Source organism: Panicum virgatum, chromosome 3N, assembly GCF_016808335.1.
Source record: "Panicum virgatum strain AP13 chromosome 3N, P.virgatum_v5, whole genome shotgun sequence".
Taxonomy (NCBI): Eukaryota; Viridiplantae; Streptophyta; class Magnoliopsida; order Poales; family Poaceae; genus Panicum; species Panicum virgatum.
This window is the reverse complement of record NC_053147.1, coordinates 11,777,864-11,838,811: the sequence shown is the minus strand read 5'-3', so window position 1 is coordinate 11,838,811 and position 60,948 is coordinate 11,777,864. Positions and strand designations below refer to the sequence as shown.

At 49.3% G+C, this 60,948-nt stretch overlaps 6 protein-coding genes across 6 annotated transcripts; 3 read left to right on the top strand and 3 right to left on the bottom strand.

Moving 5' to 3' along the window:
- The first annotated feature begins 11,570 nt into the window (after positions 1-11,570).
- LOC120664294 (leucine-rich repeat extensin-like protein 4) lies at positions 11,571-13,624 on the top strand. Its single transcript, XM_039943447.1, has one exon. The coding sequence runs from the start codon at positions 11,835-11,837 to the stop codon at positions 13,083-13,085; it is 1,251 nt and encodes a 416-aa protein (XP_039799381.1). The 5' UTR covers positions 11,571-11,834; the 3' UTR covers positions 13,086-13,624.
- Positions 13,625-21,030: 7,406 nt separating this feature from the next.
- LOC120664293 (UDP-glycosyltransferase 75C1-like) lies at positions 21,031-22,743 on the top strand. The gene has a single exon (XM_039943446.1). It carries the CDS (start codon positions 21,138-21,140, stop codon positions 22,629-22,631), a length of 1,494 nt encoding a protein of 497 aa, XP_039799380.1. The 5' UTR covers positions 21,031-21,137; the 3' UTR covers positions 22,632-22,743.
- Positions 22,744-23,029: 286 nt separating this feature from the next.
- LOC120667546 lies at positions 23,030-24,250 on the bottom strand. The gene has a single exon (XM_039947602.1). The coding sequence runs from the start codon at positions 24,248-24,250 to the stop codon at positions 23,144-23,146; it is 1,107 nt and encodes a 368-aa protein (XP_039803536.1). The 3' UTR covers positions 23,030-23,143.
- Positions 24,251-34,993: 10,743 nt separating this feature from the next.
- Positions 34,994-36,530, top strand: LOC120667315 (probable esterase D14L). The gene is made up of 2 exons (XM_039947422.1): positions 34,994-35,404; positions 36,080-36,530. The coding sequence occupies exons 1-2, from the start codon at positions 35,061-35,063 to the stop codon at positions 36,528-36,530; spliced, it is 795 nt and encodes a 264-aa protein (XP_039803356.1). The 5' UTR covers positions 34,994-35,060.
- Positions 36,531-37,228: 698 nt separating this feature from the next.
- LOC120664291 (nucleolin-like) lies at positions 37,229-40,334 on the bottom strand. The gene is made up of 3 exons (XM_039943444.1): positions 39,720-40,334; positions 38,043-38,301; positions 37,229-37,870 (listed from the first exon to the last, which is right to left on the bottom strand). The coding sequence occupies exons 1-3, from the start codon at positions 40,044-40,046 to the stop codon at positions 37,506-37,508; spliced, it is 951 nt and encodes a 316-aa protein (XP_039799378.1). The 5' UTR covers positions 40,047-40,334; the 3' UTR covers positions 37,229-37,505.
- Positions 40,335-44,759: 4,425 nt separating this feature from the next.
- On the bottom strand, positions 44,760-47,673 carry LOC120667545 (syntaxin-32-like). Its single transcript, XM_039947601.1, has 5 exons — positions 47,487-47,673; positions 46,197-46,447; positions 45,953-46,104; positions 45,447-45,638; positions 44,760-44,919 (listed from the first exon to the last, which is right to left on the bottom strand). Exons 1-5 carry the CDS (start codon positions 47,671-47,673, stop codon positions 44,760-44,762), a joined length of 942 nt encoding a protein of 313 aa, XP_039803535.1.
- Between the last annotated feature and the right edge of the window lie 13,275 nt (positions 47,674-60,948).

Sequence of the window (60,948 nt, the reverse complement as noted above, 5' to 3'; positions counted from 1 at the left end):
ATCTGTTCTGCTCTATCTGGAGTAACCTGGGCAGGCCCCTAAAGTGAGCGAAGTGCTCTCTGACGTCTGCTCCCCCCGCGGCTGTCCTCAGTGACACCCAGTCAAGCACTCTGTGCGGAAAGATCCTGTGGCCCCGCCTCTGGTAGGTCTCGTAGAAACTGGCCTGAAGAAGCGTCCAGAACCTACGGTCGACCCAGCTGTCACATGTCATGGGGAACCAATCCTCCTCCTCGACACTCCACCTGAGCCTCTTGACCTTCGCCGCATTGGCCTTGGTCAAGTTCTGGAGCAGCACACCTGGCTCCAGACGCACAACAGTGTCCATACGGAACACTGCGCGCTCGGCCTCTAGGGCCTCGGCTCTACGAGCTGCTGCTGCTGCTGCGGACCTGTGAGGCTCCTGTGGCTAGTGACCTCCTCGCGTCCTCGGTCCAGTGCGACGCTCGGTCGCTGGCGAAGTCTCTGCTGCTGGGGACGTCTGCCGAGTGCGGCTAGACCGTCGTAGAGTCGGTGACTCCTGTGTGCCCTGCCCCTGCGACTGCTCAGACTGCGCTGCATCTGAATCTGAAGCTGAGTGATCTGACTCTGCAGCTGTCGGCTCCCCCTCAGACGTATCACCCTCAGTCTGCTGTGTAGTGGCCCTGGTGGCCCTGGCACCTCTGACTCGGCCCATACCTCGGCCTCTGCCCCTGCCCCTGGCTGGCGGATCCCTGATCGCGAATGGGCGAGCACGGCCTGACGCCTGCTCCTCGGCGGCCTTGGCCACCATCTCGGCCCTCTCGGCCTCTCGCTCTGCGCGAGTCCGCTTGCAGACTGGCTTCTCGACCACGACTTCCTTCCCCTTCCTCTTTTCACGTCCCATCTCGAATAGGCAATACGTCGAACACTTGGCGGCCTTCTGCTTGCGTGTGCTGCGGCTTGCGGCGGTGTGGAGGCGCGGCTGCGTGGGTGGCACGACGTGTGGGAGCTGCGGCTCAGACATGGTGGTGGCGTGGAGCAACAGTGATGGCGGCGCGGAGGTGCTCAGGCGGCGCAGGCGGTAGATAGGCGCGCGCGGGCGACGCAGGTGAGCGGCGCAGGATGCGCTGCGGTGGATGCTCGGCGGCGGCGGCTCGGCTGGCGGTGCGCAGGCGAGCGGCGGCGTGAGCGTGGGCGAGCGAGGGCGCGGCGGCGCGGAACGGCGATGGCGGCGTGGTGGTTTGAGTCGGGCGGCGGCGTGAAGGGAGAACAGAGAAAGAGACAGAGTACGCGGGCGAGAGAGATATATGACAGGTGGGCCCCGCAAATTTCTTCAACACCGGTCGATCCGACGCATAGGGTTTGAACACCGGTTGATTGCGTCGGTTTAGTTGACCCGAGACTCCACCAGATCTGCATCTGAACGCCGGTTGAACCGATGATCCGACAAATGAACTCGCCGGTTGAACGATTCAAACGCCGGTTGATTACTAGGACATATCTGTGTTACGTTCACCGGTTGATCCGATGCTCCGAAAATTGTATACACCGGTTGAACGCCTGGAACTGACTGAGCTGAGACACAACTTAGTAACGCCGGTTAAACCGATGGGTATAGATCCGTTGAGCGTCGGTTTAACCGGTGAAGCCGAAAACCCCTCACTCAGCTCACTCTTCTATGCTAAGTCCAAAAAATTTATAAAATTCAAATAAACTCAAGTTAATGGACTTGCATAGGCGACTTTACCCCTCAAAATAAATAGGATAGCACACTAGCTTAAATAATTTTCTTTTCAAACACAAGTAAAAGCCGCAAGAGAGACAAAGCGCCAAATAAAATGTATGAGCCATGTCATAGGAATATTGAAGATAGAAAGCTTCAAACTCATCATGACATTGCTCACTAGGCAATAACGCACCTAACACTTTACTCTTTTCACTTTTCATGAATTAAGATCTTGTATATGAAACAAGTCTCATTTTCATCAAGTGATCTCCTTTGTGACCCTTACGCATGCAATGATAATGCAAACTACAACCACAAGCGAAAGTAAAGTAAACATGAAGTGCACATCTATATGACAAGAAATGCATAACAAGAACTTAAATTCTACTTGTCAAGTTTGAACCCACGGGAAGTTTCTTCATGATGAGCCTTTCTACAAGCCTAGAGGAAAACAAGTGGACCACCACCTCTAGCTAAACCCTTGCTCATCACTATCTTACCATGGTTAGACAAGTGTCCTATATTTATGCATTTTTCTATATGACATGGCAACTTACATGACATTTGCCGCATCTAACACATTAAGCTCATTCCTTAGCCTAACAAAAGTACTCTCGTCTAAAGGTTTTGTGAAAATATCCGCCAATTGCTCCTCGGATCTCACACCTTGAAGAGATATGTCTCCTTTGGCTTCGTGATCACGCAAGAAGTGATGGCGAATATCAATGTGCTTTGTGCGAGGGTGTTGAACCGGATTTTTGGCAATTTTTACGGCACTTTCATTGTCACAAAGGAGTGGTATCCTATCTAGTTTCACACCAAAGTCCAAAAGGGTTTGCTTCATATATAGGATTTGGGCACAACATGCACCGGCCGCGATATATTCCGCTTCTGCGGTGGACAAAGCCACGGAATTTTGCTTCTTACTCGACCAAGAAACTAGAGAGCGCCCAAGCAAGTGGCAACCCCCGGAGGTACTCTTGCGATCCACACGGCTTCTGGTAAAATCCGAATCCGAGTATCCTAAGAGATCTAAGCTAGCGCCTTTGGGGTACCACAAGCCTATGCTAGGGGTGTGCTGGAGATATCGAAGGATCCTATTCACAGCCGAGAGGTGTGATTCCTTTGGGTTAGCTTGAAAGCGGGCACACAAGCACACACTAAACATTATATCGGGCCTAGATGCGGTAAGGTAAAGCAAAGACCCTATCATAGAACGATAGAGGGATTGATCAACCGATTTACCGTCCACATCCAAGTCGAGATGCCCATTGGTTGCCATGGGTGTCTTGATTGGCTTGCACTCATCCATCTTGAACTTCTTCAAGATATCTTTAGTATACTTTTCTTGATGGATGAATGTCCATTCCTTCATTTGTTTGACTTGAAAACCAAGGAAGAAGGTTAATTCACCAATCATGGACATCTCGAATTCCCTAGACATCATGGTAGCAAACTCATGGCTTAATGAATTGTTAGTTGAGCCAAAGATAATATCGTCAACATAAATTTGACAAATGAAAAGATCCCGTTGACGTCTTTTGTGAACAATGTGGTGTCCACCCTCCCGATCTTAAAGCCTTGCATGATTAGGAAGTCACGAAGCCTCTCATACCAAGCCCTTGGAGCTTGTTTGAGCCCATAGAGTGCCTTGTGCAACCTATAAACATGGTTAGGATTTCTCGGATCTTCAAACCCGGGAGGTTGCTCAACATAAACAAGTTCGTTAATTACGACATTTAAGAAGACACTTTCCACATCCATTTGATACAACTTAATGTTATGATGTGAAGAGTAAGCAAGAAGGATGCGGATAGCTTCAAGTCTTGCGACCGGAGCAAAAGTTTCACCAAAATCCAAACCTTCGACTTGAGAAAACCCTTTTGCCACAAGTCTTGCTTTGTTGCGTATCACCACCCCATGTTCATCTTGCTTGTTTCGAAAGACCCACTTGGTGCCGATGATGTTCTTGTCTTTCGGAGGAGCTTCGAGGACCCAAACTTCATTGCGGGTGAAGTTGTTTAATTCTTCTGGCATGGCCATCACCCAATCCGAGTACTCAAGCGCTTCCTCTATGCTAGTGGGTTCAATACAAGAAACAAACGAGTAATATTCGCAAAATGAAGCATGCTTGGAGCGAGTTCTTACTCCCTTGGAAGGACTACCTATGATTTGACCAATTGGATGATCCTTGGAGATGCGACCATGCTTCACTAGCGGTGCTTGAGTGGATGCTTGTTGGGGTGGATCATGGGTGACTTGTGCTTGTGGTGGAACACTTTGCTCTTCTTGTTCTTGGACTTGGGGTGTTGATGTTGGCACATCTTCTTGATGTAGTGGATCATCTTTTTCTTGATCTTCATCCACTTGGGGCGCCGTGGAGGTGCTTGGTGTAGATGAGGAAGGTCCTCCCCCTTGATCATTGCCTTCATGCACCTCTTCCGGTTTGATATCCCCAATGGACATCTTCTTCAAAGCTTCATCAATCTCATCATCACCTACATTGTCATAGCCAACAACCTCCTCTTGGGAGTCATTAGATTCATCAAACTCCACATCACATGTTTCTTCAACTAACCCGGAGGTTTGATTGAATACTCTATATGCTTTAGAGTTTGATGCATAACCAAGAAAGAAACCTTCATCACATCTACTCTCAAACTTACCGAGCCTTTTCTTCTTATAAATGAAGCATTTGCAACCAAAGACTCGAAGATAGGATATATTTGGTTTCCTCCCGGTGATGAGCTCATATGGAGTTTTCTTGAGGAGTCGGTGGGGATACACTCGGTTGGATGCATGACACACCGTGTTGATTGCTTCTGCCCAAAACTTCTCGGACGTGCCATAGTCATCCAACATTTCTCTTGCTAGGGTGATGAGTGTCTTATTCTTTCTTTCCACCACTCCATTTTGTTGAGGCGTGTAGGTGGCGGAGAACTCATGCTTGATGCCCTCTTCATCGCACCATTCTTCAATCTTCATATTTTTGAATTCGGTGCCATTGTCACTCCGGATCTTTACAATTGGAGAGTTGTACTCCCTTTGAGCTCTTCTTGCAAATGTCTTGAAGATTTCCGGAGTTTCACCCTTATCGCCTAGAAACATCACCCAAGTATAACGTGAAAAATCATCAACGATAACTAGACAATAGAGGTTACCACCAATGCTCTTGTATGTAGTTGGACCAAAGAGATCCATGTGAAGTAGCTCGAGCGGCTTGGAGGTAGACAACATCGTCTTGATGGGATGATGTGTTGCAACTTGTTTTCCGGCTTGACATGCTTTCCATAACTTGTTCTTGTCAAAAGTAACATCCTTCAAGCCGGTGATCATCCCTCTCTTGTGGGCTTTCTTGAGGTTGCTCATGCTAATATGAGCAATTCTTCTATGCCAAAGCCACCCAAGAGACGACTTGGTGAAGAGGCATGTCATGGTGCTTATTTGCTTTGAAGAGAAATCCACCAAGTAAATGTTGCCATGGCTAAACCCCGTGAATACCAATGACTTGTATTTTTCATGAGTTACTACAACACCATTCTTGTCAAAGGCACACGTTAGTCCAAGATCACACAATTGAGCAATAGAAATGAGATTAAAACAAAGTGCTTCTACAAACAAGACATTAGAAATAGATAAATCTTTAGAAATTGCTATTCTACCCAAACCTAAAACTTTTCCCCTTGAATTATCACCATAGGTGACATGTTCATGATCTCCGGGGTCTTCAAGAGTGGTGAACATGCTATCATTGCCGGTCATGTGTTGAGAGCAACCGCTATCAAGTACCCAATGTTTTCCACCGGCTTTGTAGTTCACCTACACACATGAGAATTCACTTTTGAGTTTTAGGAATCCAAACAAGTTTTGGGCCTTGCACATGTGTGACAAGAGCTTTTGGGACCCAAAGTTGCTTGGGGAGCTTCTTCTTTGACTCCTTAGTGAGTTTGCCAATGAACTTGGCCTTCATCTTGCCCTTCACTTTACTCAAGAGAAAATGGTTATTTTGAAACATTGATGAGTAATTCTTGGGTAAATTAGGAAGAGGACGTGATGGTAAAGTGCACTCCCTAGTGTGGTGCCCGGTGACTTGGCAATGTTGGCAATATGAACCAACTTCCGTGATGAAGCTAATCTTGATCTCCGGAGAAGGAGTAGTAGCTATGTTTGGCTCCGGAAATGAACCAAGACCTCTCTTGCCATAGTCACGGGCATTGTTGAAGAGAATCTCCTTGTGGATGTATTCTCCTCTTGAGAGCTTCTCCACACTACTCTTGAGGCTTGCTACTTGATCCATCAATTCCTTTTCCCTAGAAGGAGCAAGCTCGGGCACAATATTAGTGGCATTTGCATTAATGAGTAGGTCATCACATGAAGTAGAAGCATTGACCTTTTCAATAGTTTCATGAGCAAAGTTCTCAAGACTTGGGTCAATTGCTTCATAGGCAAATTCAAGTTCTTGATATTTGTGAGCCAACTCCCTATGCTCTTGTTTAAGCTTTTTGTGGCTCTCTTCAACTTGCTTAGCAAGTACAAGTGACTCATTGTGCTCTTTGAGTAAGTCATTGTACTTGCCAAGCAAGTCGGAGTGGGCAAGCTCTAACTTGGCATGAGTGCTCTCAAGAATCTTGACTTTGCCCTTTTCCCTCTTGATGACGGATGTATACTCATTAATGAGGTTAGTGAATTCATAAGGGTCAAGCTCTTCATCACTATCATCTTCACTATCCACCTCACATACCTTGGTGTTACCTTTTGCCATGAGGCACATAGGAGGCGGAGGTAGTGGTGGTTCTTCATTTGTGAGGGCGATGGTGATGATGTCTTCTTCATCACTTGAATCTTCGCTTGATGAGACATCGGTCACCCACTCTTGTTTTTCCACCAAGAAGCTTCTCTTGGTGTGTCCTTTCTTCTTTGGGAAGAGCTTGGTCTTCTTGTCATGGCTCTTCTTCTTCCCAACCTTCTTGTTCTTGTTCTTCTTCTCATCCTCTTCATCATCACTTGAATCATAGCGATGTTTGCCTTTGTTGTCCTTCTTTCTCTTGTCCGGCTTAGGGCAATCGGGAGAGATGTGTCCTTTTTCTCCACAATTGTAGCAAGTTCTGTTCTTGACATCTCCCCATGGCCGGAACATTCTTCTTTTAGGGTCAAAATTGTAACCCTTCTTGTTTATCTTGTCGCTCAAGCGTGTGAACTTTCTCATCATGAGAGCAAGTTCTCCATCTTCTTCATCATCGTATGAGTTTTTATGATGATCTTCTTCTTCATTGCTTGAGCTAGATTCTTGCTTGACCATCTTGAGCTTGCGGTGCTTGTTGGCCTTGGTTTTGAGAGCAATTGACTTGCTTGTTGTTGACTCTTCGGACATACCAAGGATACCCATTTCATGAGCGCGAATTTCGCCCACAAGCTCTCCCACTTCCATTGTATCAAGATTCTCCTTTTGAAGCATAGCATTGATAATGTTGTACTTGGGCTTCGAAAGGAGCATGAGAATTTTGCGGTTGATGGAGCCACTGTCAATTTTAGAAACTTCAAGAGCATTAATGTCCTTGACAATGACATTCAAGCGAGAATATATATCATTGCAATTTTCATGAGCAAGCATCTTAAAAGAATCATATTTTGCTCTAAATAAGTGATATTTTTGTTCACGGACTTTTGTGGAGCCTTCATGAATTTCAATTAGCTCTTTCCATATATCACTTGCTAAGTCCATGCCATTTACTCTAGCAAAGACTTCCTCACTAATGGCTTCGAAAATTGCATTTCTAGCCTTAGCATTCCACTTTAGTTGTTCGGTGGTGGGAGTTCCGGTGAAACCGGTCTTAGTTGCCAACCACACTTCGGGAGCAATCGCATCAAGATATGCGGCCATGCGAACTTTCCAATAAGCAAAGTTCTTGCCCTCGAAGTGAGGCAGCAAACCACCCATCTTGGCCATAGCTCTAGGCGGTGAAGCCTAATGATCCAAATGAGCAACGAGGCTCTGATACCAATTGTAAGTATCGATGGACCAAGAGGGGGGTGAATTGGGCCTTTTTCAAATTTCTAAGAAAGTTAAAACAACCTTAACCTATGCAAAGCTAGTAAGGCTCAATTCACCAATCGGCTAAACAAAGCAAACTACACAAGCTAACAAAGATATGAAACTAAGTAAGGTAGAGTTAAGCTATGATCTCTAAGGTCAAGCACATGAAAGATTGCATGAAAGTAAGTGCTTGAAAAGAGTGAGAGTGCAAGAGACAACCGGATTTTTTTCACGTGGTGTCGATGTGTTGGCACACACCCCTAATCCACATTGTGACACTCACTAAGAGTCTTGTCACCTCCCATGTCACCGAGACTTGGGCGCTCACTAAGAGTCTCCGTTCACCATCCCGGCGTGGTGGAGCTCAAGCCACGTACAATCTTCTTCTCCGGGCTCCCACAATCCTTGGCAAGCTCCGCGAGAAACACCTCGATCACCAAGATCGCCTAGGTGATGCCAATCACCAAGAGTAACAAGCTAGGGCCTTCACTTGAGCAAGAACCGGTCACCAAGAACGGATGCACACAAGCTTCTCTCTACTCAAGTCCTTAGTCTTGCTTTTTGATTGATTGAAAGAGCAAATATGTGAATGATGAAGCTCAAGGTGGCTCTTGACTATAGTATGAGTGTTTGGATGTTTTCTGGTGTCAAGAGTAGCAAAATGACCCATTGGAGTGTATATATAGGCAGCTCACACGGATAGAGCCGTTGGAGAAAAAGCTGCCAGAAAACTGCGTAGCGCCGGTTAATCCGACGTACCTCCAATAGTCATCGTCGGTTTAACCGATGAATATAAACTGCCCCTTCTGAAAACTAGCCGTTACAATTTGGGCAGATTAACCGACGTATCATCGGTTTAACCGGTGAGTGTAGTTGTCCACTGATCAGCTGAAATACCAAGTCTCTGGACAACTGCACCGACATTAACACAAACATATCGTCGGTTTAACCGGTGAGTACAACTTCTGAAATCCTTTGAAAAACCATCTCACTGGTCAATTGCACCGACGTCTTGATTCAAACATCGTCGGTTTAACCGGTGTATAGAACTTGAAACACCATGGAAAAACCAACTCTGGACTAATGCACCGACGTTAAATTCAAACACGTCGGTTTAACCGGTGTATTGACTTGTCCAGACTCTCCTGACTTCGTTTAACCGACGTATAGGAAAATGAGAGCGTCGGTTAAACCGGTGTATAGACTTTTTCCTGATTTTGCCTTTTCTGATTTGAGTCTTGATTGAAATCCAAATATTCTTGAGATATAAGTTGAAAAACACTTATTTGAACTTCTTGAAACCTGAGTGACCATAGTGTGCATCCATTTTTGAAAGATCATGTCCATGCTCAAGTTACTTGGCCTTAACCCCTCTTAATAGTGCGACCTCTACAAAACTATAAAACCTATACTAATCTAAGTGTCCTTCTCAACCTTGTGACACTTAGTACTAGAAAGATCCTTAGTCTTGTAATAATCTTGAGTTGAATACGAAATCGCCTTTTTGAATAATGAAATTGAGGGGCCTCTTTTGACATATGACCAAATGAGCGATAATGATCTATTAAGCTGCACAAACTCATTAGTCACAATAATAGTTGTCATTAATCACCGAAACATACCTTGAGGGTCTAGATGCTTACAACTTGGCAGATGCTATACTTTGTTGATGCTACGCATAGGAAACCATAGCCTTATCCATTGACTATTTCCTTTATCATAATGCATCCACTTAAAGCTTGCATACGGATGGTGACGTGAACCTATCCCGTCCTTGGGGATAGTTTGGTAGATGCAGGATCCGACTCGAAGATCGACGATGACTTTGAAGGAAGGACTAAGGACGACTCGTGCTTCGCTCAAGTTTGCCTGTGGATGAAAGAAGACGTCAAGATGAAGGATGCCCCGGAAGTCTAGCTACCGCTTCCGTTTTCTGGTTGTTCCCTTTTAGCCCAATGGGCTTGTACCAGATGATTTCGTACCACAATCCATTGGATTATGTAATAATTAAACTTTTGATGTGTTTTATTGCGAAGTATGAATGTGATATGTAATTGAAATGAGTTCTGTATGTGATAGCTACTGATCCAGGGACTATCACGACGATACAGGGAGTCGGGTTGTCCGTTCGACAACCCGATTCGTTTCAAGGTCTGCCTTGCCCGACCCCACAGCAGGGGTTCCCGATGCTGCTGGAATCACGTCAAGATACGTTCGGAGTCGACAGGGATTGCCGAAACAATAAGATCTGCCACGATTGTTTCGGCTGATATCTGGAAGCTTCATGAAGATCTAGATTGACGGAAGGCAGGAGTCCAGATTTAGTTAGTTATTTAGATATTATATTTTGTTTCCTTTTGTTAGTTAGAGTTTGCCTTACGGGTCAAGTCATCTAAACTATAAATATGTACCTATTCATTTAATGAAAAAAAGGAGAACGTCATCACGTCTCGCAACAACAATTCTCGGCGCACCGCCACCCCTAATCCTAGGGTTTCATCCAAGTAAGCGCCATGCTGCCCTGATCACTTCTTGCGTTCAGGGCAGCATTGTTCTTGCTTTTACCTTGGTATTACTCATACTGAAGCATTTTTTATGGCGAGTAATGCTAGTTATCCTGATGTTCGTAGCATGACCTTTAGTAGATTTATCATGCTCTTGTTGTTTATCATCTACGAATATCATGTTATCTCTACGTGATCATGTATTAATCTTACGCTAATTCTCGTTGCATAGAGTTAGTCGCGTAGAGATAACACACTGCTTCTTTTCTATCTAGTAGATCTAATCTATTATGATTTGTTCTTATACTTAAGAATCGGCTTAATATCTGCTAGGTTAGGCCTTGCAAACGGGTTGGACGATCCGGCGACGTATTAGATGCTTTGCCTTGATCTTAATAGGGATTGATCCGGGAATCGGCTTTCGCTTATTCTTAAACCTCTATTCTGGTTAAGGTTTGGTTATCTATTACGCTCGTTAGGCCTAACTACATGTAGGATATTCCGATCTAGCAGTGAAGCTTTTACCGTCGTGGATTGGATTAGCTAGATTTAATTGAAGCAGTTTTTGCAGTTATTTGCTTTATCTATTAATATCCGGATATGCAGATCTGATCTGACACCGGGACTCGATTGGCTCTTTAAAGCCAATGCAAGAGTCGTACCAGGGAGCCGACCACGGCTCGGACTATGTTTACACGTGTTTGTGCATGCAGGCAAATCGTCGAAAGCACGTTCGCACCTTTCTGATCGGGTATAGGTCAGGTGGCACGCTCTGCATCTCCGGAAGCGTCGGCGTGTGCCAGGATCTGGGCCGTTGACCGAGGGACCGGTGCCAGCCAGCGCCATGGCAGCCTCTGGGCTCTTCGTGTTGCCTGTCGCTACTCGCCGGTGGGTTTTGACCGATAACACATACTGATTCATATGAGATGAATTTAATGATAGTAATTAATTCGTGATTGAACATTAATTATCAAATAACAACGAAATATGGTCAAACCCAAACTTTTTCAGCAACTAAAACACTCGTAGTCCCCCGCGGTTTTCGCAAATGTCCAAATGCTGTCACTCACTTGTTTCTTTCTTTTTAAAAATACAAGAAACAATATTTATTTTGATTGTTTTATAGATGCGTGTTTTTTTACACTTTATACTTGTAATAAATGAAAGATATTAAAAAGAGTGATGAAGTAGATAGACCCACACGCACACGGGTTGAAAAACAGAAGTAAACCCACGCCATCCCCGCCATAATTTACCGTACCGTCCTCCGGGCGGGCAGGCGCGGCGGGGGGCCCCGGCATTACTCCCCCGCCATAAATCCTCCTCCGCCGCAGAACCCTCCGCTCCGCGTCCCCTCGCGGGTAACCCCACCCACCCCAGCTCTGAGCTGTGAGCCTGTGACACAGCTGTCCTCCTCTCCCCACTCCCCCCAGGAGCTCACCTCCTCCATCTCCCCTCCCCTCCACAGGAATCCGCCGCCATAATCCCCCCGCATTGCTGGCGCCGGGCTACCTCCTCCACTTCCCAGCCGGAATCCGCTTCCCTCCCCCTTCGTTTTGCTTCGTTCCGGACTTTCGGTGGTATGAGCAGCGGCTGGTGAATTGGTGAGACGATGAGGAAGGCGCTGCTGCTGCTCGTCCTCTGCTGCCTCGCCGCCGCCAGCGAGGCGGTGGCGGTGGTGGGGGAGGAGGAGGCGGCGTCGGCGGAGCTGGCGGTGGTGGTGGACCCGTCGTGGCGGTTCCCGAGCCAGCGGCTGCGGGACGCCTACGTCGCGCTGCAGACGTGGAAGCAGCAGGCCATCTTCTCCGACCCCCGCAACTTCACCGCCGACTGGGTGGGCCCCGGGGTCTGCAACTACACCGGCGTCTTCTGCGCGCCCCTGCCGCGCGGGAAGCCCGGCGCCGGGGAGCTCGCCGTGGCGGGCATCGACCTCAACCACGGCGACATCGCGGGGTACCTCCCGTCGGAGCTCGGCCTCCTCGCCGACCTCGCGCTGCTGCACCTCAACTCCAACCGCTTCTGCGGCCTCGTCCCCGCCACGTTCCGCCGGCTCCGCGTCCTCGTCGAGCTCGACCTCAGCAACAACCGCCTCGTCGGCGCGTTCCCCGCCGTCGTGCTGGACCTCTCGGCGCTCAAGTTCCTCGACCTCCGGTTCAACGACTTCGAGGGCGCCATCCCGCCGGAGCTCTTCGACCGCCCGCTCGACGCCATCTTCCTCAACCACAACCGCCTGCGCTCCCCGCTCCCGGACAACTTCGGCAACTCGCCTGCCTCCGTCATCGTGCTCGCCGACAACAGCTTCGGCGGCTGCCTCCCCGCGAGCCTCGGGAACATGTCCGACACGCTCAACGAGATCCTCCTCATCAACAACGGGCTCGACTCCTGCGTCCCACCGGAGGTCGGGCTTCTCCGGGAGGTGACTGTCTTCGACGTCAGCTTCAACGCGCTCGTCGGCCCGCTGCCGCAGCAGGTGGCCGGGATGCGGAAGGTGGAGCAGCTCGACGTCGGGCACAACCGCCTCTCGGGGGCCGTCCCGGAGGCCATCTGCGCGCTCCCGCGGCTCAAGAACCTCACCATCTCCTACAACTTCTTCACCGGCGAGCCGCCGTCCTGCGCGCGCGTCGTGCCGCCCGACGGCGACAGGCGGAACTGCCTGCCCAACCGCCCCGCGCAGCGCACGCCGCAGCAGTGCGCCGCGTTCTACTCGCAGCCGCCCGTCGACTGCGCCGCGTTCCAGTGCAAGCCCTTCGTCCCTGTTCCGCCATTGCCCCCGCCGCCGCCGCCGCCAGCGTACCCAGGGCCCTTGCCACCGGTATACCCCATGCCATACGCATCGCCGCCGCCACCTTCACACTACCGATGATTCGTTGATCGGAGAGGCACTATCATCTTCACCTTCCTCCGCCGCCCTGCTGGATGGAGACAGCAAAGTTCACCGTCACAAGTGTACGTGGTCAGTCATTGTTGCGATTAGATTTCTAGCGTTCTTGATTGATAGCTACCGGCATATATAGAAAATTATGATTATGGTGCAAATATATCTGTTCTTGGCGTCGATCAGTTTGCGTCATGGTGATGGTGAAAAGGATTGGAGATGGTTGGTGATGGATGGAGGGAACAATTTGAGCTTCGATTGATTGCTAATTGGGTTGTGAATAATAAACTGCTTGAGAGAGACAGGTTACGAGGATGAGGATTGGCTGGTGTGTTGGTGCGCACCTGGGCCTGGGGTGTATAGAGGGGCTTGAGCTCGAGTTCTTCAGTTAAGCTGCTTTCAGTTGAGAGTCGAGAGATAAGCTTTAAGACCAAGAAATGTATCCTACTTAACTATTCTTTCTTTTTTTTGTCACAGTTACTTACTGTTATTCGATTGCTATGATATTAATCTTGGATTCTTAGAAACTTCGGCCTCGTGTCTCTTGATTGGCACCCTGTTCTGTTCTTACGTTGTTGATGAGATGATCGTCGTATGTATACTGTTTTCAGGTTTTGCTTGTACAGAAATCACCATGGTGTCTTAGATGCTTCACACATGGTGTGTTGAGCATAATTAGCATTCTATTGGCACAAAATTTTCAAAGCTTATTTTGTTTCTGAAAAAAGAGTGATACTGCCAGGTGTTTCTTCTCCTAGTTCTGCCATTGCTTTCTTCTGACGATACACCTGGGCCGCGCTGATGCACAATATCGGGTATAGCTTTGCCAGTTTTTTAAAGGGAAACTTGGAGTACCAATTCAAGATGAGGTCCTTAATCTCTGTTCTTTTCGGCACTGCCACCATGATTAGAAGGCGAAATGATAATCGCTGACTGCAGTGCCCCTCCTTTGATTCACTTGAGTAGGGGGGGAAGTGTGATGAAATCATGCATGAGCTGCTATGGTCTGATACTCTGATCCCATTTGCTTTGGCCCTAAGATAATATCATGACCGTTATACAGCAGCTTTTACGGCGGTTAAGATTAGAGCACGCTCCTCACCTTTTAGCGTTCTATGATCTGTGTTTGGAGAACTAGTTTTGGGCTAATTTGAGAACTAAAGTTTAGTCTTTGAATTAGCGCTCTAAGATTTAGCTACTAGAGTTGTTTGGATCCATAGATTAATTTGATGACTAAAATATACTATATCCTAATTCATTGCCTTTACCTTTCATGCATGGGAAAGGTGAAAAGTAACTTTTCGATGGAGCTCAGGTAGAAATAGCTCTAATAAGCACCTCTTGGAGAGATTAATTTTTTTGAGGAGGTTAATTCACTTTAACCCCATATAATTATCTGTTTGGATTCTTTGGGGCTAAAAGGGGAGGGGCTAATTTGTAGCCTCTGGATCCAAAGAGGCGGGTCCATGCGTAATTGTTTACTGATGATTCTGGGAGAGTGTATTTCTAGCAATGTTCATGAGTCAGAAGAAGAGGAAGGCTGTTGCCAAATGATCTGAAAATGTGAATATGTGATCACTGTCAGTGGGGGTGCGAGTTCTTCTCCAGTCACCTGGTGGATTTGCAGTACGAGGTTACTGAATCCGGCCATGAAGGGTGCGCTGAACTAGTGAGCGCAGTAAACACCGTTAGCTGTTCGTTGCGGTGGGCTGTCTGGTCATTCTCTAATGCATCCGCACGGGAAGCTAGCACGTGCACCAGGGATGATAAAAGAGATGATAAAGGATTTTCATTTTTAGTTTAGATAATTTATTAAGGATACGATCCTAAAAAGATTAAACTCTAATAAAAAGATTAGACTCTAATTTTATATAATTTTGAGTTTAAAAACTATAGATCAAATAGGATTGTGAAAAAAAGTATTAGGACCACGACTCATTATCACTCTTACGTGCACCTATAGATGTCCATGCAGCCCGCAGCCCGTTAGCCCACCCGAAGCACGGCTAATTTGGCCCTGCCCAAGCACGGCCCGGCCCGGTCCAAACCGTGCCCGGGCTGGCCCGGCCCACTCCCCGTGCCCGGGCTTGGGCCGCACCCCCGCCCGTGGGCCGGCACGGCCCGGCACGGAAGTTATAGGCCGGCCCGTAGGCGGCCCGGTAACTTCCACAATGCAGCCCAGCCCACAGCCTGGCTGAGCCAGCAGCCTAGCAGGCACCCACCCGGCCACCCCCCGGCCGGCTAGCCCCCGCACACGGCACCCCCCAACCCTAGCCGCATTTCCACTCCTCCTGTGGTCCCGCCGCCTACTCACCTTCGCGAGGCCGCCGGCCCGCCTCCGCAGCTCCGCCTGCGGCCGCCCCCTCCGACCTTCCCCGGCGGTCAACGGCGTCGCCCTCCGTCCTCCGTTCCCTCGCTGCGTCGTCGACACCGCCACCTTCGGCCTGCGCTCCCTCGCCCCATCGACCATCGTCGACACCGCCCCCGCCGGTCTCCGCTCCCTCGCGGCCTCGCCCGCGTCGACGCCGCGCCCTCCGACCTCCGCTCCCTCGCGCCGCCATCGACGCTGCCCCCTCCGACTTCCGCTCCCTCGCCGGCTCACCCCGCCGTCGACGCCGCCCCCTTGCCCTGCAACCCGAAATCTAGCGCCGTCGGAGTCTGGGAGCTCCACTCGCGCCGCCGCAACGCCTTGCCGCCGATCGACGCCGCCGCACTTCCTCTCCTCGCCGTCGCCCCCTCCCGCTCTCCTCGCCGTTCCTCTCCTCGCCGTCGCCCCCTCCTGCTCTCCTCGCCGCCGCCCCCTCCCGCTCTCCTCGCCGCCGATCTGCCGTGCGCCCGCGCCTCGCCGCCGGTCCGCCACGCCTCGTCCAGCGACCGCGGACCGCCCCCATCGTGGGCCACGGACGGCCCGAGCCCGACAAACAGGCCGGGCTCCACGGGCTGGCCCGGCACGAAAGAGGCCCGTGGGCCTGTGCCTGGGCCGTCGGTGCAGCCCGTGGGCTAGCACGGCACGGCCCGCTGGGATATCGGGCCGGGCTAGGCACGGCCCGAGAAAAGGCGGGCTAGGGTGGGCCCGGGCTCGGGCCGGGCCGGGCGGCCCAATTGGCCATCTATACGTGCACCCCCACCGAGTCGTCGTGAAATTGCATGTCTACCCAGGTTTCACAACTGCCTGTTTACCCAGGTTTCGTTCTCTTCTGTTCCTACGATGTGCTGTTGTTCCTGCTCGGCTGCTCGAGTGAGTTTACTTTTTTTTTTTTGCGAAGAGAGTGAGTTTACTAATCCTGAAATAGTTAGCGCCGTAATGCCATTTTCAATGGAGTGTTTCATTGCATTGTTCCCAATATAACTACATCATCTAGAATACAATAAAACCATAGATGAAACAACACTTACAATGCATAATTTCAGTTTTAATGTTTCCTATTACTCAGTGTATTTAATTGTAAGATACAATGTAATACAAATTGCTTACGTAGCAGCCTGTTAAATATGCATGAAAACCATATAAAACTTCCGTCGGGAATGGCCTAATCATGCATACAGACCCACAGTGTGCTTTTTTTTTTATTTGGGGTGCGTGTGTGTGGGGCGAGGGTAGTTCAGTCTTTTATGCCTTGCACTTGCACCATGTTGCGGAGCATGTGCTGTGCTTATTAGCGTGGCGTAGGTGTGAGATGAGATGAAATGACACTCGAGAAAGATAGAGTTTTGAGTTCATGGAGAAACTTTTGTTCCCATAAAGCCTCTGGGTTCTCGGCTTGGCATGTCAAGACTGCAGCTGAGCCAAAGGTGGCCGCCACTGTTGCTACTTGCGATGCAGCGCAGGCGCTTGGTACTGCGAGTATGGACGTATGGTCATGTGCTCGCGACCAGCGGCCGCAAATGCAACTTTGCAATCGTGCTGGCCTCTTCACTCTCAGCATCCTCTGCCCATCCGCCGCTTGTCCAGCTCGCCTCCTGGCAGAAACCGCTGCGAGTTCTGCTGGTAGGAAACTTGGCTCGTGGCCGCCGGAGGCCCGGAGATGCTGCCACCGACACCGGAATCCCGGGAGTAAACGCTGGGGACACGCCCAGTCGGTGCGCCACCGACGACGCCATCGAAGGACCTTCAGGGCAGCCGTGCTTTTTTTTTTTGAGTGGAGGCCTAGAGGGGTGCCGAAGTTTGACAGAGCCGAGGGCGATCCAGAAAGGCCCTGTTGCACGGCTACTTTGAGCAACGGCAGCAACCCAACAAAAGTGAAATAGTAAATCTTAGTACTGACCGGCACGGTGCCCGCGTGTCATCGGTGAAATAAATCTTCTGCGGTTGCGCACAAAGTGACGGACCTGCCTGCCGGAAAGTCGCGAACCGAACCGTAGCACGTCGCGTGTCGCAAAGACGGGCGTACAAAAGCGGTGCGCTGCGTCGTGTCTCCCTCCCTCATCATCGCTCGCAGCGCACACGGTTCGGTGCCGTTCGTTTCCCGTCGTGGTGGCCCTGCTGCTAGGTGCTAGGTGCTGCTGCTGCCAAGCTAGCTACAGATTGCTGGTCCGAGCACTGGACCGCACCACCGAGAGACGGACGGAATGGAATGGCTGGCTGTGGTGTGGACGACGGACATAGCGCTGTTTAGTTCACACCCCGTAAACGCAAAAAAACAGTAAACGCAAAAAAGTGTAAAGAAATTTTGCTAATTTGAAGTACTAAATGAAGTCTATTTATAAAATTTTTTACATGGTTGGGCTGTAAATCGCGAGACGAATCCAATGAGCCTACTTAATCCATGATTTGCAACAGTGATGCTACTGTAACCATCCGTTAATTATTGCTTAATCATGAATTAATTAGCATCATTAGATTCGTCTCGCGATTTACAACCCAACCATGCAAAAAGTTTTGTAAATAGACTTCATTTAATACTTCAAATTGGCAAGATTTTCGCGCAAATTTTTTTTGGGTTTACAGCTTAGGAACTAAACAGGGCCATACTCCCTCCGTCCACAAATAAGTGCACATCTCGCACTCCGAGAAGTCAACTACTTCTAAATTTGTAAGTGCACATCTCGCACTCCGAGAAATCAACTACTTCTAAATTTGACTATGTATATATAGAAAAGTATTACCGTTTATAATACCAAACAAACATCACTAGATAAATCACATCATATATTTTCATAGTAAATCAATTTAAAGGTACAAATGATAATACTATTTTCTGGAAATATAGTCAAATTTGATAACGTTTGACTCCTCGAAGTACGAGATGTCCACTTATTTGTGGACGGAGGGAGTATTCCAATGGGCCTTTGTGGATTTGGATACGGCCGATCGCAAAGGGAAGGGGGTCCGGATCGATGGATGCCACACGGAACATGAGCGGCGCGCACGTATACATAGACCAGGCTAGGCCTGGAAGGATCCGACCAACGCGACGGCCCCGTTTGGTGGGTTCTGGTCGTGGTCGTAGTGGCCCTTCCGCTGCTGATCCATCGAGGCCGGTCGCTCCAGCTTCGCAGTCTCAGCCTCTCAGGTGCCCGTGCAGAACAGACAGTGAAAATAGGAAGCAGATTGATGAAATAGCTAGCTAAACAACACCGCGCACAGCACACTCTGGACGATATACAATACTGCATCGTGTCGTATGGGCAAAGGCAAAATCGGTAAAAGCTATCTGAGCTCTCGACATGCTTCGCCGACAAATGGGGAGCTAATCTGGGGGCGGCCACGGGCCAGGCCAAAGGGGTCCGGACTCCGGGCGTCCGGTTCTTTGCTGTGCGGCGCCTTCAGCAGCAGGTTGCAGGCTTGCAGCAGCCAGCAGCTAGCTCTTCCATGGCTGACCGGGACCAACCGGACAGCTCAAGTCCGCCTCCGCCGAAAAGCTTGTGGCGACAAGCGTCGGTGGCTCTCGCCTCTCGGTGCGAGCAGCAAGCTCACTCGTTTGGTAGGAAATTAATAGGCAAAATAGCCAAAATAATCCCAAAAATATCGAGCTCGACCCAATTTCGTCCCTCAACTATCAAAATGATCAATTTAATTCTTAAACTATATAAATGAGTCTGTTTTTATCTTTATATTGAGTTGGCACGTCACGGTGGACTGCCTCATCAGCGACGAGTCAGCTTAGGGTTGCATCTCGTGGTGAAATATTCATTTTACCTCTGGACATCTCATGGTGAATTATAACTATGTGTCCAAGTAATTGTTCATTCAAAGTGACATACCATACCAATATTTAATGCTAATACATGTGCCATGAACTGGGCACTTCAAACTACATGATACTTATTTGTCTAGGGGTAAAATGAATATTTCACTACAAAATGCAACCCTAAGTTGAATCATCGCTGATGAGGCACTCCACTTGGTGTGCCAACTCAACATAAGGACGAAAATAGACTCATTTGTATAGTTCAGGGACCAAATTAGACCTTTTGATAGTTGAGGGGTGAAATTGAGCCGAGCTCAATAGTTTAGGGGCCATTTTGGTTATTTTGCCAAATTAACAGGCTTGTTTGATGTAAGGAGGGGCGGGCCCCAAATGCTAGCCCACGGGAGGAATCCGGTGGGCTTGTGTCTAACATGTTCCCAAGTGACAGCAGCCCATGGGTTCAACAGAAACAACCCTTGGGAGAGGCCCGTTACCATTCTACTGCATCTTCTTTCTTTACAACAGGAAATTAAAATCGTCAGTAAACCTGGTGGAACATGAATGAATACATCCGCAGCCAGTAACCGGGCAGTTATTTAGAGCATGCTTGGTTACCTTCCAGTTTTTACTCAGTTAAAATTAAAGCATATCAATAAAACTTAGTTATCATTTGATTTATATCTAAACTTTGGTATTATAATATCTGTGATCAAAATGATGGCAAATTACTACAAACGTGTTAAACCTTACAAGAGAGAAAAATATCGTTCGCCATATTTTAGCACTATAAACAAATGAGTGTCTAGATTCCTTGCCCACACTTTAGTATACCTTATTTTAGAACGACAATAGAGCTAATATAGAGTGACGTCGTTCTACACTTCTTGATACCAGTATTCCGATAAAATCTTTCGAAATGTTCTGACAATTACAAAACATGCTTTGCTGCAACAGTTAGCATGAAATTCTAGTCTTGTGTGATTTCATGTGTGAGGTGTTTTCTTGCACATTAGTTTTGTGTGATATTATGTGATGGACTAATAAAGCACTTCGGTTAATACCTAATTTTCAAGGTGTGCGAAAATAGAGCGTACAACTCATACTAGGTGAGAGTTAGCAGCTTTTTTTAGATAAAGGAAAAGATTCCTGCCTTTTTAAATTGTGAAGCATACCGCCACCGTTATATTATTGCATTATCCAAAAGCTTAAAGCGTACTAGATGGGAGTTTAGCAGCTTTGTACCCTCTTCATCAAATTTTTGAAATTTATCATCTATAAATTTAGTTTGGAAACGGGAACCATATGTGTTGGCATTTCTTTTGGAAAATACTTTATACAATTACTTGAGTTTTTGTGAAGAAATACAATTACTTGATGTTAAGGTGTTTTTGACCGGAGCTAGTACCTTGCTGTCACCTTCCATGATGACACTTTGCAGAAACGTCCAACGGGAACGGGATAAGAGGCGGAAAAGCAGTGCAAAAGCAAGAGCACAACAGAAGTAGAAAAATCTTATCGCGCAAACGTGCTCGAGTCGCCTCGCCTCGGGCTGGGTTGTGTTTAGTTCCAAAAAAAATTTGCGTAGTAACCGTCACATCGAATTTTCGGACACATATATAGAACACTAAATGCAGTTAAAAAAAATAACTAATTATATAGTTTAACTGATTCCTACGAGATGAATCTAATGATGTTAATTAATCTATAGTTGGATATTAATTATCAAATAATAATAAAATATACTACAGTAGCCAAACCCAAACTTTTTTTTCCAACTAAACACCCCTTTCACTCCTATGCGGTTCTGCCAGCCACGGGCCGGTCACTCCCGTTCCTAGCATAAGAGCGCGCGCCCCGCGAGGCCGCGAGGTCACTCGCGACGCCGGTGGAGCCGCAAGAACTAAGCGCCATGACCACGACCAAGCACCACTTCCTGATCGTCACGTACCCGGCCCAGGGGCACATCACCCCGGCGCGCCACCTCGCGCGCCGCTTCGCCAGCGCGTGCCCCGGCGCGCGCGTCACCATCTGCGCCCCGGTCTCGGCGTTCCGGCGGATGTTCCCGGGCGCCGCTGCGGTGGCGGGGGAGGAGAGGGGCGGCGACGGGGACGACGCGGTCGCGTACGTGGCCTACTCGGACGGCTACGACGGCGGGTTCGACAGCGCCGCGGACAGCTACGCGCGGTACATGGAGCGGGCCAGGGCGGCCGGGGAGCGCTCGCTGGCCGCGGTGCTCCGCCGCCTCCGCGCCGGCGGGCGCCCCGTGACGTGCGCGGTGTACACGCTGCTGCTGCCGTGGGTGGCGGGCGTCGCGCGGGAGCACAGCGTGGCGGCGACGGCCGTGTTCTGGATCCAGCCGGCCACCGCGCTCGCCGCGTACTACCACTACTTCCGCGGCCACCGGGACGCCGTCGTGGCCGCCGCGGCGTCCGGGGACCCCGGCGCGGAGGTGCGGCTCCCGGGCCTCCCGCCGCTCCGCGTCCGCGACCTGCCGTCGTTCCTCGCCATCACCGACGAGGACAACCCCTTCGCGTTCGTGCTGCCGGAGTTCCGCGAGCTCATGGACGCGCTGGAACGCGGCGAGGACGACTCATCGAGGCCGCCGACGACGTACGTTCTTGCCAACACGTTTGACGCCCTGGAGCACGACGCGCTCGCGTCGCTGAGGCCACACGTCGACGTCTTCGCCGTCGGGCCGGTGCTCTCGTTCCTGCACGAAGCGGATGACGCCAAGCGCACGCTGTCTCCCCCTCGCGATGTCTTTGACCATGACAGGAACGGCTACCTCAGCTGGCTGGACTCGAAGCCGGCCAAGTCGGTGGTGTACATCTCCTTCGGGAGCTCGTCGGTGATGAGCAGGAACCAGGTCGCGGAGATATCCGACGCCATGGCGCGGATCAAGAGACCGTTCCTCTGGGTGCTGAGGAAGGACAACTGCAAGGACAGCGAAGACGACGACGCGGCGATCAAGAGCCTGACGGCGGCGGCCGCGGGCGACGCCGTCGCCGGGACGGTGGTGGAGTGGTGCGACCAGGCGCGCGTGCTGTCGCACCCGTCGGTGGCGTGCTTCGTGACGCACGGCGGGTGGAACTCGACCCTGGAGGGCGTGGCCTGCGGCGTGCCGCTGGTCGTGGCGCCGCAGTACTCGGACCAGGGCACGAGCGCCTGGCTCGCCGCGGAGCGGGCGGGCGCCGGCGTCCGTGCCGCGGCGCGGGAGGCGGACGGCGTCGTGGAGGCCGCGGAGCTGGCGCGGTGCGTGGGCGCCGCGACGTCGGGGGCGGTGGCGTCCCGCGCCGCGGCGTGGAGGGAGGAGGCGAGGGCGGCCGTGGCCGGCGGCGGGGGCTCGGACCGGGGCCTGGCGGAGTTCCTGAGGCGGATCGTCGCCGACGGTGGTGGCAACTAGTAGACGACGCGTAGCTTCTTGCTCCATTTCCGGCGAAAGACGAACGGTACTCGAGTGCGATTTGTGCTTCATTCGAAATGAGAATAAATTCCGTTGAAGGAGATTGAGGCCTTGTTTGGTTGCTTTGTGCTAATCCCTAGCACAAATTTCTTGCATGGAGTACTAAACAAAGTTTATTTGCAAAACCTTTTTAGGGATGGGTGTAACTTTTTGCGACGAATCTAATGACGGTAATTAATCCATAATCGGCTACAGTGATGCTACAGTAACTATCGTCTAATCGTGCGGTCAAAGACCTCATTAGATTTGTCTTGCGAAGTAGCGCAGGGGTTGTGGAATTAGTTTTGAAAACTGACTTCATTTAATACTAGTAATTATTGGTCAAAGTTCCCTAACACAAATTGTGCTAGGGAACCAAACAGGGCCTGACACGGATGGCTCCAATCCAAAATGGTGCAGAAAAGTGCTCGTCTGCGCGGGACCTGGATCAGGGTCGCTATAGCGATTGCAACTTAAGCGGTCGCACCATCCTGAGCGTCAGGAACGAATCCAAGGGCCACAGCGCGTTCCGGCCGAGGTCCGTCTCCCTCATCAGCCGCGCTCGCGTCCCCGCCGCCCTTGCCGCCCCCTTCGTCCACGGCGAGGCCGCCCATGTCGTCGTCGTGCACCGAGACGAGGAACAGCTGGCCATCGCACTCCACCAGGTGCGTCTCCAAGATGCGCCTCCCGCTGCCGCCGGGGAGCTCCGGTTCGTCGTCCAAACCGTCCGCGCCGTCGCCATTGTCGACGCGCTCGAGCGGGATGACCGCGGCCGCGTCCCCGTCGGCCTCGAGGACGCAGATCCGGGAGCCGAAGGCCACGTAGAACCGCCCGATGTAGTGCTCGACGCCGGCGTAGCCGGGGGCCGCGAAGTCGAGCTGCGCCCACGCCCCGGCGGCGGAGCTATAGTACGTGAGGGATGTCATCGGGAACCCGACCGCGACCGCAGCCCACTCGGCCGCGGCGCCCGGGTCGGCGGACAACACGACGGTGGTGACGTCGAGCCACCTCCTGAAGAAGCCGATGGGCGGGAGGCGGACGCGCCAGCCGGTGACGGGGTTGACGAGGACGACCGCCTTGGGGCTGATGCTGGGGTCGGAGAGCGCGAGGTACCCGCGGGAGGAAGATAGGTACTCGAGCCCCGCGGGCACGGCGGCAACGAAGGGCCGGAGGAGGCCGGCGCCGGGGGAGAGCCGGAAGGACGAGACGGCGCCGCCGCCGCGGCCGGAGCGGTCGGTGCGCGAGCCCACGAGCCAGGGGCGCGGGCGCCAGGCGGCGGCGGCGGGCCAGGCCGCGTAGGCGGCGCGGAAGCGGACGCGGTCGACGTCGGAGGGGAGAAGCGCAAAGACGGCGCGAGGACCACCCCATGCCGCCCGCCATGGCACGCTCCCGCGGCAAAGAACTCTCCAGGGAGCGTCTTTTCCCTCCAACTTGCCTTTCTGCTGTGGCCGTCTGCTGTGGCCGTTGGATTCTTTCCTGACGCTCAGGATGGTGCGACCGCTTAAGTTACAGTCCCTATAGCGACTGCACCTGATCCAAGGTCGTTCTGCTTCCGTATGCACGCTGCTCCAGACGTGCATGCGCCTGCAGCCTCAGGAACCCAACCAAACGTGTCGACGCAGGAGGCGGAGAGCGACGGGCCCCTGCGGACGGACTGAAAGCTGAAGCGCTGCGCTGGACCCGGTGAGCACGACGTGATCCTCATCCCGTCGACGCGGACAGTGGCCGGACGCGCCGAGTCCAGGGGTTGGTTGATCCTCATCCCGTCGACGCGGACAGTGGCCGGACGCGCCGAGTCCAGGGTTTGGTGCTACTTTTAGAGTAGCGTCAATTTTGACCATTAATTATTAGTATTAAATGAAGATAGTTTGTAAAATTAATTTTATAACTTCTGCGCTATTTTGTGAGGCGAATCTAACGAAGTCTTTAACCTCACGATTAGAGATTGGTTACATTACTGTAGCAAATCATCGATTAATTACCGTCATTAGATTCGTCGCGAAAACTTACACCCATTTCTAAAAAAAATTATAAATAAATTTCATTTAGTATTTTATGCATTGAAGATTTTCTAATTGTACTACTCGTGCTAGTGGAAACCAAACAGGACCCAGATGGAGAGGGGAACGCCCGCGGGGAACAGATGCGCGCGCCACCGAGGCTGTCAGCAGACTTGGCGCACCACGGGACAAGAACGTGCAGGCATCTTCAACTGATGGGGCGAGCGGGAAGGAGTTCAGCCGATGGGCCGGCCAGGAAGAGTTCGCGTACCTGGTTGCATCGGGAGGAGGCGGCGTGGAGAAGTAGAACTCTGTTGGCGTCGTCCGGTGCGCCAGCGACGAGTTGGTGGTGAATTTTTTTTTTTGAGTGGAAGTTGGTGGTGAATTTGGCGGCGACGATTTGTACTGGACCTCGATCTATAGATACCCCAAACTACATCCATACTCTCACATAGGCACGGCTAGGGGCGGTAAAGGGCCCAACATTTTGAACTAGAAAATCTAAAGATCGGGCTCTAAAAGAGCCGGGCTCTAAACATATGTATTTTTAAACTAAAAATTTTAAAGACTTTATTGGACTGTGAAAAGGACATTAGGGCCATAGCCCATTACCACCCTAGTCACGGCGCTCCGAAGGGTGGGACGTATCCATCCGTGCGTCGTCCTCTGCTTCGCTGTTGCGGATGGGGCTGTCATTATTTCCGCTGCTCTGCTTTGCTTTCCGAGCCGTCGGGACTCGAACGGCACGACTCGTCCGCGCGCTGCCTCCGCTGGGAACCTTCCCTGCTCTTGCTATGATTCGGAGTGTGTGTGGATGAAGGTTCATGTCGGCGGCGATCGAGCCTCGTTTAGATTTTAAAATTTTACACTAAAAAATATCACATCGAATATTTGAACATATACATAGAGTACTAAATAAAATTTATTTGTGAATTTTTTTGTATGGATGGGTTGTAAATCGCGAGATGAATTTGATGAACATATTTAATCCATAATTTGTAACAGTAAACATTCACTAATTATGAATTAATTATAAATTAATTAGGCTCATTAGATTCGTCTCGCGATTTACAACTTACCTGTGCAAAAAGTTTTATAAATAAACTTTATTTAGTGCTTCGAAATAGTAAAATTCTTTTTCAAAAATTTACGCCAGAAAAATCTAAACACACCCAACAAATGGCAGTAGTCCTGACCAAGGTTCACCAAACCGGTGGGAACCGGTCCGGTTTGACCGATTACCGGTCAAACCGGTCCGGCCCGGTTCCGGTTTGGTCCGATACCTAACCGGCCAAAATTCAAAATTTAAATTTAAATTCAAAAAATGAAAAATTCCCAAAAAAATCCTAAAAATACTTCAAGGTGCAATGAATCTAATAGTGTCAAATTTTCTCAAAAATTCGTTCATTTAATATAGTTTGCGGGGATTTAAAGTTAAATCAAAAAAGAAAAAGAAAAAAAAATGGGCCGGCCCATTAAGGCCCACCAGTCAAACCGGCCGGTAAACCGGTTGCACGGGAGATTTTGAATTTGGATTTGAATTCAAACCGGTCAAACCGACCGGTAAACCGGTAAAACCGGTCAAACCGGCCGGTAAACCGGCCGGAACCGGTTGCACGGGATTTTTTGAATTTATTTGAATTTGGATTTGAATTCAACCGGTTTCCACCGATTACCGGTCAAACCGGTCCGGAAACCGCTACCGGAGGGCGGCGGTTTGACCGGACCGGTCGGTTTGGTTAACCCTGGTCCTGACAACTGTTGTGAGTTGTGACCGAATCAAAACAGTAGCTAAAATATGAAAGCACACGTCAAAAACTGTAGGGGATGTGAAGACGGGACAAATATTAGCATAAATTTATTTGCAATTATCTTTATGCTGTTTTTCCTACAAATCATCAGCATTGGTGAAAATCTTTATCGATTGATTGGGTTGGGGTTTTGCAACACCAATTGGGTTCATTACAAAAGTGCCTATTCAATGTCAACAGCAAGGTGTGGAGGAGGAGTTAATTTGAGTTGTTATTGACTTTCTCCAATAGTGACAACTAAGATCGGTGTAAATAAGCACCCACTGCGAAAGAACTCCGTGTAAGGTATCAGAGACGGAAAAGGGTGCTAGTGATACAGGTCTCAATCCCCTGCCCATGCTTATATACTGCTGCTAACCCTTTGAAGCTGTGTGCTAGTACATGAGAGCCTTACTAGTTGTCATTTCATTTACATGAGTTGTTTCATGAAATTTCCATTGTATTTCCGTAGTGGAGGCGGTCATGGGAATGGCGGCCGCGACCCAACCAGAGAAGAAAACATGATGGCAAAGACAAGTCGTGTGAGCGTAATGTACAGACTCCAGTTTGATGGCCATCCTTCTTTCTTATTGCCAACTGCGCCAGTAGCTGTTGGACAAAAAAAATTAGTGGTAGATGCAGGTATCAAGCTCGACAGAGAGTGTCACTTTCTACATTTCATGGAGAATAACTCATGTAAATGAAATGACAACGGCCCAACAGGTCACGACTTTCATGTAGGATAGCATGCCACAGCAGCGCAGCTGTAGGAGCTTATTGCCTGAGATTACCCTTCGCGCGCCTCATTGCCAGAGAGCTTGCAGAGTAGTCTCTTCGCAAGAGTCTCTCATCTTCCACTGCTTCAATTGTCACTATTGCTTCATAGTGGAGATTGGAGCTCAACAAATGTAGAAAAGTCAAGAACGATGGACTGCAATAAAAGGTCCTTCCCCCCCTCGGGCTCTGATGCAACCGTGTAAAGCAACAGATGCAATGACATAATAACAATGAATAAGTTTGCATCATATCCGAGACGTGCACTGGTGCATGTCGTCTGCAACTGCAACCTCACGAACCCAAGCAAGCGTGTCGCCGCGCGGATTAGAAAAATTGCGTAGCATAGCAAGTATTTCTGATCAAAGGCTCGGCTCAGTCCGACCACGACGTGGTTCACATCCCTTCGTGGCCGTCCTGGCCACCGGTGGAGCGCGAGAGGGACGGCCAGCGAGTGGCGGCAGGCGGGGAAGGGGAACAGATGCGCACGCCACCTGCGCCATCTACGCACGGCGCCGAGACGGATTCAATTTAGGATGTTAATTGGTGATCCTTAGGTGCCCCTTCAACCTATTTTAGTTTAAAATTTTGTACTACTTTACTAAAATGAGATCTCATTTTGATAGAGTAGTACAAAATTTTGAACTAAAAATAGTTGGAGGTGCATCTAAAAGTTATCAATGTGCACTCATAATGCAAATTTCCCTTTTCCAAAAAAAAAGTGCCGTCCTGCATCCTCTCACTGCTGTGCTATATCTCTCCTGTTGAGAGTTCACACCCAAATGGCATGTTTCCCCGGTCTTCTGCTTCACTAGAAATTCGCTGTTATAGCTGCTCAGCGGTCGACGCATGATTCCGAAGATTATTGTTTGACTGTGATCATGAAGAGGGGTTGAGTAAGAGAAGATTTGAAATTGGCCGGAACTATGAGAAATTTTGGAACTTTGGTGACCGCCAAACAAGGTAAAACAAGGTAGGATCGTTCGTTATGATAGTTTATAGCCAAAGTTCAAAGGACATTTCTTTGTCCATTTTGCTTCAAGCCCTCGGTGCTATTAGTGAGTAGTTCAGTAGTGTCGTTTCCTACATGATGCATTAGAGGCTGATGTACATCATCGATCTCTCTCTCTCTCTCTATATATATATATATCATTAGCCATTGAGGGAAACAACTTCTGAGAACTAATATCTCACAAGCAATGATGAGAAAACCACTGAGAACCCAACAGTCTAGCACATTCTCCATGGATAAAAATAGTACACATGACTTAGTTTTCAAAAAACTCCATCCACGATTCATTCCCTCTTTTGAAAGAAAGATATGCACCTACGAACATGGGCCGACAATCATCGCAGAAGTAGATGAGGGTTCGGACATCATGGTTGTAGATAAAATCGATATAGGGGGCCATAGTCTGTTACCATAGTTGTTCCCATCGTAGTCGAGGAAGATCATCGTGGGTACCACCGGCCTTCGGGTCGCCACCGGTACTCACCAGAAACAAGGCGACAGGATAGCGGCAGGCTTCAAGTCGCTCCAGCGCCACGACGGATCGGACGATTGTAGTAGGGCAATTAGGGTTTGGACTAGAGACTAGACTTTCAAAGTTCAGGCCCCGCTATTTATTATGGCATGGCTCTCAGCGATCTGGGACCACAATCACGTGTAGGGTTGCCTCTCCGATCGAGCATCTGGGGCCACAACCACGTGTAGGGTTGCCCCTCCCATCAAGATGCGGAATGAACTTTTCTTCACGTTCTCATCATCCTTATCCCATTTTTCTTATTTTCTTATTTGCCGACGTTTTGACCACCGAAAAATCCAACATCTCTACCTCTTGGCTTTTCTAGATTTGTCGAGCTCCTCCAATATCTCACAATCTATAGTGGCAAACTAGTAGCACATGAAAGACTCCATCGCGAAGGGACTAATGTGTAGACTACAGCGAGCAAACATTAAACAATACAGTAGTCCCTATCGATGCTTATATATCGCACTGTGGCATTGTGCTATGCTCACTAGCTATGGCATACCATCATCGAATCGGGCCCTGTTTAGTTCAAGCGCAAAATTTTTTTGCGTTGGAATTTTACTAATTTGAAGTACTAAATGAAGTCTATTTACAAATTTTTTTGCACAAATGGGTTGTAAAGCGCGTGACGAATCTAATGATGCTAATTAACCCATGATCAATTAATAATTACCGGATGGTTACTTTAGCATCACTGTTGCAAATCATGGATTAAGTAGCCTTATTAGATTCGTCTCGCGATTTACAACCCATCTATGCAAAAAAATTTGTAAATAGACTTCATTTAGTACTCTATGCATGTGTCAAAACATTCGATGTGACGGTTTTTTTGGGCTCACGGGTTTTATGGGGTTAAAACTAAACAGGACCTCACTTGACAGTTTGACCGGTTGTCATTTCATCTACATGAGTTTCTTCAGGGACAAAGAAAAAGTGCATGTTAGTACTTAGCACATGCGTTTCCCATGTATTTCCGTTGCGGAGGCCCACTTCCACTAATGTAGAAACGTACAATAGTCCGGTTGGGAACTATTTTTATCCCGATTTTCCATCCGGAACTGCGTAGCCGGGACAAATATACCCGACCTTTTTATCTCGGCAACTATCCAACCGGGATCAATTGATTTTTCACAAACAAAAAAAAAATCAGCCCCGTGTGCGCACGCAGGCCAGCTCGTCTGCGCACACACGTCCTCTTCTCCAGTTCCAAATATTTCTCCATAATTGCAATGACAAAATTAATTACAATCACAAAACAATCATTCACAAAATCAATCACAAGCACAGAAGAATCCCGGTCCATATACATATTTGGAAAATAAAGTAAAAGATTCACAAGCACAAGCACAGAAGAATCACGGTCCATATACATATTTGGAAAATCAATCACAAAATCAATAACAAGCACAATCATTCACAAGTACAGAATATTCCCGTGGCCTGGCCAAGGCCGCGCTACACCGGCCGCAGCCCGCTCGCCGGGACCAGGCCGCACCGCGCGCAGGGGCCACGGCAAGCTATTCGGGACCTAGACGCGCTGCTCGCCAGGGCCACGTCGAGCCGCCACTCGCGGGGTCTGGCCTCGCCGCACACGCCGGACACCGGGACCTGGCCGCGCCGCCCACGCCGGACGCCGCGACTTGGCCGCGCCGCCCACTCCGTGGCCTGGCTGCGCTTGGGGGCCTGGGGTGCCGGCCGCTTGGGGTCCGATGGAGGAGATTAGGGAGAGAGAAGAGAGGATAAGTGTGGGGGAGATGATGACTGAGTGGTGGAGAGGAGTCGTGGGGGATGAGAAGATAAGGAGGGAGACAGAATGACAGACGACTGCACAAAAATCTTTTGTCCCGGGTGTCCGCTTGGTCCGGGACTAAAATGCCGTTTTGATCTCGGTTAGGGTTCAAACCGGGACAAAAAGGCCGCGGAGCTTTTTATTTCCATCAGAGCCACCAACCCGAATAAAAAGGCTGTGGGGTTTTTTTATTTCGATTGGAGCCACCAACCCGAATAAAAGAATGGTCTTTTGTTTTAGTTGGTGATTTCAATCGGGACAAAATGTTTCTGATTTTTTGCTGACCCGGCTAGTCGTTGGACTCGAAATAAAAGATATTTTGATCACGGATCCTAAGACAGTTGGGATAAATGGCTCACATCGACGGATGCCGAGAGCTGGGAATTCCACTGAGGCAGAACTGTTCGCTACCTGCAGCCACTGGCGCAATCAAAGGGAGGGTCGTACCTCTTAGATTCTGAACTCGAGGAGGATGAACAGGCGTCTACTTCTCTCTCATATGAAGGATTGATTGACCCAAAAGCTCCTACCAACTCTCTTGAGCCGAATCATATGATTTTTCTTACTAGTTTTCTGCACGCATAAATATATATGTAGTGAGGATGTGACTGCAGAGATAATTATCCGGGAGTTCTATGACCACCCGTTATTACTGAATGACCTGCTGCTACTGTTACTGTTAGCCAGCGCAGACTAAAAGACCACAGACCAGATGGCTTGCCAAGTGGTAAGGAATCCATTAATCCATAGCACTAATGACAACTTTACCAATTTCATACCTGCCCTCTTTTTTTTACCATGAATATATGTGCGCACGCGCGTTGTGCCTGTATAAACGGGCCCTTGTACAATTTATTTTGATTGGAAAACGGCCCTTGACATGCCTATTAAACAATGAATAATGGTTGTCTGGGTTGTTTATTAGTAGGCCCTAATAGCAACTCCAGTATGGCTTGTATTTGGATGACTAAACTCACATTTTAGTTATTTTGCTCAAATTTCCATCTCCAGCAAAGTCCCCACTTGAGTGACTAAAATGAGGGGGTGACTAAATTTCCTTTGCCACCCCCTCAATTTGGTCACCCTCTATTTAGGCTACCAAAAATAGAACTCACCATTTTTATTATTTAGTCGGTGCTGCTGGAGTAGAGACTATATTTTAGATAACTAAACTTGAAAAGTGGATGACTAAAATTAATTTTAGTCACTCCACTGTAGTTGCTCAGCCAGACCGTTTGCTCGTCAAAAACGTTTAGAAATGGGTGACTTGAGGTGTCTTAGTTGAGCCTAGTTGGGTTTAAACGGGCCCTTCTCTGGCATTGATTTTTCGTTGTAGTGGTGGAGAGCCGTTCAAGCGTCGTGATCTGTGGCCGCCTAGATCCTGTTGACGACCTATAAAAAAAAAGATCCTGTCGACGAGGTGTTCGACAGAATACCCAAGATAAGATAATACATTTTTACAGGAAAAGATAATAAAATCAGCATAAAAGTAATGTCCCTCCTAATAAAAAATCATTCAAACATCACCAATTAATGTCACTCAAATTAAATCATGTCATGTTCTCTTTTCTATAGTAAGTTGAATTAGAAATAGAACATGAGGCAAAATAATATTTCATGAACTAGCTATAACTTTTAGTCAGTTTGATCGATGCATTGATAAGGAACATTCCATTTGGCCTGCTGAACTATATGGCTTCTCACATGCATGCATGGCTGGCCATTTCTGGCACTGTTCGCACACTAACACAAAATCTGGCAAACATCAAGTTCATATATGTCCGGCCTAATTGATTATTTCTCTGATTTAACTAGCCAGCATACACTTGTTCAAACGGTCTTTTGATCAGGTGACGATTCAATCACTACCGGAAACCCGAACATTGCCGAGTGCCAAGGGGTTTGCCGAGTGCAATTTTTCGGGCACTCGGCAAACAATCTATTTGCCAAGTGCCATCGAGAAAACACTCGGCAAAAAAAGGCACTCGGCAAACAAGGTTGTTTGCCGAGTGCCTAGAGGTTGGCACTCGGCAAAGAGGTGTTTGCCGAGTGCCAAGGGGTGGGCACTCGGCAAACATCCCATTTCTGAATTTTCTAAAAATTTTAAAAATAGCAAACAAAGTCTAAAAATTATGAGATTTTGCAAGATGTCATAATATCATATGTGTAGGTTGTGAGAAAAAGTTGAGGAGGTTTCGCACACTTTTGTCATGTACGTGCTTACAAACCGATACATCTCCGAAGAAAAATCATAGAGTTGAGAATGATCCGATAAGAATTAGAGTCAAATTGATGGTCGAATTGTTGTTTGAGTTCAAAACTTTTTGTATAGGCAATAGATAACATAGATTGCTTAACGTGAAATTTTGGTAATTTTTCAAGTCCATTTGGTATTTTTAAATTTTTTTACTTAATTTTTTTGCCGAGTGTATTTTATTGGCACTCGGCAAAAAGAGGCTTTGCCGAGTGCCATAAAAATACACTCGGCAAAGTGTCTCGGATGAATTTTGAATTAGAATTTTTGAAGTATTTCAAATGACCTCGAATGAAGAAACTCACAACAGCAAAGTTGTAGATCTCGAAAAGTTAAGAAACTTTGTAGTTCACAACTTTTTTATTTGAATGCATTTAGGATTTCAAATATGTGTTTGAATTTCTCAAATTTGAAATTCAAATTTTGCAAACGACCTCGGATCAAAAAACTTACAACATCAAAGTTGTAGATCTCGAAGAGTTATGGAACTTTGTAGTTGAAAAGTTTTTTATTTGAATACGTTTAGGGCCTCAAACAAGCAATTTTATCTCGAATTAGTATAATATGTGGAGAATCAAAACAGAATCTAAACATATGTAATACAGGGTTGGAGTGGTAGAGGAGGCTACACGCGAAACAAGAGGTCACGGGTTCGAATCAAGGCAGCCGCGTAGCGCGCGATTTAACGCGAAATATAATAGCGAGACTTGTGACTTGGGACATTGGATGATTGGTGTGATTACCGGGTGAAAATAAAATGTTTTGCTATTTTTAAACGCTGTTTTTCTAATCTGGTTTCGAAAAGTTTGCCGAGTGCTTTTTGACACTCGGCAAAGACTTTGCCGAGTGCCCGAAAAAAAACACTCGGCAAAAGTGCCTTCGCCGTCACTTTTTTTGCCGAGTGCGGTTTGCCGAGTGCCACACTCGGCAAACCCTTTGCCGAGTGCAAAAGGGCCTTTGCCGAGTGTATTCGACACTCGGCAAACAAGGCCAGTCCGGTAGTGAATAGTATGTAAGCTAATTAAATCAACGTCGTAGAACCTTATGTTTGATGAGTAAATAACGGCACGACAACGACACCGATGATTATGAGAATCCGTTGTTTCCAGACAAGTAGCAGAGACGGCGATATCTCATATCATTGGATGCGACAATAACATGGCTTCGAAGAGGTTGCACTTAGATTTTGGCCGCCCAATTAATCAGAGATGCTTGGAGCGTTAAATACCCTCCACTCTTGTATGTGGAGATGTTTTTTTCAACAAAGGAATGCTTGCCAATCTTTGTGGCTGTTTGTTTATTTGGCCGCTGACAATGAATAGGATCGACGTCATTCTCTTGCTCCACTTTATTGCCAAGATAAGCGCCCAAACCATATAGAAGAATTTCATTCTCATCATCTCTGAGATACTAGTATATATTAGGGCCTTTTGTTTATCCCGTCAGTTAAAACTACAAATTCGAATAACATCAGGCCAAGTTTCTTTTTTGGTTTCAAAAAAAGTTATAACAATTGTAGTTTGCGTGCCTAGATCATCTAAGGATCATAAACTAATTGATCTGTCCTTCGAGGAAGAGGAACCTGATCTGTTCGACCATGGACACCAGCAGCTTCATTCCTGTATAAATTAGTAAGAAAGCTTTATTAACACAGGTTGGACAGTTGAGATTGTGAGTTCCAGTGCTATTCTAAAGCCACCTTGTGCCCTACCAATGCAAATTAGCAACATGATGCTCCTGTAAACTAAACACGCCTCGATCACCTACGACAAAAGCGGACCACCCGAGGCCCTAGCCCTGGAGCTCATGGGAATCTCTTCCGGGTCTCGGTCACGGGCGCAAGGCGCCAAGCAATACCTTTTTCCGCTCGGCGTCATCGTCGATGCGGACGCGAGGTGGCAGCAGCATCAGCACGCAGTTGCTGAGACATGCGGGCTCTCTTGTGACATCCCTTGCTGCCACCCCGGTGGCTCATGCAGCTGTCCCCCTCCGAGATCGACTCCTCACAATAGAATTCACTCCCTCCGCGCACCACATCACGTCATCGCCCCTCCTCCGCCGATCCCTCTCTCGCTGTCGATCTCTCCGCTCGATCTTATCTAAGGGCGGCTGGAGCTGCCGGAATTCTCGCTATAAATTGAGCTCAAACGGAGCTCTGCACCACAGGCGAAGCAGCAGCAGCAACTGGTGTAGCTGTAGCTAGCTATATAGCTTATTAGGCTCTCCTTTTGGCGCGCGCATTGGGAAGAAGATGAACGCGAGGGTGTTCGGCAACGACGACGGGGAGACGGTGGTGCTGGCGCACGGGTACGGCGGCACGCGGTTCATCTGGGAGGACGTCGTCCCGGCGCTGGTGGCGAGGTTCCGGGTCGTCGTCTTCGACTGGAGCTTCTCCGGCGCCGCCAAGGACGGCGGCGAGAGGTACTGCTGCTCGTACCACGGCCTGGCCGACGAGCTGGTGACGCTCATGGACGAGCTGGGGGTGCGCCGGGCGGCGTTCGTGGGGCACTCCATGGCCGGCATGATCGGCTGCATTGCGTCCGTCGCGCGGCCGGACCTCTTCAGCCACCTCGTTCTCGTCGGAGCCTCGCCGAGGTACGTCCAGATCGGACACATGTTTGCAACAAGGAAGAAGCAATTTAATTGCATGCAAGACGTACTTTCCTGAAGCTAGGACCTACGTAATTCTGAGCACGTTTATTTATTAACCTCGTAAATAAATCCAGTCCGGTTTACTCCCTCCATCCTGAAATGTAGGGCATTTTGGGTTGTCCTGAGTCAAATTGTTCTAAGTTTGAACAAATTTATAGAAAAGAGTAATAATATTTTGAAGGTCAAATGAGAATAATTATATCCATTATGATATATATTTTTATAATTTTTTTATTTGATGTGTTAGATGTTAATATTTTCTCGATAAATTGGGTCAAATTTAGACTAGTTTGACTTAGAACAAAACAAAATGACTTACATTTCAGGACGAGGGAGTATCTGGCCTTGGGTACCCATTAAGACATATGTTTATTGTCTGATTGCATATATGTAATGTAACACATGTTACGTTGATCCAAATAGTAGTCGAGAATGTAAAAAAAAAGACGAAAATGTATGTTACCTCAAGTTAGATGTAGTAACCGGCTAGTCACGTATATATCTTCGAACGCACAATATAATGAGCATTATTGTAAAAATGCCAAACTTGAGCATGTCAACAAACCAAACAACCGGCTATAGAATACTTAACAGACTGCAGCGTTGCACTTTTTATAGGTACATCAACGAGGACGGCTACGAGGGCGGCTTCGAGCCCGCGGACGTGGACGCGATGCTCGCGGCGGCCGGCGCGGACTTCGCGGCGTGGGCGCCGCGCTTCGCCGAGGCCGTCGTCGGGCCGGGCCACCCGTCCGCCGCCGCCAGGTTCGCCAAGCAGCTCGGCGCGATGCGCCCGGACGCCGCGCTCCGCGTCCTGCGCGCCGTGCTCACCAGCGACCTCCGGGCCGTGCTCCCGGACGTCGCGGCGCGCTGCACCATCGTGCACTGCGCCCGCGACGCCGTCGCGCCGCTCGCCGTCGCTCGCTACATGCAGCGCGCGATGGCCGGGAGCGGCGGCGGCGGCGGCGGGGCGGACACGGTGGTGATCGAGTCCTCCGGACACTTCCCGCAGCTCACCGCGCCCGAGGAGTTCGTCAGGGTTCTGGAGGCCATCCTGCTCGACCACTGATCAAGCTAGCTATATCAATATAATACCAGCCATGGGATTTCGAGGCAGTTAAAGTTAGTTAATTTTTATATGATTGGTGCTTTGCTAGTTTCTGCTTGCTTGTTTGTAATAATCACACTAATCGCCCTTAGTGTTTGCTCTATATTTGTGCAACATGTGAAGTTTGATCTGTGAGGAATGTAATATCTGGGTTGTGCATGTAACATACACATTACACATGAATGCAAGAGTATTTTTTAATATCTAGTTATCTACAATATTTCCAAGTTAGTTGATCTTTAACAACAGAAGACAGAAAAAAAATTGAGAAGAATGTGCTAGAATATATTTCAATCATGAAAAAAAAATTATACATGATAACTTGCTGAAGTATGACCTTGAAGCAATAGGCCCTTAAACTAATAAATTCAACTTGTTATATATGATTTTAGAACGAAGGTTCTCCGTTTTAAAATAATTGACGCTCGAACCTTAAACCAGCCTATCTTCCTTCTAAAATATGGCAGATCATTCCCAATCACAGCAGCCGGTGGCCTCGCACAGATCATTCCCTCCTCTCAGGCAGCATATCCGAGTATTCGACCCAGGCCGTCGAAAATTGGACGCCTGCGGCCAAGCAGCTTTACCAGGGATATGTAAACCTTGTGCCAGGAAATTCAACGGCATGGCACACGAACTAGGAACAATCTGTAGACATATAAGCAAGATAGGTATCCAATATCCCATATTTTTCCATATAGTCAGCAAGGTTCGTATGACCAACATTGCAGAGCCCATTTACACCATCATCCAGAATCCAAAGACAATTAGGCCCACCCTACACCTAATAATCTAATATGATTACCAAAACGAGTATCAGAAGACACCTCCACCAAGTCATAAACACAGCAACTCAAGAAACTTATTGTGGAGTCCAAAACGAACAAGGGGATATCAGAGCTCAAAAGTTCTCTAGAGATCCAAAATCAGGGCAGTTCACCGCAAAGGCTGCTGGTTGTAATGGCTCTTCTCTTTCTTCTTTGCTGCAGCAAGCCTGGCACTCCTTGCTGCGGCTTCGGATGCGGCGATCTTTGCTGCTGCATCCATCTCTTTGCTTGACTTCTTTTTCTTCATAGAAGCTACCTTCTTTATGCGTTCCTTGACGTCCACTGAAGCTGTATCTTCATCTGGTTCTGCACCAGCTGCTTCTTCTGACCCATTGCCCTGATCCTGTGCTTCCTTCGACTCCTTTGAAGACTTGTCTTTCTTAGATTTCTTCTTCTTTGTGCCCTTACTCTCTGGAGGAGCAGGTGCATCTTCCTTTTTCTCTCCATCAACGACTTGATCTGCACCTTTGTTACCTGCAACAGAAGATTTGGCATCACCGACTTCACCCCACAAAAGAAGTGGTACATCTTGATCAAACATGGCAAACCATCAAGGCATCAACACACCCAGATTGAGCTTGTTCATTCTGCATGTAATTCTTCCCAAAGGACAATTTAGCGGAGAAAAAAACTGGACGTGACTTACCATTTGATTCATCTTGAGTAGAATTGGCTGGTGTGCCAAGTCCCAACTCAGCCAAAACAGCATCAAGCTCTGCAAGTTCTTTTTTCTTCAATTCCTTCTTGGAAAGTTGTCTTTCAGTATCTTTGGGTGCTGCAGGTGGAACTGCAGCATTCTTCACAGTTGGTTCAGCAGGGATAGCATCTTCTGCTTCGTGCTCATGTTCCTCATCAGCATCATCATCGGCCTCATCATCAAGGCCATCATCTACACTCTCAATCTCCTGTATTATGGAGGCATTTAGAGGGTTGTCAGTACTACTATTCAGGTAAGAATATTGCATATTACACGTAGAATAAACTGAAAGCATATAAGGTTAATAGGAAAGATATATGGAAAAGTAAATAAAACAATCTCTGCTTATGCAGGACCTGGGAGGCAAGCTGTCTGTTTCAGTTTTTTTTTAACAGTTCAATGGCTTCTTATGATGCTTTGAACCTATATGGTAGCATAGTAACATCTACATAGCACCTTACACAAGAACTTCAGATTCACTCCTGTATATAACTCAACACAATTTAAACTCAGGCAGATGCAAGCCACATTTCACAATTAGTCAGCAATGTGTGCACAAACGGTCCATAAATGTAGGCGCAGCACCATCTTATAAAATAATTGTGCAAAGTTCTTTCCCCAGCCATGCTTTCTTTTACTTAATGGCAAGTGGGGTTCAAGTTGGATTTCTGGAGTAACTAATAAACTACAAAAAGCACACCAAATTTGGGGAAAAAATAAAGGTATAGAATCAAAGAATCAATAAGGCCACATGCTAAACCAAAAGTGGGATATCATGGTAAAGTCATTTTTCAGGGAGATGTCAAGAATAGGCAGGTGCCACTAATGCCAGCATTATTTATCTGCAACAACTCGACTGCTCAAGGACACTGATGTGTCTTTTGCTTCCATGGAGCCTTCCATGGAGCCCACTAGCCATTATTGGTTCCCTATCTGATTCGCTAAACCTAGCCAAGGTTTCCAGAGATACTTTTTATTCGTAACTACTTGTCCTATTTCCTGTATGGGTGTGCTTATCAACTTACCTTACCATGCTAGGGCTTGTAACGGCAAGAATCCATCAATAACAGGTCAGTGCATATACCATCAAAGCTTACAATTAATGGATAAGCTATAAACTACTGCAAATCATAGCGCAATATAGGAACCCAAAACCAGAATCCATTACTTGTGTATCATGTAACCTGTCAACTGAAGTGTGAACAAAGCACATCAATGCCACGCAAGCAAAGCGTTTCAGTAATGCATAACAACAACTAATAACCTTATCATGGAAACATCCAAAGCACAAGATGCATAGGTGAAACTTTTCTCCGTGACACCACCCAAACATTATACTAAAATTGGCGCCAAGCACCATACTAGAACTGGCGCCAAACATCCCGCAGGCCAACGGTGCCTTCAAGACCACTCTACATACCATTACGTCGTGTCTGAATGACTGAATCATCAGAATTCAGTTATTCAGAAAGCATGCATACAGCATAGCCACAAACTTACAAGCAAAGGAAAAACAAAGACAAGGGAATTTCGACAACAAGACGAATTGCGATTCAGCTATTCATACAGCACAGGCATTTCATAGAGGTATGCTCAGGAGCAGATATGATGAGAGTCGAGACGGACCTCTTCCAGGGCGGGCGCGTCGCGCTGGTCCTTGGCGTCGTCGCGGCGGTCGTTCCCCCAGACGGGCCTGGGCGGCGGCGCGGTGGTGGCGAAGTAGTCGTCGTCGTCGTCGTCCTCGACGTCGGCCCAGGACTTCGCGGTGAGGGGCGCGGGGGCCCAGAAGACCTCCGGCTTGCGTTCCCCCTCCCGGGCGGCGGGCTTGGCCCCCTTGTCCGCCGCCGGCTTCTTCTTCTTCTTCTTGAGCGTCTCGAGCGCCGCGAAGACGTTCCCGCTGCCGATCCTCGGCTCCTCCGCCGCGCCGGCACGCCTGCTCCCTCCTCCCGCCATCTTCTCCCACCACACAGCAGCCGAACAAAAGAGGGGGGGGGGGCGGGGAATCCGATCTCCGGGCCCCGATCTGCGCGCGACGGCGTGAGGATGGCGAGGACGGGATGGGGGGATCGAGAGGGAGGCGACGGCGGCCTAGGGTTTTGCGAGGACGGCGCTGGATCGGATTTGGCGGTGCTCGCCGGCTCGGCTCGGTTACTTGTCCGTTCCGGCTCCTGGGTTTGTGTGCCGGTGCCTGCGCCGCTGAGTGGTCGAGTGGAGAGGAGCCGGAGACGCGAGGGGAGGCGGAGGCGAGCGAAATTATCCGCGAGCACGAGGGGGAGGGGCGGGATCTCTTTTGGTTGGAATCGGACGGACGGAAAGGAGCGAGAGCTCAGAGGACGACGACGGGCTTGGGTCGCACCGTCTGCGTGGGCGAGCGCGGCGGGCCGGCGGCGGTGCCGTGGGCAGCCTGCCGGCTGCCGCGCTGTCTCTCTGTGTGTCCGTCCTGTCTGGCTGGGCCTGGGCCCGGATCTAGATAGGATCTCGCGGGCGAACACGTGTTCCAGGCATGGGCCAGGACGCGCGCGCACAAGCTTTGTACTAGCACCCGCTCAAAAGGAAAAAAATTATTTTTGAGCGGGTGCAAATTAATTTGTATATATATATTCTAAAAATTAATATGTACAAATTATTAATTTTTTAGAACATATGTACAAATTAATATCTTTATGTAAACTGTGCAAATTTCAATCTAAATTATCAGATCAATATTCAAGGAGCATCTGATATATTCCCATGGATTTTAGCACCTTGTAGTAGTTTCGCTGTTTCACCAAACTTGATCTTTTATCGCATCGGCTGGCAACAGAAAATGCTATAGATTGGTGCCAGTTGTACTGCATTACTGGCCACATATAAAACAGTTCGATATACCATGATTCCATCAGCATTATTGTTAGAGTATATTAGAGATATCTTAATATTAGGTAGATTATGATTGTATCTGTATCCTACCATATCTGTAGGAGAGGCTTCTTGCCCTCCAAATCATATACCCCTATATATTCAGCCCCAAGACTCAAGCTAATACAATCCACAATATTATACGCATCTCTATTCTCTTCTACATGGTATAGAGCCAAAACTCGATCTTATTTTTTCCCCTGCTGCCCTAACCCTAGGGCTGCCGACGCCCCTCCTCTCGCGCCGCCGCCGCCCCACCTGTTCCCCATGGCGCGCAGCCAGCGCGCCCTCCTCGAGGGCCTTCTAGCACGCCCCCGGGGAGGTCGCTCATGACCTCCGCCAGGGGCAGCGCCCTCCGTCGCGGCGGATCGAGTTAATCCGACGGCGTCCTTGCGTCTAGCAGCAGCAGATCCCGATGTACCTCGTCATCTGTCGTGGGAGCCGTCGACGACATCACCACCTCGCGCTGCCGTGGTGGCAGCCGCGGCCTACCCGCGATGCTCGTGCTCATCCCCTTGCTGCCGTGGTGGCAGCAGGGGTCCTTGTGCGGTGTGTCCATCTCGTCGCCGACGGACTCCACGGCAGCACCTCCACTTCCACCCGCCCCGACAGGATCCGCCGGCGCCCCTGGATCCGATGTTCCTCCTGCGGGATCCTTCGTTCCTCCTGCGGGACTCGCCGCCGCCCTGGCGGGGAGCCGCCACCCCTGCGGGATCCGCAGGCGTCGCTCCCGGCGGCGATCCGCACACCCCGGTGGGATCCGCCGCTGCTCCTGCGAGCCGACGGGCCATCCCGCCGGAGCCGGCGCCCCCTTGCCTAGCGGGATCTTCTCCGTGCTCCAGGCATCACCTGTTGCCCCGCGAGATCCGCCGGCGGGACCCCTCCGCCGCCGCCGACCGAGCGGGATCCCTCGTCCCTTCTTCATCGCCGTCGCCTAGGCCGCTCGAGCCTCTTTGTTTCTCCCTCACTCGCTAGTTTGACCGCGTCTGGTGAGCGAAGGGATAAGATGAGGATGAGGGCTTGTGCTACGCGCACCCTGGAGGTTTACATGAGATACTGCTGCTGATTTTTTGGTTAGTTTCTCTGATTTTTTTACTCGATCACTTATCGAGATTGAGTCGCCCACCGCCCGTCGACCTCGCACCTCTACTTCGACGTCGGCGTCGACTTCACCGGCCTCTTCTTCCTCTCCGACCCTGCGGTATGGCGAGATGGCCGGCACCCTAGGGGGCGCTCGTTTGCGCCGCTGCCTACATCGCCGCCTCGTTCGCACGTCGACCTTCGCCGGCTCGTCGTCGCCTTCACCGATCGGTACGCCTTCACCGACTTTGCCCACAGTCGTCTCGCCTCACGCTACTCGGTCTGATCAACCGATGTGCGTGATCCACCGGCTCCCGCGACGTCCGTCCTCGTCGAGCGCGCCCTTCACGAGCACGGAGGGCTGTCGCTGCATCGCCTCTTCGGGAAGCAGTGGCGTCACCCTGTGATCTTCTTTGCCGTTGCTTCCTCACCGCCATCGACCACATCCCCAACCTCATCGTCGACTCGTCGCTGCGCGCCCCGCGCATGGTCTTCGTCAAGCTGTACAAGTTCTTCGCCGTCTCTTTCGAGCGCCGCCGCTGCGTCATCCGGATCATTCAGCCTTGTGCTGGAAAATCTGGGTTCCCCTCCTCGCTTCGTCTAGCACAACCACGTCGCCAGCGTCGCCATCTCGTCCCCGACTACTTCGTCTACGCCAGCAACAGCAGGCGTTGGCATCTTCTACCTCGCCTTCTTCTACGCCTACGACCGCTATGGAAGCCTTCTCTGCTGGTCCCCCTCGGCGACGGCGTCTGGTTGTGCATCCTCCCTTGAACGTTCGGTATTGGCAACACCGGTGCGTGCGCATCGTCCCCGATGCATTCCCGAGCCTGGCAAACTCGGACATGTGTCGCCCGATGGCCTGACTACATCGACTCCAGCATCGCTCCCTCTACGACTGCCTCGACGCATCGCCATCTTCGTCTCCGGCGTCTTCTCCATTACGCCACCACCATGGCGCCTCCTCGTGCGCCCGCGGCTTCATGTGCGGCTACCTTGTCTTCGGCAACCTCGACATAGCTACGTCGACCACAGCTACCCTACGCACGACATCATCGACCATGGCTACTTGTCCTCAGCTCGGCTACCTCGACATCGGCACAAAGGGCTATCATCTGCTTGAGCAACCTTGTGGGTTTCCACTCCAGCCACAGCATCTGTGGTGCACTGACCGTTGTGACTGCGGGGGGATGTCATTTACCGACTTCTCTCCAGTCTCACCGCCTGCGACGCTCCCGTTGTGACTGCGGGGGGATGTTAGAGTATATTAGGGATATTTCTATATTAAGTAGATTAGGATTGTATCCGTATCCTACCATATCTATAGGAGAGGCTTCTTGCCCTCCAAGTCATGTACCCCTACATATTCAGCCCCAAGACTCAGCCTAATACAATCCACAATATTATACGCATCTCTATTCTCTTCTACAATTATGAATTTATGATAAGGGGGAGTTGCAAAAGTAAACAGACTTGATATGTAGTACAATGAAAAGCACGGTAGTACACTTGGAGTGGCAAAATAGACTTGGGCTCTAGATTCCATTCAGACACCACCACAAAATTGCACTTGTGCTTCTCTTCATGGCAGCATCATACGTCGAGATCCAGAGTTATCCACGTGGCTGGTAAGCAGAGGACTGGATATCGACGGGTGCAAGAAACCTTCACCGACCACGCACTGGGTTAAAACTTGCACCGCAGTCTGTATCACACTACCACAACCAAACGTCTTGATGAGCAAGATTGACGACCTGCTCCATGTGTCTTTGGAAACATGTGTTTGGTCGGAGCCATTTTTGTTATCTTGCATCTAGACGAAATGAGCTCTGTACAAACTACAAAGCTAAATGGAACATTGCTCAAAGATGGTCATTCATACAATCCCATATCTGTGTAGTCCGTACATATTAAGCTTCCATAATAATCTGGAATCTGAAATTCCGTTTTCTTTTGGTCCTTGATATTTGAAAAGGAATTTCAGATCCTAGATTCTTGGTGTGAGCTCAATATTTGTGAGAATATCTCCATCCGGGTTGAGATTGAGGAAAGGGAGTAAATTATGAGGTCTTTTCTTCGTAGAGAACACAAATACATGTACAGAAAGGATTTCATCTCTATAAACCTATCCAATGATGTTTATACTTGTTACACTAAATGAATATTAAAAATTGCCAACGCAAAATAATGAGTATTTTAGTATGCAGAGGACATCATAAACAACTGGAAGCATTGGGGTGACGCAATTGATACAAACAATTTTGTTTTTCTAAAGTATCACCACCGTGTTGATACTGCCATGTCAACCAGTAATTCAAATTATACTGTTACAAAATGTGCCCACCATGTTTTAGGGTTGTCGAAGACTTGGAGTTAGGGTTTTATCAAGCTATGGGCTTAAGTAAAGGTTCAAAGGTTCGGTTCAAAAAGGAAAAAAATTAATAACCAACGTGCAACCTGACTTGATCACACATCCGAAAACACTTGGAAATTGCACTTTAGAGCTTAATCAACTGAGGTTAACCTAATAATTTAAGCTAATTTGAAGTTATTGCAACTTTGAAAGAGGACCACGGTAGCACTTCTCTCAGAAAAAACGCTATGTGTTTCAATGTGGAAAATATCAATCGGTGAAAATGCTGTACTGCACTGCATCAGCTGTGATATGTATCGGGATTTGCACAGGTATCACGTGATGAAGAGCACAAATATCAAGAGGAAAATAATGAGCACAATGAAGATCTTGCTCATCAGCCACCTGTTAGATGATATATTGTTGAGATGCTTGAGGAGTTGCTCTTGGGCACCCTCTACATTAACAAGAGTGTCATCCATGTTCTCATCGATCCTATCATGGAGAGCAAGAGAATTTATCATTATCTAATAAAAGATAAATAAGTAAAATTAATGCAACTCTTATGGCTTTTTTTTTCAAATTATGTCAGAGTTCTATAATGTATTTGAGATGGCATCTGGATTTGAACAACATGAATTCTCTTTTTCTTCTAAAAGGGGAGTGCAGGAGCTTTGTCTTGTTATTACAAGCAGGGACCGAAACCGACCACAACAGTCATCAAAGAAAGGAATATACTACATGTTCAATGATGATGGCAATAAAAACAAGATATACCAACTAACAAGCAATGAAAAGGTTGGCAAACATTTTGAGTTCAATAAGAGTATTAGTGGGATAGAAAATCACTTGCAACTAAAAAGCTTAAGTGATCAATCGATTATCATGCATGGATCTCAGACGATTTCCACTTCAAACAGTGAAAGTACCTTATTATTGAATGGGTTTCCAATACCAACATATATATCATATAAATAGAAGGATAAAATAATTAAGACGAAAGAATGTTCCTGAGGTATAACCTGATTGCTACCTCTCCTTGCTGAGAAACCATAGTTGCTAGTTGTCTGAAAATTTGGGTCAGCTCGTTGGTGGTTGATTCCACGTTTTGAATAGCCCCTGCTCTGCTCTGTATGTAATTGTGCTGCTGGACAGCTAACTGCTGCTGCTGCTGCTGCCCAGATGAACAAGATATATCACCTCTATTTCTCTGCCTGGCCAACAAACAAATCAACAGAATTGAAGTCATCATTTAACCCCGGGTGCGTAATTGGGACTGAATGCGAAGTACTTCAAAATGATCGCTGTTATACGATCATATATAAGGAACATTCAAACAGACAATACAACCAATTGTTATGCTTCTATTGGTGTACTAGAATGTATTTTGGAGCACTACCATATCAGGGTCATAAATTCGAAGCAAGAGTGTGTAACAGGGGAAAAAATGCTAGGAGTCCAGAAAAATGGACGTGGCTGCCCCAAAATTACACCACTACAAACTTTGATGGTTCGCAACAGCATGTACCTTTGAAACAAAGAGTTAGAAGCAGAGTTAACAGCCCATGGTGCACAAGCTATGGACTCAGATGGTTGACCCTGCTTGACGGAAGGATTTGATCCGTCCCCTGAAGCTGACAATGAGAAAAAATTTCTTCTGTCTTGATGGACCCTCAAGATCTGCAAATTATGGTATATATACGACTATGTCTCAACTGCATAAATGAATGGAATAATGGACTGAAGTAAGCAATACTTGACATAAATCTGACCTTTGCCCTCGTGGTCAAAACTTCGTTGAATTCCTTTGTGGTGTTCGTTAGGCTTTCTTTCAGGATGTCTACTATCACAGTTGAATGATTCGCTGCATCTTGTGAAATTTTTCCACCCTCGCTTTGTGATTTGATGAGGATCTGAAGGTCTAAAACAGCAGCCTTCAAGGCAGTGATGTTCTTGTTGACTGCAGCAGTCAGATTTTGTATACCGGCAGTAGGGTCATCAAAAACAGATGTGCTCTTTGCCACTGAAAACAGACACTAGAACAACATCAATCAGGGCATCCAAAAATAATGAAAAGAACAACTGCAGGGACTCAAAATAACCTTTTGCACATCTAAAATGCGACAACCATAACTTCGTAGTATACCATTTAGCTCACACCACAACATTAAAAAAATCATGCAGAAATATTAGCATGTTTATTTAGATAAGATGCAAAGCAAGTAGAGATTTGTCACATAAATTATATAAATTTCTTGACTAGGCTTTCTCGGTTATTAGCAGATGATCAGAACTGCATGCTGCTTTCACCGATGTGAAGATTCGCAGCAAGTTCATCAAGTAAGCGCTAACTAAAGTGTGGTCATGGAATTCAGTGCAGAGTTCATCAGGTAAGCACTATCTCCTAACTGTCTAGGTGCATCGATAGAAATAAGTTTGATTTAAAAAAAGAAGACTAGGAATAAGTTTGGGTGGAGCGTATAATCGATCATTTGCATCAGAATTTATCCAAACGGGGACACCGTTGGAATCTACAGCGAAACCATGCAATGCTGCCAGCTTACGTCACGCTTCTACTGCCCGTAATTAGGGCCTTGTTTGGTTTGGCAACAAAACTAGCGTGCACATTTTCCGAGAGGATAATCTCGTATGCATGAAGTACTAAATAAAATCTATTTGCAAAACTTTTTTAGGGATGAGTGTAACTTTTCGCGACGAATCTAATGACGGTAATTAATTGATGATTAACTACAGTGATGCTACAGTAACCATCCTCTAATCGCGCGGTCAAAAACCTCATTAGATTCTTCAGGGTCACTAGCATGGGGTTCTGAAGTTAGTTTTGTAAACTGATTTTATTTGACACTATAATTAATGATCAAAGTTATTACTATTCCTAGCGCTACAATTGTAACGCGAACCACGAGGCCCAGATCGCAGTAGTTCCACTGTTGTGATAAGATACCAACAACAAGGCGGAGGAGGGATCAATGCAAGCAAGAGAGGATCAGGACTCAGGAGAGAGGGGGCCATGGAGCGGAAGGGCACAGGGAACTACGCACGCTGCGCGAGGTGCGCGATCTTCCTCGAGGCTTCGTTGATGCCGTGCCCGACGCCGGCGGCTCGCCTCCTGAACTCCGACACTACTAACGGCCCGGGGCCGGGAGAGCCACCGGCGGCGCCGTACGCGCCGCGGAACTCGCGCGTACGGTCGCGGCAAGACGACGGCTGGTGCCGCGGGCGCAGCATTGCCGGGGATCGAGCGAGCCGCGGGCGTCGAGAGGCAGGGTGCGGCTGGGGATGAGATCGAGATCAAGCTTGGGGTTGCCGAGTTGGAGTTGGCGCCCGGGGAGGCGAGGCGGCGTTTTGAATAGGAGAACTCGGACACGCACACGGACACGGACACCGTTGAGGAATTTCAGAATTTGACACTTAATTCACATGTCTCATGGAATTTGACACTCAATTCGTAAGGCTTTTAGAATTTGACATCGCAAATTATTTCAGTTCAAGTGTTTCTTATCCTTTTTCTTCAATTCCTTTTTTTCCTGCTCTTTTTATTCACAAGGCCATAGAAAAAGGCAGTTATACCCCTAGCCATATCCCTCATCTGATCGATCCTGACCGTACTCCTCCCTGTTCGTCTCCTCTTTCCTGTTCACTAGAAAGGCCGCGCAGCACGCAGTGGCCTGATTTTTATCTTTTATTTGTATTATATGAAATTGATTTTTATCTTTTATTTGTATTATATGAAATTTTGTTCGATACATGGAAGAATAATGTAATTAGATTGATATAATATTTTTTTAAGATTGCAATGTATGTGAGACTAATTGGTCAATTTGTTATCTCGTTTTTTTCTGCAGGTTATTGCTTAATTACTGTTAATAGGTTGAATAACTTGTGTAGTGGAACAACTTTATAGTATTAACATATAAGGTTATGTTTTTATTTTATCCGTGCATGAGATTTTTAAATGTGTCGCAGGCTAATCACTCTTTTGGCCATCGAGGTCATGTTGTACCCACTACCGAATATCGGATTTTTTTACTCGCTCCCCCGCCGGCGTCCTCCTCTCTCCCTCCCATTTTCTCTCTCTCTCCCCAGTCCCCACGGCTCGTCCCTGCTCCCTCCCGGCGCTCCCCACTCCCCTGCGCCTTCCTGCCGGCGGCGGAGGGGCCGGCGGAGGGGCGCGGCGGCGAGCAGCAGGCGGCGGTGGGACTCCTGCACCGAGCACTATCCGCCAAGTCTATGATTCGTGGATGCTGAATCAGTGTACCATCAGAGGCATAGGCTAGTGGCCGTGTTTGGTTTGGGGTGTAAAAATTTCGCGAAAACTTTTTGCATCTTTGACCACTAATTTAGAGTATTAAATAAAGTCTAATTACAAAACTACTTCCACAACTCCTCGTGTAAATCGCGAGACGAATCTAATGAGGCATTCGACCGCGTGATTAGAGAATGATTATTGTAGTATCACTGTAGTAAATGATCAATTAATTACCGTCATTAGATTCGTCTCGAAAAGTTACACCCATCCCTGAAAAAATTTTGCAAATAGATTTTATTTAGTACTCCATACATGCGAGATTCTCTTCTTGGGAAATGTGCGTGTAAAAATCACTGTAGAAACCAAACACCGCCTAACGGCTATCAAACCAAGCAAAGGATAAGGAGTGCACCTCAGCCTGAATCGTGCTTTCTGGCACCGCGAACCTTGTGCTAATCCATTTCCTAAGCAAGCCAACAAGCAAGTATCAGCTCTCTCTCTATCGGTGGACACAGCAAACACACAAGCACGCAGACGGCACCTCTTCCATTTTCTCTCTCTGTCGGTGTGTGCAGCATTAATTCTGAAATTTCTCGACACAGTTGGGCCGTTCGAGTCCCTTTTTGCCTTGCCGCCCTTGCGTAGCCCAGCGACGGCCCACGCCGGGCCGACGAGACCCGCGGGCCTTACAGGCCCATTTTACCCAATACATAAGACCTGCGTCTGATAGATTGTTGGCCCATTAATTATTACTCTGCAACTTTTCTCCCGGTAAGGCCCGCGGGTCTCGTCTCGTCTCTCTTTTGTCCCGGTCTCAAAACAAACAAATACAAAAAAAAAAGGATCGCTTCAACTTCATTGGGCTCCGAGAGTTCACGGGATTATGCACGCATTTTCGAGGCTAGTATTGAAAATTCAAAAATTGACATGTTATTGTATCTTTACTTAAAGATTATACTATTTTCTTTACCATACATCGTCATATTCATTATCATAAATTATGTCTTATTGTTAGTTAAAACAATTCAAATATGATATATCTATAATAACAATTCGATTTGTTAAGCTTTAGTAATATTATCATATACTTATTCTTATTTTTGTTTTATTTTGATGGATTGTTGTTAGCTTTTGTTTGTAACTGATACATAGCTAAATTGTATTTTATATTTAATTTTTCATAATGGTATTGGTGGGTGATTTTTAATTAGGCACAAGAGTATTTTAGGCTAATTTTTATCATAATGCTAGTGGTGGGTAATTTTAATTTTTCTATTTTTCTCCAATTAACATGGGAATTTCTAGACTTTGAGAGCGAACGTGGAGACTCTGTTTGTTGGCCAAATAATAAGATAATAGAAAATATATTTAGATTTCAAATATTTTGTTTTTAATATGATATATTGTAGCATTCTTTTTATTTTGAATATAGTGTATCATTCTTTTTATTTGTTAGATGAATAGGGTGTGTTATATATTCTTACGAGCTTGGTACTGATAAAGTATTTTCCCCCGTCGAGACTCATGTGGGAACCCGAGTGGGCAAGCACTGAGATGATTTTACTCTCGATCTTTGTGATGATGTCATGTGACACCCTGAACTCGGTTGCAACACGTCTTCGCAGCCGATTCGCAAGCGTCAGATCAGAAGACATGCGTAGCTATCCAGATTGCAGCGCGGATCAATGCGCAATCGGCGCTGCTCACTGATCACTTGCTGGTCGATCGATCGTATGAAAACAAAGCACCCGGTTGGAGAAAACTTAAGCAGCAGAAGGCCGACATGCATGGCTGCTGGACATGCTGGTTGGTTAGGCAAGAGTCGCGTCCGAGAGCACTCAGCAAGGTGAAAAGATGCTCAAGTGGTGGCTCTGGCTCCATCCATCGCCGGATATTTCTGCCCTTGCTTGCGCCAACACAAGGCAGCCGAAGTGGCTGGCAGTCACGAACACAAACACACATTCATGCATGCACCAATGTTAGCTATAGCTAGCACTGGGGTGTTTCAGAAATATCGGCAGCTCAATGCTGTACTTGCATGCCATTACGTCATGCTCCATCTGTCCATCATCTTGTTCCCAATGTTTGTCATGCACCTAATTTATAGCGTTCCCACAGACCGCAGAGGTTACCACTGAATGTAGCAAATTTGATCCTCTCAAGAGATATTTGTGTCCCCATTACTTCGTCCTAATTAGCGCTTGATCATTAGCGCTCTCTTTTGTACAGTAAACATGATGTGTTGTCCCCAGTGGGAAAAGAGAGCTATATATATGGAGGAGCTAGGGCACCACACGCGGCATTGGAATGAGCTCGAGTGCTCGACTACGAGTACCATCCAACCAGGCATCCACTCCTAAAGCGACAAAACAGAAGACTGAGAAAAGAAAATGTCAGCCAAAGTAGGAGTAGGCGGGGTGTGCGAAACAGTCTAGTTGGAAAAGATAACGCATGAACAGCGATCAGCGAACATAAAAAACACATGACCTGCGGGGGGAAAACCGTCCCACGGCATTGTATTAGGAAAAAGACATTCTCACACAGGTAAGAAAACCCCCGAACCCCTGCCCCCTACTCATACATAGTGGTCCGTCGCCCTGTGAGTTAGGCTGGATCCAGACTATACTTTGGACATGGGGACATACGCCCACCGGAAATCCGTCCCCGAAGGGGGATCGAACCCCGGCCGGCAGGCAGGGGGCGCTACTAGCCAGTTCGGCATCGCGGCCGTTCGCAGCGAACATACATAAGACGAAGATTGGTCTTGGTAGAGCGGAAGTTCTTTCACATCAGAGAAGCCCCTGCGTCGCCCCCCGCATTAGGGCGACTCGGGCGGACGCAGAGCCACCCGCCACTGCCAGCCCCTTCCCCATCCCCCCCTCGCCGCGCCGCCGCCGGAGCTGGCTGCCGGAAGTCCGCGCGACCCGCGAGGAGAGCGGCGGCGGAGCAGCCCTTCTCCTCCCCTTCACCTGGCGGGCGCGGCTGCAAGGGGTGCGGGGGGGGGGGGGGGGGGAGGGGGCTCGCCGCCGGACGGGCGGTGACGGCGAGGCCGGATCCGGTGGCCGCGGTGCTGGATCCGTGGGGAGGCGTGGTCGGCGACGACGTCGACTGACTCCGGGCGGTGGTGCGGCCGGGCTCCTTCGTCTGCTCTGCTGCGGCGGAGCGTGGGGCCCAGCGCGATGGGTGTGCCGGCGGCGCCATGGTGACGCGGCCGGCGGTGGCCAGCCTGGTCTGGCCGGCTGCGCCGTGGAGGTGCTGGCCGGCGAGGACTAGGCGCGGCGGTCAGTGGCGACATGGCGGCATGGCTGGCTTCGCCAGGCCTCCGGTGGGCAAGTCTTACCTGCTCGCAGCACCTTGGGGTTGGCGTCGGCGAGATGCGTCGTCAGGATGGCGTCCGGGTGGTGGTTGGCTGCGGTGGTGCAGTATCTTTGGTGCCGCGTGCTGCTCTTTCGGAGGGGGTGGCTGCCGACGCAGCTGTGCGGCTGCCATGCGCAGCTAGCGCGTCGACACCCCTCTGTAGGCGCAGTCGTGGGGCGGCGCAACTTCGACGACAGTGGTGGCTGGCTTTTGGGTCTTCGGGGCCTAGCGCTTTGGGCGGGAGGGGAGGTACCTCTGGGCGAAATCCTCGACCACGGCGACGCCCGTGGGCGCCGTTTCCCCATTGGGGGCGTCGTGTTTCCTCCCCCTCTAGCACCTTTCCTCCAAGGGTGAAAACTCTATCCTTCTTGGACGTGCGACGGTGACGCTTTCGACGTCGTGCCCTTCCTGAAGGCGTCGCACCTGGAAGCCGATATGGCCTCGACGTTTGTTGTCTTTGGTGGTCTCCCTTCACCGCTTGGCGGCTGCCTGGCGGGCGGGGCCTTATCCTGTGACGTGAAGTCGGAGCTGCTGCGTCAGGGGATGTAGCTGGGCAACGATAACACGGGCGGGGTGTTTCTTCGTCCCTGGGGGTTGCTCCAAGGGTGTTTGGGCGGTCACCAGGGGCAGGGCTTTGGTTCGCGGTAGGAAGTCGGAGCTGCTCTGTGCCCTGCGTTTGAGCTCGGCAATGATGACCCACGTGGCCTGGGTCTTTTGCCAGTCTGCCCGGTGGTGGTCGTCTAGGGTTTTGCTTCGGGAAGTCGGAGCTGTTGGATTATCCAACTCGGCAACGATGACTCAATGCAGTGGTGTGTTGTGCTGTGCCGCGGCACTTGGGTGGGTTAGTCCTCCAGTGTGGTTTGGCTAACATTTCTTGTAATTAAAACTTCTATTCCTTCTTAATTGGGAGGTAGAGCTCCTGCCATTTTCTTCAAAAAAAAAAGAAAGAAAGATTGGTCTTGTTTTTTTTTCCTTTGCGAAGCGAAGAAATCCAGTTCCAGTTTGTACTAACCATCAACCACTCCATTGGACATGACAAGCATATCCTTGTTGGACCAGGAGCGGTTGAGAGATATCTCCAGTAGTGCACTCTGGCGGCTCAGCATAGAGCTTCCTGGTTGTGTCTGAACACCTGCTAAACTTTGAAGGGCAGGTTGCCAATAGCTCCAAACTACCCAATGCAAGGTACGGTAGTCTAGCTAGCTAGGACGTACACGCGTCATGCTCATGCATCCATGTGAAGGACAGCGACCTCCAACTAACGGCCGTCGGGAGAGGCTTCCATTCCCTGCTGACACCGATCGGTCGTGATTGTTCGGCAACGTCATCGCAGGGAACGCAACTTGGATTTGGACATTTGGCCTGGCTGTTAGATGGGCGCCGTTCGTGGTTGCTTTCTCCGGTGTTGAAGTTCCGGAGAAGAAGAAGCTCCGGCAAGCCGCCGGGCGGGGAGCCGGGGAGTGAGTGATTGGGAGCAAATTTGGCGGGGCTCTTTTGACTTGCGGGGTCTTCACGTCTGGTAGCTCGCATGCAACATCACTGCAAGCTGGCATCTCCTTCTCATGGATGCGTCGTCACACATCTTCCTTATCTATCTTGCCAAGTTTATATTATACACCAAGTGTGGATAGATATGAATAGTGAGAATTTAATGTGATGTTTAGGCATCATGTTTGGTATGGTTACGCCGCTTGGGTTGAGGTTCTCCCATTCTCAAATTTGTTCTTGGATGGGCTCCTATTGAAATGGTGCTAAATATTTTTCAGCCATATATGTTGCGAAAATTAAAGGAAGGCTCTTTCTTCAGGGACGAAGTGCAGAGAAAGAGACAGAGGAGTTGGTGTGAAGATTGTCTACGCAAGAGGTCGCGCATACAGTACACGCACATTCTGCGGCGGTCAAAGGTTGCATGCAAAAGGAGCAACTCTAAGTTAGGCCCGAAGCACAGAGCTGGAGAACCAAATCAAAAGGCAGAAACGGACAAGGAAAAGGAGTTTTCACCATGAGGTAAGCTATCTACCCAGGGTGCAGGCCAGCTGGACCGTGTCTCAGTTACTCCAACAACATAGACTTAGGTCTCGTTTGGTTTTTTAACTCGCTGTCACATCGAATATTCGGATGTAAATTCAAATGTTCAGATGTTAATTTAATATAAAAATAATTACATAAGTTGCAAACTTAACTCTAGATGTAAGTATAATTAATATACAATTAGCGGCTGATTACTGTAGTAATTAGTGGTCAAATTATAGACTAATTAGATTTAATAGATTCGTCTTGTGATTAAGTCGCGACTTATGAAATTAATTTGGTAATAAGTCTATATTTAATATTTTTAATTGGTGTTTAAACATGTGGTGTGATGAGACAAGTGATTTAAATTTAAAAAAGCAAACGAGACCTTACTGTCCATCATCATGGACGTGATTGGGGGTCCAATGATAAAAATTCTAGCTGCAGCATATATATATCCACCTTTATTTTTTGTACGGAAAAGTACTACTTACTAGCGCTGAATTTATTGGTAACCAAGCAATTAGTTCATTAGATAAGCTCTTACAAAGTTAGCAAGTAGTATACCAGGCAACTAGAACTGAAGTTTGAAAATTTGAATGCTCTAAAAAACTGTACTCTGGAAGAACGATGTCACATGATCCCATGTGAACTTCAAACGTGCATGTAGATGTAGCACTAGTTCACTCCGACCCTTAATAATAAGGTCCAAGAACTACATAAATTAAACTTCTCCAGCTCTGAGATACCCTGCTAATACGCGCTGATTAAATATTGGGATCTCTCTCTTTCTACTTGGTCCAATTGAATACAACTTTTCTGTTGGAATCTTTTTAATGCCAGAACACCAAATATTTTTCTAGACTGATGTATTTGTTCCATGATTGATTGGTAACTGAAGATGCATCATGCATTCATGCATGCGACAATCTATGAACTGATGGCTTAGCAATACTATGCGTTGTTACATTAACAAGTACTCCCTAGCTCCATTCCAAATTGTAGGTCATTTTTGGTAAATCAAGATAGATAGCTTTTGCTATGCACCTAGATAAATATTTGTCGTGGGGGTTCTAGGGGTACCCACAGCCGGGTGGCGGAACGCACCCGCCTATTCCCCGTGAGGGAGTACTCGGGGAAGTACTAGGCGATGGGGCTGAATCTACGCTGGGACTAGGACTCAAGAACACACGATTTAGAGTGGTTCGGGCCGCCGGAGCGTAATACCCTACGTCCACTGGGAGATGTATTGTTCTTGGTGGTGTGTATGAATCTATCCTCTGCCGGCCTTGGCTCTTGCCCAGCCTGAGGTCTTCTAGCGACGCCCCCTCCTTTTATAGATCAAGGGGGAGCGGATACATTGGACGTTGGGCCCCGACAAGTGGGCCCAACGTGCTGTGCAGCATACTGCGCAGAGTACTTAAAAGACAACAGTGGTTATGAATCTTTTCCTCCGATATGCGTAATGCTGCTCTTCTGACCCAGGGGGGTCTTTCCTTGTCCCGTCAGCTAGGTGCCCGTTGGAGTAGCGTAGCTTGCGGCGTAGCCTGCTGAGGCTATTATGTAGGCGTCATAATGGGCGAAACCGAGCCGTTGTATCCATTTGCTATGGCAGATTGGCAGGCGCGGCGTGGGCGGCGCCAGCGGCTCCACTACCTTGGTAATACGCGATCAATAGTGCCTCCTGGTCAAAGAATCGCCTCGGCTTCCACTGTATCAATGCGGGGCGTCCACCTACCGCAATAAATGCAGTGGTGGGTGAGGCTTTGTATGGAGACCAAGCGCCCTTGTATACGTGTCCGCGCCGGACCACCCAGAGGTAGGGCGTTGACTTCTTCCCTTAGCGAGGGGTCCGGTTACCATACAAGAGGTCCGGGACCCTATGAGGGGTCCGGGACTTCCGCGGGGGTCCGGACCCTTCGGGAGGTCCGGAGCCCCGGCTGTTCGGGCTGCCCGCCTCCTCCGGGACACGTGTCGTTCCCGGATCTTTCCCAGTCGTGAGGCAGGTCCGGGACCGTTGCCGAGAGAACAGAACTCCGGACCACAGGGGTCCGGCTGTTTGGACGTAGTCAAGGATAACTACAAGGCCCTTGCCTGGACACAGCAAGAGGGGGTACCCCAGTCCTGGGGTACCGACAGTGGCCCCCGGGCCCACCTCGGGAGAGGTACGAACCCGCGGGTGGGCCACTATCGTGATGTGTTTCTACGCAAGCTCGGTTGCGTTGGTGTGCTCATGCAGAGAGCGGGTGCCCCGGACCCCTGAGGCCGGTACACCTGTTGCCAGGCTCAGGTACTAGAGCGCTCTCCTCAGGGCGACGAGGGTGTAGGCTTAGGGTACGGAACCAAACTAAGCGGCTACACAGACCTCGGGTCGCTCAGGGAGCAAGCACCACTTCCCGGACCCGGCACTTGGAGCGACCGTGGCGAGCGGTCTCCGCCGGAGCGGGCCACCGGAGTGGACTTGGAGCGACCGTGGCGAGCGGTCTCCGCCGGAGCGGGCCACCGGAGTGGACTTGGAGCGACCGTTGCTGACAATCCGATGAAGCATGTTACCGGACCTCATAGTAAGGTGCAAAGAAACCAAGCCTTATACTAGAAGAGAGCCCGGGACCTCTAAAGACAGCAGTCCTGGATACTAGAGTACTTGTAACAGGGTAGTGAAGTACGTAATCTTAGGGTACATTACCAGGCTAAGCCACGCGGAGCTTCTCTACCCCAGGATACAAATACCACTTCTCCAGAGCAGGTCCTTAGGGGTCCGGACTGCCTTCCAGCTAGAAGGGGTGTCTTCACCTGACCACAAGCTAGCAACTTAACTTGGATTGTTAGCAATAAGGGAAACTCCGGTCAAGAGGAAAGAATAGTTAAACCAAGGCGAATAAATGTAATCAGGGTGGAGCCTAGGTAAAACTGAGAAAGAAAATCTCCTTTATTATTGTGGTTGTCACGGTATACATCGGAGGTCGGGATTACGAGGTCGGACCTCCACCGCTCCGTACCGCTTTTGCCTGTTTGTGTGATAGGGCCAGAGGTCGGGTTTACAAGGTCGGACCTTGACCGCTCTGGACACACACGTAGACGCCACGCTATTACAAAGGAGAAAATCTCTCATTCCTTTCTTAGGAGTAACCTACGGCTGCATGCTATACAGCGCGTGAAGGCGCCCTGGATGTGCCTGAACCGCATCATCCAGCATCACCTCGGGAGCTCGGGGGACCCCTCCTTGCCTAAGAGCTGTCACATGCTTACATGGCATGAGACAAATTCTTTGGCTTTGAATGGAAGAGGCCCCCTCCCCCTGCCGTCGCCGTTGCCGATGGAAACCAGAGCCCTTGCGCAGCAGATGGACCGGTGCGACGCGTGGAGAAGTGCGGTCGTTCGCCGGCTTGTCCTTGGTGCTAGCGCCAGGGGCCCCCGCGCGAGGAGGCGGGGTCCTGTCTGCAGCAGCACCGAGCAACGCTGAGGTGGATCTCCGGTGCTGGAGACGGCAGGACGACACGGTCCACTTCCTCCGGGATGGCCGTCGGCTCCAGGCTCCATGTTGAGAGGAAGCCTTGAGCCGACACCATGTCACCGCAGAGGAGGTGTGGCCGTTGCTTGAGAGAAAACCTTGAGTCGACGTAGGGGCAGCAGCGCCCAGCGGCGCCTCCGCTGTGCGCCGCTACGCCGGCTCCGAGGTGTCGCAGTGGCGACGCACAGCAGGCGTCGCTGTCGTGCGCCGCCGCACCGAGGGCGTTGCTGCGCCGGTGCCAAGCCAGGTGGAGGGAGTGTGGCCCTGCCTTCCTTCATCTTCAGGTTCGTCGTTGCAGAGGAAGAACACAGCCCAGAGGCCTGGAGATCCAACCTGCGCCTGACTTCCCCACGGACGGCGCCAAAATATCGTGGGGGTTCTAGGGGTACCCACAGCCGGGTGGCGGAACGCACCCGCCTATTCCCCGTGAGGGAGTACTCGGGGAAGTACTAGGCGATGGGGCTGAATCTACGCTGGGACTAGGACTCAAGAACACACGATTTAGAGTGGTTCGGGCCGCCGGAGCGTAATACCCTACGTCCACTGGGAGATGTATTGTTCTTGGTGGTGTGTATGAATCTATCCTCTGCCGGCCTTGGCTCTTGCCCAGCCTGAGGTCTTCTAGCGACGCCACCTCCTTTTATAGATCAAGGGGGAGCGGATACATTGGACGTTGGGCCCCGACAAGTGGGCCCAACGTGCTGTGCAGCATACTGCGCAGAGTACTTAAAAGACAACAGTGGTTATGAATCTTTTCCTCCGATATGCGTACTGCTGCTCTTCTGACCCAGGGGGGTCTTTCCTTGTCCCGTCAGCTAGGTGCCCGTTGGAGTAGCGTAGCTTGCGGCGTAGCCTGCTGAGGCTATTATGTAGGCGTCATAATGGGCGAAACCGAGCCGTTGTATCCATTTGCTATGGCAGACTGGCAGGCGCGGCGTGGGCGGCGCCAGCGGCTCCACTACCTTGGTAATACGCGATCAATAGTGCCTCCTGGTCAAAGAATCGCCTCGGCTTCCACTGTATCAATGCGGGGCGTCCACCTACCGCAATAAATGCAGTGGTGGGTGAGGCTTTGTATGGAGACCAAGCGCCCTTGTATACGTGTCCGCGCCGGACCACCCAGAGGTAGGGCGTCGACTTCTTCCCTTAGCGAGGGGTCCGGTTACCATACAAGAGGTCCGGGACCCTATGAGGGGTCCGGGACTTCCGCGGGGGTCCGGACCCTTCGGGAGGTCCGGAGCCCCGGCTGTTCGGGCTGCCCGCCTCCTCCGGGACACGCGTCGTTCCCGGATCTTTCCCAGTCGTGAGGCAGGTCCGGGACCGTTGCCGAGAGAACAGAACTCCGGACCACAGGGGTCCGGCTGTTTGGACGTAGTCAAGGATAACTACAAGGCCCTTGTCTGGACACAGCAAGAGGGGGTACCCCAGTCCTGGGGTACTGACAATATTATACATAGCAAAAAAAAATACAAATCTAAATTTGACAAAACGATCTACAGTTGGGAACGGAGGGAGTACAAATAGTAGAATAAAATTAAAACAATTGATTTGAGTCCAAGCCAATAATAGATAGGATGACATGAGTCATATCATCACTTGACAATTTGACAAAGCCAGGAGTCCAAATGCAAGGGTATATAAATAATTGAGCTCTAGACCTATGGTTCATGTCCACTACTGCTGCAGCGTTGCGTGTTTTTTCTGCTGTTGTGTGAAAGACTTCTAATTTTGTATTGTTAGTTCTACCTAAACACTTGCGCCTTGGAACGTGAAAGGCCATGCAATATTCATTTATTAAAACATGAACGGCACTAATCATTGGTTTGTTCTACTGCTATACCCAACGACTTCAAAAAGCCACCGTTTTTTTTGAACGAACCGGCACAAGATGGTGCCCATTTCTTTGATAAAGAAGAAGTGAATACAAGTAGATAGTCATGGAAGAAAAAAAACATAGCCATACGAAACGACAATAATAAGGCGCGCGACGTCCACCAACAGACACTCTTAAAAAGCTGCCGCCGAACTCCCGCTGTGACCTCGCGTCAACCTAGAGAAGAAGACCGCACCGCACCAAAAGTCCACCGCCATGCGGGACCCATCGCCGAAGTACCGCTGCAGAAACCACACTCCACCTGACAGGATGAAAACACCAGATCCGGACCTCTCACAGGCTGCCTCACAGTCTCGCAAAGGCACAAACGCGCGGGGGCCTCGCCACATCTGCCGTTGGACTCCACCTCACTCTCGTCGCCTCGAAGAAACACCGCTCGCGGGGGCCTCGCCACGTCCGCCACAACACTCCACATCACAGATCCGTTTCAGAAGTCGCCATCAGGATAGAGACGGAGTTGCCTCGCTTCCTAGAGCTTCCAAAGAACAGCCATGCCCCAACCGAAGACCGACATCACCTCGTTGCTCCACCCGCGCAAAAGACTCCCGCCGCCTTGCCAACAAGCCAAGGTAGTCGCTTGCGCCGTCTTCCGACGATGAATCACATCGAAGTAGTCCAGCAGAGCTGAGCCACCCACCGCAATCCGCCGCAAGCCAAGTCGTCGCACGATGTCGATGCCGCAAGCGCCATCGCCTGATGTTGTCCCGCACCGCACTGACAGCTGCCAAGCAACGCCAGCCGCCACGGTCTGCTGCCAGCAGCCACACCGACGAAGTGAGAAAACCCCTGACCGCTACCAAGGGTGCGAATGCCACCACGCAAGCTTTGCAACCCCCATGAAGCTCGCCAACCTGCACAAGACCGTGCGGCACCACCACCGAAAGGGGCCTTCCATGAGCCGTCATCACTGGGAATGCCAGAGCAGAGTTGGGTCACAAGAGACGACACCTCTAAGGAGGGGACGACGCCAGTGACGCCGCCGTCGCTCGTCCAAAGAATTGGACAGGGTTTTCACCCAGAGAACCCGTGCCGCAGGGATGGAGATCCAAGATGACGCCCCCAACAGGGAAAACGACGCACTAAGACGCCGTCGTCATCGCTGCCAGCAATCTAAGCAAAGGCTTTCGCCCAGAGCATCCCATTTGCACCACAGCACGTACCCCACCTGAAACTCCTAGGACCACGACCGTGGAAGGCCTTCCGCGGGGGCGGCGCCTACAGACGTGCCTCCTCGCACCTCGCGCAGACCGCCATCCTGCCGCACGCGAGTCAGCGAGGCCCTCAACGGCCACCGCCGTCTTCACCGGCGTCGAAGAAGTCACCGTTACTATACGTTACATGAGAAAAGGACAATAAAGGGTTGTTAAGCAAGCTGCTCAAAGCAGGCTCTTTTTATTTTTTTTATTGCTCTGCCCCTCGGAGCTTTGAACTTTAATTTTGTAATATAACTAGTTCTTTTGTAGCTGTAAGGATCACCGG

Bases quoted from the DNA above. Each gene is read 5' to 3' on its own strand.
- LOC120664291 (XM_039943444.1), bottom strand. From the start codon at position 40,046: ATGGCGGGAGGAGGGAGCAGGCGTGCCGGCGCGGCGGAGGAGCCGAGG. The intron at 38,302-39,719 runs GTCCGTCTCGAC...TCCATAATACAG, and splicing joins ACGCGCCCGCCCTGGAAGAG to GAGATTGAGAGTGTAGATGA. The intron at 37,871-38,042 runs GTAAGTCACGTC...CTTCTGTTGCAG, and splicing joins TACTCAAGATGAATCAAATG to GTAACAAAGGTGCAGATCAA.
- LOC120664294 (XM_039943447.1), top strand. From the start codon at position 11,835: ATGAGGAAGGCGCTGCTGCTGCTCGTCCTCTGCTGCCTCGCCGCCGCC.
- LOC120664293 (XM_039943446.1), top strand. From the start codon at position 21,138: ATGACCACGACCAAGCACCACTTCCTGATCGTCACGTACCCGGCCCAG.
- LOC120667545 (XM_039947601.1), bottom strand. From the start codon at position 47,673: ATGCTGCGCCCGCGGCACCAGCCGTCGTCTTGCCGCGACCGTACGCGC. The intron at 46,448-47,486 runs GTGCGTAGTTCC...GTCTGTTTTCAG, and splicing joins GATCGCGCACCTCGCGCAGC to TGGCAAAGAGCACATCTGTT. The intron at 44,920-45,446 runs GTTATACCTCAG...TCTCCATGATAG, and splicing joins CAAGGAGAGGTAGCAATCAG to GATCGATGAGAACATGGATG.
- LOC120667546 (XM_039947602.1), bottom strand. From the start codon at position 24,250: ATGCACGTCTGGAGCAGCGTGCATACGGAAGCAGAACGACCTTGGATC.
- LOC120667315 (XM_039947422.1), top strand. From the start codon at position 35,061: ATGAACGCGAGGGTGTTCGGCAACGACGACGGGGAGACGGTGGTGCTG. The intron at 35,405-36,079 runs GTACGTCCAGAT...CACTTTTTATAG, and splicing joins CTCGTCGGAGCCTCGCCGAG to GTACATCAACGAGGACGGCT.